The following is a 71,269-nucleotide window of genomic DNA, read 5'->3' as shown; positions in this document are numbered from 1 at the left end:
TGAGTGATTATGCTGATAATAAACTGTATTTCAGCAACAACGACATTTTGGCCTACGGGTGCTTATGAAACACTTGAATAGTGTTTGTTGTTTCATTCTCTAATACATTGACATTATTCATACTGAATAAGGACGTTATTAACAGAAACAGGCTATGTTTTGTTGTAATATCTGTATACCCACGAATTCTGAATACAGTAGCAAAGTTGAGTAGTCCATGGCTGGTTATACAGTTTATAAAGTTTATACAGCAATGTTTCTCTTATCAGAGCAGAGATCAGCTAGGAAGGCCAAGAATCTTAGTCAATAAAAACCGAATGATCAATAATTGAATAACATGTGCACCTGTCTTTATACACTGTTATTACATTTATTTTCCTTCATTTCAGGGGGATCTTTGTAAAAGGTATGACAAAATGTCAATTAATGAATGTAACATTAAAAAAAATCGAACAATCAATGATCAGGCCAACAATTCTGAAAGTTGAACCTGGTGTTATAAATCCAGCGTGTATTTACTAAACAAAAATAACTGATTTTCCTTCTCTCGTGGAGGGTTTGTCAAGTTAATTGGACGTTAGTTTAGCTGACAGATATAGATTTGGGCCAATCCGTGGTCATTGTCACTTCAATTGTGCCAATGATGGAACGGTGGGGAGCTGAATGGTATGGCTTGTTTACGTTTCACCCGGTCTACCCCGCGGCATAAATTATGACACCCTCTTGTCGCCTCAGACGCGCCATCTTCTTTCATGTTGTCATAGCACCCGCTGTCAGGGGTTACAATAACCGTTCAGAAGTTACAGTGCAGCATTGCACCTCAGAGGTTTTGGGGTTATTGGGTTCCGTTTGGCTCAGTTGGTAGAGCATTGCGCTTGCAACGCCAGGGTTGTGGGTTCAGTAAGGGAAAAGTACGGAAATGTATGCACTCACTATAAGTCACTCTGGAAAAGATCGTCTGCTAAATTACCTACATTTAAATGTTATGGGTCTAATCAAATTACGTGACAATATTGTTTACAATTGTTAGGAGTAGCCTATAGGATAGTCAACCGAAGTTGTCAAATATAGGCAATCGATCTCTAGTGGCTGATACATAATTGTACCTTATAGCCTGTGAGCATCTTCATTTTTTGTGTTAGCAGACGGACATACCACATGGGGGGTGATCAACATTTTCTTTTAAAACTGCTTATTTTGAATTTAGACTAAATAATGGGTTGTGCTAATCGTGGTCAGTGGCCACACTTTCATTCTATAACCTAATGGCGAGTTAGTGGAATAAAACAAAATATGTAAAGAGTAGGCTATCATATAGGGACTAAAGTGCAGTGTAACAGAAATGCTGCATTATTGAAGTTCATGTGAAACTAAAATGGAAAGTGAGAGGTTCTGCAATAGTTTGTGTGGACTATATTATATTTAATATAAGGTTAGAAGTTACACACACACACAAAATAGGTGAACAAAACCAGTTTTTTCAGGTATGGTAGATATTTCCTCTGGCATTTGAACGGCTCCTTATGCTACATTGTAGATTGTGTTCTCAATCCAAAGGTGTACATACTCATCCAAAAGGCTAGGCATTTACGCCTATTACAGTAGGCCTAGTTCCCGCATCATTTGAAGTCTAGAATCAATAAAATTATATATTTCACAGTGGATTATAAATTCGAATCCATTTTGAGGAGGAAAACCATGCAAGGGGATTATTTATTTTAAGGGAAACAAACGAAAGAATGAATGGCATCATTACAAATTACGCGAAATGGAGACAATATAGGCTATTAATTGTGCAATTAGGATAAATCGTCTTTATGAGGGATTTTTGTTTGTGTGTGTGTGTGTGTGTGCGTGTGTGTGTGTGTGTGTGTGTGTGTGTGTGTGTGTGTGTGTGTGTATATGTATGTGTTTGTGTGACAGAAGAGAGAGAGAGAGAGAGTGCACGCGCGTGTGTATATGCGTGTGTGTTTATTCCCTTGGGGTTGCTCAGCTTTAATATCCTGCAGGTTGGTGAAGCTTGGCGGGGAGATTTTTACACACTCCGCTAGCACGGTTAATGGTGCTCCTGCTCCCCACCCAGCCTCGTCCGGCCTCCGTTTGATGTGGAAATAAAAGCTGGGAAAGGGCTGAGAAAAGAGCAAGGCGAGGAAGCAAGCTGCTGAATGGGTTAAATTAAAAGCAATGGGATTCTTACAAAGTCACTGATGCAGTCTATAGAAAGACAGAGAAGCTGCTGACAACTTTCAAAATGACATGGCAAACCCTTTCCCCAGCTTCATTTCCAAGTCCTCATAAAGGAGAAGTCGATTTTTGATTTTGTAAATTAAAATGGTCAACTATAACTAGAACATGTATTACCTGGTGTAGTCTAAGCCTATGTTAGGCTATTCATTTTAGCATCGACACAAGGGAATACATTTTATTCTACAAATGAATATGCATGCGCATTATCTCGAGCATATTGGTGAACCATAATAATTGTATAGGCCTATAGGGAAAATGTTCATAGGAATCACTATTTCATTCATCCCTATAGTTAAAATACAGACGATGGACACGTTCTGCCATAGACTACATCACTCTCAATGTAATATTTTTTTAATAATAACCGCATTATACCAACTGACTACCGACAGCCCATCGATGTGTCTAGACGAGAAGAAATGTAGTGAGTATGCTTGCACGCAAATAGGCTATCAATAACCTGATTTACACCACACAAATGCTATTTGACTTAATATAGCTATTGTAAATGATCAACATGCTCACGATGTAGGCTACATTTTTCTAATGTAAAAAACGAATTATTGCCATTTATTTTGCGTAATTGTAAATGTGATAAACATGCCTGTCAGAGAGGTGGTTTCACATTGAACTTGGTGCTATAGCCTATAGAAGCTCATTATCCTCGCAGATATACTTTTTTTTTTTTACGAATAATTGACCAAATCGTGGAAAAATAAACTCCAAAATATAACATGATGATAAATAATTGACTTTGTCATTTAGGTTATAGAATTGTAGCTTAGACAGTATCACTTCAGGGCATTTTGAAATCGAAATGATGGCAATATCGTATCATTGTGCATGTGAGCTGTTTTTCCATGCCGCTTGCCAGAATGGGCCTAAATTATGCATGGCCTATGGGCCCCAAACTCCTTACATAAAAAATGACAAACGCGTAAAATTCTCCGCTTTATAACGTTTAATGTGACATTCATTCATATCAAAGTTAGGATAAACTTACTTCCTCTGCGAGAAATGACTACCTTCTCTCGCTGCCTTGTGTGTCCCATAGGAAACCCAAACCCGGAGAGAGGAATCTAGAGGTCAGAACCAGGATTGAGAACATCTAGAATGTGGAAGACTTACACAGAGCTGTCTAGACCAGAGGCTGTGAAATTTCTAGCTAGATCCGACTTAATTGGTCAGTTACCCTCTTTTACCACTCTTTTAAAACAACACTGAATTATGCATGATAAATTGACAAAATATATTCTGCCATGTGGATCATTCACATCTCTGTCATCATTTTTATATAGCCCTTTTAAGATCTGTACCCGGGTTAGTTTGATAGCTAGGGGCTCTATTCAATCTGTATCGCTGAAGCGTTACAGATTGCGCTCTAGAAATGTAAAGGTAATTTCCGATTGAGCCAACATAGCCTGTACAGCGTTTACCGTGAATACAGTCTCCGCTAACGCGGGAACCTTTCATTTACATTTCAATCACTCTGTAATGCTGAATTTCAGCAATATAGATTGTGTAGAGCCCTATGCTACTGTAACTTATAGTTTAGTGAATCATTTTTTTGTCCAACATTCATATCAATTACCTGTAAACTTGGACACACCAAACATGCCTGTCTCCTCAACATAAAAAAAACGAAAATTAAATAACTTTATTTAAAACAATACAGTGAAACAAATTCCAGGAAATATATGCTCATTGTTATGTTCATGACCTACACAATTGTGTGTGCTGAATTGTCCCACCAGGTTCAATAACATCTTCTCTTGGAAACCCAAAGGACCCACCTTTTATCATTTTTTTTATTGCATTCTGAAAATGATATTGCCAGTGGATGCCTAAATAATATGTGATTTATTTGATCAATTCATCTGTCGTATCAAGGTCAGAACATTAGGTGCCAAGTAAGCCATGTCACAGACCAAACAAATAGCTTGAAGTAGAACCTGCCCAGACCCTATATCAGTCTGCCCTCCCTGTGTGTGTATCCTCTGTGTGAGGTAGCGCTGTGTGTGGGTGGTAGCGTGGGTGGCAGTAAGCTCAGGTTCCATGACATTTATAAGTGTTTCATCCCCCCTCCTCCCCCAGGTCATGGGGGTCTTAACCAACTAGGCGGAATGTTTGTGAACGGCCGTCCACTTCCGGAGGTGATCCGGCAGCGCATCGTAGACATGGCCCACCAGGGCGTGCGTCCCTGTGACATCTCCCGGCAGCTCCGTGTCAGCCACGGCTGTGTCAGCAAGATCCTGGGACGGTGAGCACCTCATAGCACCTTTACACCTTTACACCTTTACACAACAGGGTGATACTGTGAGCAGCCCTCTATTGTGTTCTCAAGACACCTAAACCATGAACCACGGTCTCCCATTGTTAAAAGTGTCTGGGTTCACTATACAGTACATCATTGGTCATGTAAACACCTATTTTTGTTCAATCCTAAATGATGACCACCTACATTCACTATATTGCTCTCTGACTGAACAAACCTCTCTCTCCTTTTCCAGCTACTACGAGACTGGCAGCATCAAGCCAGGAGTGATTGGGGGCTCCAAGCCCAAGGTGGCCACTCCTAAAGTGGTTGATAAAATAGCAGATTACAAGCGTCAGAACCCCACAATGTTTGCCTGGGAGATCAGAGACAGGCTCCTGGCAGAGGGGGTGTGTGACAGCGACACCGTGCCCAGTGTTAGCTCCATCAACAGGTACTGACTAACCTCTACATTATGCTATGTGTAAACCAATAAATATCACTAAGTGGGCCTTTAAAATAAGAACTGTGATCTCTTAAATCATGTTAAACAAGTGTATAGAACTTGAATTAGCAGAACAAACGCAGATGTAAAGTATGTGGTGCAATAGATTTTACACTGTTGTCTAATAAACACATTTCACTGCACCTATCTGGTATGTGACAATAAAACGTTGATTTATTATTACTTATAATCTCTGCTCTTTATTCCAGAATAATCCGAACCAAGGTGCAGCTGCCTTTCAACCTGCCTCTGGACGGCAAAGGCCTAAGCCCAGGACACACACTCAGTGAGTCTCTACAAACACACACACACGCACGCACACACACACACACACACACACACACACACACACACACACACACACACACACACACACACACACACACACACACACACACACACACACACACACACACACACACACACACACACACAGAGAGAGAGACAGACACCCACACAAACAGGCACACACGCACACACACCCTTGTCATTAACAAAGCACTAATACTCCCCCCACTCCAAGCACCAACACACGCCTTCACTAAGGCCTAGCATTATGATCTGATCATGTAGTATTTAGCCTAAAGAAACTCCATGCTTAATGGCTCGTAAGATTAAGCGCTAATGGTCAACGATAATATTGCAGTAATAATAGTCCGTTTTCCCTTTCTGTCTGTCAGTCCCCAGTTCAGCTGTCACTCCCCCAGAGTCGCCCCAGTCCGACTCCCTGGGCTCCACCTACTCCATCAGTGGCCTGCTGGGGATACCACAGCCCAGCCAAGAGGGCAAGAGGAGCCATGATGACAGTAAGTACCCACAAATTCTCATGCAATCCCAAATCCTGATGTTCTATCCTCCTCTCACATTTTATAATTATTTTTATGCAATTCAATAAGATTCACTCTGACAATTTATTCTACCATAATTTATGTACAAACTCAAATAGATTCAATAACTTCTCAATATAACCCCCCCCTCTCTCTCTCTCTCTCTCTCTCTCTCTCTCTCTCTCTCTCTCTCTCTCTCTCTCTCTCTCTCTCTCTCTCTCTCTCTTTCTCTCTCTCTCTCTCTCTCTCTCTCTCTCTCTCTCTCTCTCTCTCTCTCTCTCTCTCTCTCTCTCTCTCTCTCTCTCTCTCTCTCTCTCTCTCTCTCTCTCTCTCTCTCTCTCTCTCTCTCTCTCTCTCTCTCTCTCTCTCTCTCTCTCTCTCTCTCTCTCTCTCTCTCTCAGGTGACCAGGAGAGCTGTAGACACAGTGTGGACTCTCAGGGCAGCGCGGGCGTTCCTAGGAAGCAGCTGAGACCAGAGCACTTCCCCCCGCAGCACCTGGACTGTGGCTTTGACCGCCACCACTACCCACCAGACTTCAGCTCTGCAGCAGCCAGCAAGACCGAGCAGGTACAGTGGCCTACATGTCACATTGGCACTGAGAGGTGGAGTCTGCTTAACTCCACTGCAAAACATTTCTTGGCATGGGAAACATATGTTTACATTGCCAAAGCAAATGAATTAGATAATAAACAAAAGTGAAATAAACAATAACAAATTAACAGTAAACATTACACTTACAAAAGTTCCAAAAGAATAAACACATATCAAATGTCATATTATGTATATATACAGTGTTGTAATGATGTGCAAATAGTTAAAGTACAAAAGGGAAAATAAATAAACATAAGTATAGGTTGTATTCACAATGGTGTTTGTTCTTCACTGGGTGCCCTTTTCTTGTGGCAACAGGTCACAAATCTTTCTGCTGTGATGGCACATTGTGGTATTTCACCCAGTAGATATGGGAGTTTATCAAAAAATTGTGTAATCTGAGGGAAATATGTGTCTCTAATATGGTCATATATTTGACAGGAGGTTAGGAAGTGCAGCTCAGTTTCCACCTCATTTTGTGGGCAGCGTGCACATTGCCTGTCTTCTCTTGAGAGCCAGGTCTGCCTTCGGCAGCCTTTCTCGATAGCAAGGCTATGCTCACTGAGTCTGTACATAGTCAAAGATTTCCTTATTTATTTGAATTCCCCCCTCTCTTTTTCACACACAACACACACTCACGTACAAATGGTTAATCCGCTTTATTCTCCACAGACTGTGTACCCTCTCTCGCTCATCAATGGCAGCCTAGAAGACGGGAAGACCAGCCTCTCAACATCGAGTGCTGCTATTGGTCGGAATCTGGCAGCGCACCAGGGCTACACTGTGGTGACAGGTAAGACTCTAACGATGGACGGTGCCCTCTCACCCCGCACAAAGATCAGCTGAAAAACTGAACTGAACTGAACACACATGGAAACATTAGCATATTTCAACACCCAATTCACAAAGGCAGTTATTTTAAATATCATAATGCATTCATAATCTGTGAATGTAATAGCAGTCTGTTTAGGCGTGTATACTCCGGACTGTATCAACTGCGGTTGTCATCAATCTGATAATAGATCTTGTTTCCGACCCGAGCTATCATAGCAGTTGATGTTTATCTCTGCAGTGCAGCCACATTTTAGCTTGCCGTGCCTGCTGATGCGTTGTACAATTAATTTGGCCTATTATCACGAGCTGCCCAAAGCACCCTTTCAAGTTTAATTTAAAACAGACGTACAATATGTGCTGTATGTCTAATGCAGTATCCATTCACTCGTCATTTGTTTCAAGCATTAATTTCAGCTTCCTGGCTAATTCTGCTGTGTATTTGTTAATCCATTCATTCATATTAGTTAATTCCATTTTATTTCATTTTCTCACCCATCCACCCACTGGCCATGCCACCTCAGACCCCCTACAGCCCCTCCCACTCTGTCTGAAACAGGAAATGTCCCCGGAGGTGACCAGCACAAGCCCCTCCCCAAATGTGGTGGCCAACTCTGCTTTCCTAGAGCTGCAGTCATTGCAGGCCCCTGTCACTGTCAGTAGCAGCTGCAGCAGCTCCAACCATTTCCCTCATGCGTTCAACTCATTCTCCCATCATGCACCAGTGTACGGCCATTTCAGCAGCCAGTCTCTCATAGCAGGTAATGAAGCATTCGTCTCACCCATTGCCACGCCCTGTAGGGGGTCCATACAGACAGTTTAGCCTAAACTCGCTTATCATGTCACCTGCCACAACACACCAAACCCCATGTGCAGTACTGTACTGGAACGTCAATTGCTGTAGATGATGGTGAGCACCACTGACAGTGACAGAATTGATTTGTTTTTCATGTGTATATCCACCTGCTGCACTGCTACAGTACGTGTACATCCTCAGGCTGACAGTGTGTGGTCTGTCCTCCTCTGTTTCAGGGCGGGATATGGTGAGCTCCACTCTCCCTGGCTACCCTCCTCACATCCCCTCCAGTGGCCAGACAGGCTACTCATCCTCGGCCATCACTGGCATGGTAGCAGGTAAGACTCCCGTCCCTTGACACACACAGGCTATTAGACAGGCTATGGCATCCTAAAATGGGATTTCCGAGAAAGAGATGAATGATGTCTCTACTTTCAGTTCAGCTTATATAAATGAAGTTCATAGTTTTATTTTTAGCCAAACCTGATCCTATCTGGGTTTTCCCTTGGGGAACGCTGAAACTGCATACGCTATTAGGACAAAGCACCACTGAGAAGGATTTAGACAAAAAACAAAACATTTTTTTAGGGCAAGGCAGTGACCAAAACCAACGCTAAAAAAGCAAGGATGGGCGTGAGAGAGGGAGAGCGAAATGCTGGGAGGGAGGATTGGAGATTAACAGGAAGGCATGCTGGTTAATGAGTAGCCTGCTCGGCTGGTGAACTGCATGGCGGTGCAGCCAGGGCCCAGGGGGTACAAGAGAACAGGCTGGGGGTTCCGCCCTGCTGCTCGCACCCCCACGCCGCCCCTCTGACCACACATCACCATGGGAACCAGGGGCCCCACCAGAGGGGGGGAGAGGGTGGGGGGCCACAGGGTGGCAGGGTGGGCCTGGGTGAGAGAGAGAGAGCAGAGGAGGAGGGTCTTTGTGGTGTGTGTGTGTGTGTGTGTGTGTGTGTGTGTGTGTGTGTGTGTGTGTGTGTGTGTGTGTGTGTGTGTGTGTGTGTGTGTGTGTGTGTGTGTGTGTGTGTGTGTGTGTGTGTGTGTGTGTGTGTGTGTGCCTTTTTTATTTGAAGTCTGCCCTTCGAAGCGCGAAATGAGAGGGTCTGATTTATTATTTTTCTGGTGGGCTCGCTGTGAGGAAGCGTTCATACACAATTACTCACAGAAAGGGGGGGGGGGGGTCTGGGGGAAGCCGGGGTATTCAATCCAGCCAACATAATTACCAATTAGATATTGGAATGTAAAAAAACAGAAGAAGAAAAAATAGAGGAGACAGAGAAAGGCTGAAAGGCTGAAGCAGGAAGTGAGGGATAGAGAGGAGGGCATTCTGGATGGACGGAGAGGGGAGGGGTAAACGCTAAAGAGAGGAAGCAGAGACTAGCCACACGCACCAATGAGTTTAGGGATTTTACCCCCAGCCATCCACCTGGCCCATAGATTAATGGTTTACAAGATGCCCTAACCATTGGTGAATTATGAGCTAAGTCTTAGCAGATGCTGGCAAGAGGACAAACACCCTCAACTGAACGCAACAAAAAAACACTTTGAGGAATGCTGTGTCTTTATAAGAAATGTTATGCCTGATATTGTCTAGACTGTAATGTATTTTTTTCTATACACGTACATCTGTGAATTTCTTACTGAATGATGTTTGTTACTGTATGTCTCTTAGTGTACATCTGATGTATGTGCTGTTTTGTTCCATGTCCTTGCAGGTGCAGACTACTCTGGTCAGACCTACACTCACTCCCCCTACACCTCCTACAGCGAAGCTTGGAGATTCACCAACTCCAGCATTCTCGGTGAGTCAGTCAGTCAGGCACAGTGGTGTTCAATGGGTGTTCACCCTTCATAAGTATTAGAAGCATGTACTGTAGTCTGTGTTGTGTGAGTACTGGAAGGATGAAAGATTCCACACAGGACCACACTGTTTATAAAGCTGATGTGTTGTGATTGAAGTGAACGTGACAAAAGTGTTCATAATACACTTCGCTGATCAGACTGAATTGTTATAGATAAAAGTCCCAGCTTCCAATTAAATGTTTTTTTTTAATACAAACCATTCCTGTCAGGTCAAGTTTATACTTTGAACCTTATTCAATAGCTTTGAACCTAAGATACAATGAATTTGAACCTAGAGTATCAATGGGAAAACCTCAAATACAAATCCTCACCCCAACCAGGAAATAAAGTACAGTCAAACTTTTGGTTTCAGTCAGGTCACATGTATCAGGATCTCCCCTAGTCCCCATGGAAACTAGTTACCCAGTTACCAGGGGGTCTGTGCTATACCACTGCCGTCTCTTGGTGTGTACGGTAACCCTCTCTGAGCTTACCAGCCTATGAGAACTTGTGTTCTGTTGTGACTTTCTGGTCACAAGTCTGTGTGTCACCTTGAACCAGCTGATTTCACCAATTATTAACGACACCGGGGAACATAGGCAGTATTAATGCTTGTGTGTTCTGAATGCTTAATTCTATGCATAATGCAAAATATTCGGTGATATTTCTTCCATCAAGTAGACCCATACTTTAACAGAGAGAAGGTGCAAAACAGGCAGCTTTATTCATGGGACAAACTATCCAAGCAAGGCAGATTTCCATCTGAACCATCTGCTATTGTCATGTGGTTGATGGGATTAAGAAAGCCTGCTCTGCGTTGCATTGTCCCTCCTAACACCATCAAAGCCAAGCTAAAAATCAAACCACAATGGTAAACTCCTTTATCTCTGTCGTCCCCTGCAGGTTCGCCCTATTACTATAGCTCGGCCTCCCGCACCGCTCCACCATCCACTGCAGCCTACGACCATCTCTAGCTCCCATGGACCAACCCTCATCAAGAGGACTGATAATGGGGACCAACAGGCAAATGCAGCAAGGGATAGGAAGCTATGAGGAGAATTGGACTGTCTCCCAATAATGGACAGGGGAGTAAAGACGTCGGAGGGACATTGAAGACTTTTAGTGGCAACACTGGACCAGCTATGCTTGACCCTGAACTCATGGACAATACCTTCTCATGGCTAACTAATTCATTATTTATTTGTTTTTAATGACAGCCTCATCCAGGGTGACTTGATACGTTTACACATGACATTCTAAACACTGTAATACATTTGGGCAACTGATGTCTATGACTTTGTCAGTGGCAAAGGCCTGAATCCTGCATTGTGTGTACATCGCTCCAAAGCTGTTTCACCAAAGACTTTATTTGTAGCACATTTTGCAACACTCTGACATGTGACTTTGACTTCATGACATCACAGGATATTTTGGCGGCACAGTACAGTAAAAGCTTTTTTTGTGAAGCTACTCCTGTATTTGCATCAAGTTTACAATAGTTTTATACAATAATACACACGTCCCTTTCGCATTCTAGTGTCGGTTTTTCAGGATTCTCTGTGTTGAATTCAAAATTCAGCCTCTTTGAGCTCACCACCCAACAAAACCTTCCAGATCTTAAATGTAGTATAGTGCCAATAGTTTGAATGAGGAATACAGTCACACGTGGTATCATTCTCATAGCAAAATGTCCTCATGTCCTTGTCAAAAAAAATGTGTTCCATGAATTGAACTGTCTGGGTTACTCTTGTTTGGCAATATGTATATATTGTAAATGGCAAACTGCTCTTGAGAAAGAAATGCAATTTTATCAGAAGGATGATTTGGGGGTGAATATTGTGGGGATTAATGACTGAGTATCTGATAAACAAAACAACTTTAATTTTTTTTTCTTTATGATAATTCGAGTTTGTTGTCATGCTGATGTTTAGTATGAGAACTGTGACTAAACTGTTTTTTTTCTTATACTGTTATTAATATTATTGAAGATGTAAATATGGAATTTCTAAATAATTATTTTAATTAAATAAAGCATGACTAAGTGATTCTGCATTGCATTCTTTTCCCCACATGTTTGCACATCTAATGAGTCACGAGAACATTTAAATTAGAATAAAGTCCTATTAATATCCTTAGAATCAACTGACAAAAAATAAGAAACCCGTTTCTATTAAAGTCTTTATAGTTTGAGTGTTGTGGCATGTCGTAAGCAGTGCATGAACAAACATAGGCCTACACAAAGCTCCCCACTGCTTCCATCACAATAAGGAATGGACGTCACAATGAGAGGATCATTGTTTCATCACAATGTTGTTTGATGCTGCACAAAGCTCCTATTGTCTAATAATTTCACAACTGGAATATTCTGTGTCACACATGCAGCTTAGAACTTCGCTACAATCCTGTAAGATTGTAGCCCTGTATACCAACTCCTCATGCTGAAGCATTTATAATTGATTAGTAAATCGTTTATACATCATCTATTAATCATTACACCATTCATAAGATGTATAATAAATGTCCTTATAAACCATTTACTAATCATTAGTTAAGTGTTTTTGCGTCATCTAAAATGTGGGTCATTTATACTTTATAAATGTTTTGAGTGACCAGTGTTATTTCTCAAAAAAAGATTGGAAGACGTTCCAACAGTACCTGATGCTCCTGAAGGTCTGAAAATGGCCCTTAGAACATACCAATGGTTAAACAATAAGCAGACAATTCAGAGGATGTTTAAATGTATTGAACATTTTATTCCAAAACAGTCACATTATTGTAATAGTGTGATGTGTAACTTTAGACACACTTTATGCTGAGTAAAATTACATTTTTCATCAGAAAATGCTATCATTAGCGTTTCTTGGCAGGGACTTTTCTACCAAAACCAAAGTGCAGATTGCAGTCACTCCGTAATCCATAGAATGCTTATGAGTTAAGGAAATAAATACCTGAATACATCATTTCGTTGAACTATCCCATTACGGTTAAAGAGTTAACACATTTAAGGCCCAGTAAAAGTGCTGCCAAACAATGCCATGTGTGAAAATTAGTCTGTGGTTAAAAGACTGAAGCACTTAAAGGTTATAACATTTCTACATGCACATCATAAATGTAAAATTTCTACCTCAATCACATATCAGTAGTAATGAAAGAATAAAAACTAGAGAGAAACTGTCCGGTCCGGCCAGCTGTTGTGTGTAGGCTACATCTCTCTGTTTTATGATTAGTTTGTGTTCATGAGGTTGACAACATTAGCAAAATAATCACATTACAACACCTCCTCACATCCTTGAGACAGTTGTTTTACAATAGTTTTTGTGAATAAAATGTTTCATATATTTCCTTAAAGGCCTAGTGCAGACAAAAACGAGATTGTCTTGTGTGTTATATATACTGTATTTCCAGGTTAAAATAATACTGTGAAATTGTGAAAATTATGTTGTTTGAAATGACTGCCTGAAATTTCAGCCTGTTTTGGTGGGATGGCGTTTTGGCCTGCCCGGTGATTAGTTAAAAGACCAATAAGAATGACAGTTCCAAACCTCTCTGCCAATAACAGCTAGTTTTTTTCAGTTTTCCCCTCCCCACTCAGACCACTCCCAGACAGTCCTAGCAAAATTCTTGTTTGAGAAATTGCTCTTTGCCAAGAAGCTATTTTTGTTTATTTTTGATCATTTTACATTTTAATTGAAAACAATCACAGTAACACAGTTAATTGTTACCCAAAAATGATGCAGTGGACCTTTAAACATCTTGTGTTGTGTGCTTATTATTTTACCATTGATATGTTCTAGGCTATTTTACGACCTTAAGGAGCATCAGATAATGCTGGAATGTCTACCAATGACATTTCCATCTTTTTGTCAGAAATTACACTCGTCCCTCAAACATTTATCAAGCATTTATAAAGTATAAATAGCACACACTTTAGACACGGCCATGCAAAAATACTTCACTAATGATTAGTAAATGGTTTATAAGGACCTATATTAAATACCTTCTGACCGGAGTAATGATTAATAAATGATGAATAAACCTTTTACTAATCCATTATAAATGCTTTATTACGTGGAGTGATTATAAAGTGCTACTAGTGATTTTAGTAGCAGTGCAACTCTTTAGCCTATAGTCAAAATAGGTGGTCTGCTAATTTCAATTTAACAACACAATGTCTCACCAGATCTCACTGCCACCACTTTACTGTGTCCTATTAGTGATGTCAAATTCTTCACAAAGACAATAGGCCCAGTTTCCGCCCATGGATGTAAAATGTAGGATTCCCATTGTGCACAATAAATACGTAGTGAATTAAATAGTTATAACAGAATACATACCTATTAATATTAGTTGCTGTTGTTGTTATTATTATTATTATTATTGGGGTCTAAATGGTTCCACTGCAAAACTCAAATGTTGCATATTTTCTGCAACGCAGCAATTTACCAGAAACGTAAGAGGACAAAATCAATGATCCTGATCAAACGCGCATCTGTTTAATTTCTTTTTTTATTTTCTGCTTCATGTAGTTTTATTTGCAATTATTTCTCCCCTCTTTGCGGCCTCATAATTATACCGCGGTAACGAGGCCACGGTTCGGCGGTGCCACGGCCCACCTGGACCCACCATCGCAGCACAAGCCGCGGGACTTGATGGATGGCCTGCCTCTCCGCCGTGCATAAGTCTGATTCGATACCAGATCACACCCCATGATGTTGGAAAGAAGACCTACTGTATGTGTAGGCTATTGTCTCTGGAAAAGCAGCCAAGCCAAGGCAATTATTTTTGTCTTCAAAAGGGACTCAATCCTGTTCTGTCTCACATTTTATTTGTTTTATTTGAAGGTGTAATTTAGGCCTTTAGTGCTTGTGAACTGGGGATGAATTCGTTGCTGTCTTTATTTTCCCCTAGTCTTAGAGTTTATATTCAACTTCATCAGTGAGTTTCTGCGCTAAGGTAATAACCCTTGATTGTGAGCTGACAAATCTAATAGGCCTACTGCCACATGTCCTTTGCATATAGTTGCATATTCAGACAATTCGTAACCTAAAATTAGTGCATTGTGGTATTCTACTTCAAGATAAAGACTCATACATTATATCAATAGAATTAAGAGACTACATTTTGTTTTGTTTTTACCATAGGCTAATTCAAACTCTTTTTAATGTAATACTCTTTTTAACTACATCCATTTTTTTAAATTCATGTGTTGTTTTTCTTCTGAATGTAGGCTATAAACCTTTATTGGTCCCTCAAAAACGGAACACATCATGGCCTTAATTTACCACTAAAAGAACCACTAAAACAATGCAGAAATCAAATCAAATTAAGGCTAAGCTCCCTTTTGAAAAATATTCAGCAGCTGACGAAGATGATTCATCTCTTTATTGAATGTATACTCTGTCTTTCCCCCTCTCCCTCCCTCATTCTCTCACTTTCTCTCTCTCTCTCTTCTCTTCACACCTCTCTTTCCTATCCAAGTTGCGACCCTCATGCTCACTCTATTCCTCTACTCTCTGTCCTGTCCTGTGTACTTAAGACAATACTCCCTTCTCCGTTGTTGTTGAAGTGGGATGCCCCACTCCCATCAAACGAATGGAACACATTGTTTTCAGTTCCCTGTGCAGGCACGCAGAAACACACATCACATCCACATACTGAAACACAGAGGAGCTTTAAAGTATATGTCCCCTCTGTTTCTTAATGGCTGCAAAATGAGGCAATCCCCCCAAAGCATCAAATTCAAATTCCAAAGCCTCCACAAACCCAGCCAGCTGACGGACTGCCAGGGAAATAATGACAGCAACTGTTAAACATTAACAATCCTGCAGCCAAAGAGTCGAAAACAACATAATACTGCCACAAACAACTACAACACAAATACTTCATCTCTCTCTCTCTTTTTTACACACACACACACACACACACACACACACACACACACACACACACACACACACACACACACACACACACACACACACACACACACACACACACACACACACACACACACACACACACACACACACACACACACACACAATTCCCAGCCCAGGCCTGGCTCTGGGCGACGGTGGGCCTATTAGTGTTAAGGTTTTGGGCCACAGTGCTTCTAGTAATGAGCCCGGCAGCACAATACAGGCACCCGGCCGGAACAGCTGAGGGGAGACAAAGCCAGCAGGATGGGGAGAGCGCTGGGGGCTTGGGGTAACTACATTTAACACAGAGAGGGACAGAGCGGTGTGTGTGTACACATGCGTCCATGTGTGTATGTGTGTGCCATGGCCATTACTGGGACAAACTAAGAGACAGATAGAGGCCCCTGGAGTAGCTGCTGCCAAAAAGGCAGTGCAGAGAGGAGTGTGTGGCAATCAGTGGAATGACGGGTCAGAGTTGTCCCGCGCCAGTCAACTGGAAACTTCTCCACTTATCTCTGGGCTTGAGACATTGGGCGAACCAACTCAGACTCGCAAATAAGCATGGTGCACAGGACAACATTTGCCTGCCTAAATGAAACACAGGCTGCTGTTGTTTTAAACTGTGAGTTGCGGGGCTACAAGGTTGCGCTGAGGGTCTCGTCTGCCGGATGTTTTCTGTGAGGACAGGCGTTGAGGCTTGGTGAAAAGCATTTAATCCAGACTGTTTGATTGAAAACGTCACCTTCATTTATTGATTCGGATGGAGCAGCAGTCACTAACGTGAGCCCTGTCGGTCTGTTACAAAAAGGTTTCTCTTTCAAACTATTTTAAATGAGCTCATTGTCCTGGAATGACATGTTCCTACCCATTCTGAACGGTCTCTGATGTCATCATTAATATATTTCCTCTGTCAGAAGAAACCTGAGAAAAGCTTTAGTGATTACTAATCTACAGATTTTAATATGAGTACTACTTCTTTCAATTATACCCTTGAAAACAGTTCCTCTTCCTCAAACATTCATAATGAATACCATCAGTAACTTCAAGGATCTCATCTGTCCATTAAACCATAGAGGGACTTAAAACAATCGAAGTGGCCAAACAGAAAAGAAGTGGTCAAACAGACGGTCTCTGTGAGCCTGTGGTAGATCGGAGGTGAAAGACAGGTGCCCTCTGTTTGACTGTCCTATTAGCACACAGCCCTGAGGGCAGGAAGCTCTATTGACTGGAGACATCAAGAGGAACGCACCTTTCAAAGCACACACCTTCCGGACTCACACACACACACTCCTATATACAACCACCTGGATAAAATCTGCCAGGTATCAGGTACTGCCCCGAGGGAGAGTCCTGAACTCTGGACATTGGGACAGAGTCGACCAAGACCAACACTGCTCTCTCCATCAGATGCTTCAAAACATACTCTCCTCACACTCAACATTTCATTTGCTACGCAGTACTACGCAGATCTATCATGAATAGCACCAAGATGAAACCCCTCACTAGTACTGATTAAAACTCGCTCAAGCTCAGATTGAAAAGGAAACACCGTCAACATACAGTGTATTCAGTGTTTGTCCTGCCTGCCCAGATTAAAAGCTCTAACCGCAGCGTACTGTACGTCGCCTCTAAACCCTATTCTACGTGTCATTATGTTTGTCTGCAGCGCCTGGGTCTAAGAAGCACTGAATCCCTGCCTAGGGAGTGTTGTCCCAGGCAGGAGTGTGTGGAAGTGGAGAGTGTAAAGTTAGGTCATGCATTGAAATGCCCTTAAGCCAGGCACTTTACCTTAACTGTTCTAGTGAGAGACTCCACGGGTACAAAGGCTTCCATTCTAAAGGGTATGGAGGAAAGAGTAGAACGTGGAAGTGTTATTCATGTTAGGACTGGGTCTGCTTAGCAAATCAAATGAATATGTCTGGTTTCTGAGTCTAAAATGGGGAGAAGAAAAAAAGATGTCTAAAGCTTTTTCTGGACTTCTCTAGCCTCCATGCCCTCACAGCTGGTACCTATGAAAAGGGACAAAATAAAATAGGAAGAGGACAATAAGAAATATGATGATGACATGATAAATAACAAAATAAAATAAAATGAGACAATAAAACTGATCAACAACAGGGTTAGAGAAACAGCAGAAGTATGAAATGGAGCACGTTGTGGGGTGTGGTGTTTATTGTCACACTGGAGACTCTCTAACTCAAGTGGACACAGAGGGAGCTGACAGTGGATAAGTGAAGGGGGGGACGAGGGTCCAAATGGAAAAGAGACTCCTGAAAAGATCACAGAGAGAAAAGAGTAGAATTCAAGAGCCGGGCCACAGAGGAAGCCACGCCACGACGCCAGCAGTCAAGAGTGGAGCGACTGAAAGGCCAAGGATATAAAAGAGGATGGGGAGAGGTAGAGCGAGTAAAAAGCTACATCGAATACAGAGGGGCGAGAGAGACAAATAAAGGGTTAGTGCGGATAAAAGATAAAAAGTAACAAGTAGAGCGTGTGAGGCGTCAGCACCAGATGGGCAATGTGTGTCGGGAGGGACATTGAGGGCAGAGGCAGGAGAGACAGACGGAGAAAATGAAACACAGGGACAAATACTGTGTGTGTGTGTCTGTGTATGTGTGTGTCTATATTAGAGCTTTTGGAATGTTGGATAGCGTTCAACACAGGATGAGTGTTTGTGTGCATGCTTCACAGGGAGAGACCTTATGTGTGGAGGGGCTTATTTTGAGTCCACTGCCCAGTGCAAGCGTTGGACAAGCCCCTAATGATCACAACTCTGGCCTTGCCTTTTTAATTACCCAACCAGCCCTGACAGAGCGCCACAAAGCTCTCCAGTCCACAGAATGGGGAGTAGAGGGGGGGAACAAAAACAGGACCTTTCCATCTGAAGTATGGCCCTAACCTCTGCTAATGCAAGGCTGAGTCCTGCCTGCCTCACTGCCATGGCCACTCTTTGTGTGGAGTGGAGGAGCAAGATGGCACTCCAACCCAGCACCACTGCTGCTGTCATGGTCTAGAGAACATGTATAGAGCCTGGGTCAAGACCCTCCATTGATGAAAGCCAAAGTATTCACTGCAATTTGTACCCTGCATGCATTAAGAAGAAACCCGATGTGAATGTGTGAAAGTCCATGTGTTTAACAGGTTAACATTGCCTCAGAACAGCAGGATTTCTGGATTTCTCCTACTGTTGCAATTCATGTACAACAGACCAAGAACATGAAGGTTATCCAAGATGGCGTCTTTTTAGCTTATCAGGCAGACACACCCGGAGCATTGTCATGGCCTGAAGCTCCTGCCAATCATTCGCTCAATCAATCATCCACATCTTTAGAATCAGACTATATCTTAATGGTCTGTTGTTATTCAAATGAATGAATATGAACCATTTTAACAGAAAATACACACAAATAAGCACTATCACATTAACCCAGGTCCTGTATCAGCAATATCATAAAATGACACATTTGATGAACCCATGTCTCATGACAAGGGTCCTTAACTTGTCATTACCAGATGACCTGAACAAGAGAAACTCTGGGCCTTAGTATGCCAGGATAAACGTGGTGCCCAAGCAAATGATGCATAATGTATTTCTGAATGTATGCATGTTCCTGTTCAAGATACTAGTCTTGATCCTGAAGAGACTAGCCCAGTCAGAAAAGGTTTGTCCCATCTGTATTGTCTGTGCCCCCCACTGTTTTACCTATTGCCACATCACATTCCTGTGTGTCATCCATAACAGTGACATTAAGGAGGAATGTGAGGGTCTTCTGAAACATCCTGTTCTGACCGCGGCTGAAGATGTCCCTCTGAAAAAGAACGGCCCAGAATTCCTCCACGTGCCACGAGAGATCAAAAAACGACGAAATCCCTTTTCGACATTCTTATTGACAAGGGCATACGTGACTGGCAGCTCAAAGAACTGGGATGGATAATTTAACTGTTTTAATTCTAAACTCAAGAAGCCTAATCAAAAAATTGTGAAACTTACAGTGAAATGTGATGGTAGTCTTTCATGGAGATGAAATCCAAATATGTTTATATAAAATGACATAGAAGATACAAGACTGCATAACTAGAATGAGCATTTAGACATAATTTAGATTATTTTTCTAACTGTTTTATGCCTACTTTTTTATTTGATGTGTGATAAGCTGTTGTAGAGCACCCTCATGTGGCTAGAGTTCCACACTGGCCATACAGAGCAAACGAGTAAGATTTTGTAACTGCAGAGACACATTTCTAATATAAATAAATAGGTATCACAGCAAATTCAAAAGTGTAGGTAGGTCCATGTGTGTTTTGAGGGATCAAAATCGTTAGGAGACAATCATTCTATTACTCTTTTTGACCCGTCAGCATGAAACATCGACTTCTGAGGTTCAATTAATTTTGTTAAATTGAAAGTGCACAAATATGAACTAAAATACTTTTATCTTATGAAGAGAGAATGTAACAAACAAAAGGACTCAAGCAAGTTCCCTGAGGGAGACATTCTGTTTTATTGACCTTTGCCTTCTTGCTGAATAAGTGCAAGCTGAAAATGAAAACTTAAAAAGGACAGTGCTTGGAAGTAACACATTGTCCCTGTCCTAAAAAAAAGCCATTGAAAAGTCATGTCAGAGTTATATGTGTCTCACTTTTGGACACCTGCCCTCATATGTCCTGGTTGCGTCTCGGTATGATGATCTTGCGATAGGTCCGTCTCTCCGAGATGTTGCGTTTAACTTTGACCACGGGTTGCGAGGCCATCTCCAGATCCAAGGAGGGGCTAGAGTGGGACTTCTTCAGGGTTCCCTCCTCCCCCCCCTCATCCACTGTGTCCTTACACACAGCTCTGTCAAACAGGTTGAGCTCGCTGGTTCCCACCTCAGTCTCGGTTGACTGGTTCAAACCCTTCCAGACCTCCAGCATCTGGATGTAGGCCTCGTAGCGACATATCTGTAGGAAGAGGAAGGAATGAGACATCTAATAGAGTGAAGGGGGAAAAAATGTAGCCTGCATTACGATAATGTCACAGAGCTTAACATTGTGGTCAATCCCATACGCACATAAATATGCAGATAAAACACACACACACACACACACACACACATACACACACATACACACACCTCATGCTGCAGGTACTCCTCTCTGACTCGGTGTTCCTCCATCTCCTTGGCTTTGGCCCTGCGCCCGTCAGGGAGACTCTGCTGCAGGTAGGCCAGGTCTTCCTGGAAGGACTCCAGCATGCCTGCATGGGACTGTAGCTGTCTCTCCTGCAGGGGGCAGCAGAGAGCCAGGTTCAGTGAACAGGCTCAGAACACACTCCAGGTAGAAAGTGTCCCTAACCATAGATCTAGTATCAGATTACCCTACCTGGCCCAGCACAACTAGAGTACATAAACTCAGCAAAAAATAAACGCCCCTTTTTCAGGACCTTGTCTTTCAAAGATAATTCGTAAAAATCCAAATAACTTCACAGATCTTCATTGTAAAGAGTTTAAACACTGTTTCCCATGCTTGTTCAATGAACCCTAAACAATTAGTGAACATGCACCTGTGGAACGGTCGTTAAGACACTAACAGCTTACAGACGGTAGGCAATTAGGTCAGTTATGAAACCTTAGGACACTAAAGCGGCCTTTCTACTGACTCAGAAAAACACCAAAAGAAAGATGCCCAGGGTTCCTGCTCATCTGCGTGAACGTGCCTTAGGCATGCTGCAAGGAGGCATGAGGACTGCAGATGTGGCCAGGGCAATAAATTGCAATGTCCGTACTGTGAGACGCCTAAGACAGCGCTACAGGGAGACAGGATGGACAGCTGATCGTCCTCGCAGTGGCAGACCACATGTAACAACACCTACAAAGGATCGGTACATCCGAACATCACACCTGCGGGACAGGTACAGGATGGCAACAACAACTGCCCGAGTTACACCAGGAACACACAATCCCTCCATCAGTGCTCAGACTGTCCGCAATAGGCTGAAAGAGGCTGGACTGAGGGCTTGTAGGCCTGTTGTAAGGCAGGTCCTCACCAGACATCACCGCCAACAACGTCACCTATGGGTACAAACCCACCTTCGCTGGACCAGACAGGACTGGCAAAAAGTGCTCTTCACTGACGAGTTGCGGTTTTGTCTCACCAGGGGTGATGGTCGGATTCGTGTTTATCGTCGAAGCAATGAGCGTTACACCGAGGCTTGTACTCTGGAGAGGGATCGATTTGATGGTGGAGGGTCCGTCATGGTCTGGGGCGGTGTGTCACAGCGTCATCGGACAGAGCTTGTTGTCATTACAGGCAATCTCAACGCTGTGCGCTACAGGGAAGACATCCTCCTCCCTCATGTGGTACCCTTCCTGCAGGCTCATCCTGACATGACACTCCAGCATGACAATGCCACCAGCCATACTGCTCGTTCTGTGTGTGATTTCCTGCAAGACAGGAATGTCAGTGTTCTGCCATGGCCAGCGAAGAGCCCGGATCTCAATCCCATTGAGCACGTCTGGGACCTGTTGGATTGGAGGGTGAGGGCTAGGGCCATTCCCCCCGGAAATGTCCGGGAACTTGCAGGTGCCTTGGTGGAAGTGGGGTAACATCTCACAGCAAGAACTGGCAAAACTGGTGCAGTCCATGAGGAGGAGATGCACTGCAGTACTTAATGCAGCTGGTGGCCACACCAGATACTGACTGTTACTTTTGATCTTGACCCCCCCTTTGTTCAGGGACACATTATTCCATTTCTGTTCGTCACATCTGTGGAACTTGTTCAGTTTATGTCTCAGTTGTTGAATCTTGTTATGTTCATACAAATATTTACACATGTTAAGTTTGCTGAAAATAAATGCAGTTGACAGTGAGGACGTTTCTTTTTTTGCTGAGTTCACAGTCTCAGTGTACTACTAGACTCCTAAATATCACACCCCACAAAGATGAATACATAATGTACTAAAACAAAGCAGTTGGGACTACAGAGAGTGAACCAAGGGGGTATGTGAGTACAGTACCAGTGTGTGTGCAGACTGCGAGGCTGGCAGGATGGGTCTGCAGAACTTCCTCTGAGAGCCCACGGCAGCAGGGAAGGGTGGAGAGGAGTGTAGGGCTGACACCAGGTTGATACGGCTGATCCATGAAATCATCTCTGCTGTGGAGCTGGGGACAACAAGGGAACCGTGCACATAGAAGACATAACATATCTAATCATATCTTTGTATACAAAGTCACAGGATTATTGGACTGCTGCATCGTGATTGATTCGATTGTTCCTTCACACCGCCAAACAGTCAAACACATTAGTCCTTTGTGTGACAAATGTAAATTCACAACTCCAATACTACATGGATATAGTTCCGGTCTCTCAAACATACACACTACATAGACTCACGAGGCCTGAAAGAGGAAGACCCTCCAGTCAGCGGTCTGCAGGCGGAAGACGTGTGGTCTCTTAGTGTAGTCTGCTGCCTGCTCTGCCAGGGCATGGTGCACACTGACCACCTCCTCTGTACTCTGCCACTCCATCGTGTACTCATCCTGAGGGGGAGGAGAGGTTGGATAGGGTAACAAGCAGTGAGGGATTCGTGTGAAAGGCATCCAGAACATTATCATGAAGCCGTGATATGGAAAGTATGGAATAAGAGGTGACAAGATGAGGGAGAGGAGGAGACTAACCTTCTGTAAGTAGAGGACCATTCCCTTCAGCACTCCATAGAAGGTCTTCCAGCTTCTCTTCCCCCAAGGAGCTGTCACACACAGTTACATTACATCACTCCTGAGGTCAAAGGATGCTTCTCAAAGACACTCACACCCTAAATCATTTCACCAGACTGATGATTTATCAAAACACTATATGACGCTCTTGTACACACTTTATTGCCCTGATATTTGAGTTCCTATGGTTCCGTGCAAACAGTGTCACAGTCCAACTCACTGCGTTTGCCATCGATGTCAGCGTGGGCCTTGCGTTTGAGGAAGCTCTGTTTGAACACTGTGGCCTTCTTGTCATGCGGCACATCTTGGAACGGGTTGCTCTTGGAGCGCAGGGGTGCGTCCTCTTTAGCATCCTCCGCCAACAACATGGAGCTCTTCAGTTCCTTCTCATCACTGAACAGGGCGATTGACGAGATGAGGGGAGGAATGAAGAAACAACGGAGAGGAAATTAAAAAACAATGAAAATATGAGAGGTGTAACACAACCACAATATATTGGAGAAAGCAACATGAAGAGGAAGCTGTGTGTAAATCAGCGATGTCCAAGGGGAGACTGAAAAGGTGGTGGTAAATAGTATAGAATAATGCTACCCACTACCTTGTTTTTAAGTCAGACTACTTACACTGCCCATTCCAGAGGCTCATTCTTAATGGAGTTGTAGAGAGCCTGAGAAAGAAACAAGAGAAAGGACACTGAAGTCTTCCATGAAAATGGTCTACTTCAGAATGCTATAGACACTGTTCTTTCAGTCAACAGTATCTACTGAAATATTGAGTAGGTGTAGAATGAGAAGGATAATCTTACCTTCAACAGCTCCTTACTGAAGTTCTCACCCTCATTCATCCCATCCAGGTTGGACACGAAGCTGGACACAGACATGGGTTTGCCCACATTCTGAGGACAGACACAAAAACAATGTTTAACTCAGTAGCGGTCGGTGCTGTTTAATTTTTTTTTTTATGAGGATGATCTTATTTCTATTACAGCATATTAGATGACTGTCATTCATATTCCATTCACCCAGTTCAATGTAACATGGATAGGTTTACGCTACTACATGATACTCACATTTTCCCTATACCCATCATGAGGTTGCTACAACCTAGACAACAAATTAAAGTTTACAACGTAGGTGCACAGGTCTAGAGACATTATTCCGTAATCAAGGTGATAGACCGTGACACATTCAATACTTCCTTGCACACTCTTGCCTGCGTCTAGCTGATCTAAGGTGTAATCAGTAGTCCAACAGTCGCAAACGAGAGTTTCTATTGGCCAAATTCAGGTATGTTTAACTCCGTTTCATTCCGTTTTCTTCCGTTTAAGAAATGTATTTCAACAGAATCGGCCGAATAAATAAGCCCTTGATCACCACAAACAGTTCAATTCATAGCAGCCACATAGAAGCCACATACCAACAGCATGATCATTTGCTCATTGTATAATTCCTTCTCGCATCTACACGCTCTCCTCCTCTCACATTTTCCTTTCAACTTCAGTGCACAATACAGTAGCTGACCAAGCAAAAAAACCTTTCCAAAACAAAATGTCATACCATAACCTCTACACATAGCCTACATCGTTGTCACCATATTAGCTAACGACATAGTTAAAATACTTAGCTATATTGACTAACTCTCAATAAACCCGCTACAATCTTGCAGTACAAGGTACAGCAAGCAGTTTAGCAGTTACACAGGTGGGCCCCGTTGGGAATAAATCAAACCAAAAGCGTACCTTGACTTAGAAAGGTTACAGTGTTGGATAGCCATTGCCAGCTAACATAGCATCCCTCTCTGTTTGAGCCAGGAGTTTGAGTAGGCTAAACTAGCTAGCTGAATTCGCTAGATAGGTAAGTTTTAAAAAAAGACAATGAAATATAGCTAGCTCTCGCTCTCTTTTGCGTCTCCATTTTTTTAAGAAATTAATTTGTTCAAAACTGTTTAACTATTGTCTTTCTCTCTCTTTGAGTCAACTACTCACCACATTTTATGCACTGCAGTGCTAGCTAGCTGTAGCTTATGCTTTCAATACTAGATTCATTCTCTGATCCTTTGATTGAGTTGAAAACATGTCAGTTCATACAGCAAGAGCTCTGATAGGTTGGAGGATGTCCTCCGGAAGTTGTCATAACTGTGTAAGTCTATGGAAGGGGATGAGAACCATGGGTTTTGTATTGAAGTCAATGTACCCAGAGGAGGATGGAAACTAGCTGTCCTCCGGCTACACCATGGTGCTACCCTAGAGAGTGCTGTTGAGGCTACGGTAGACTTTTATTGCAAAACTGTGTATTTTAATCAAATATTTGGTGACCTGAAAATATTTAGTATAGTTTTATCTAAAAAGGACAGGTTGTTTTGTTTCACTCTTTAAATTTTTCTGAAATTCACTAAGGAGGATGGTTCTCCCCTGGTTTAACTGTGTATACATTCAAAACCCTAAATACCTACACGTTTGCAGTGCAGTGGGGACTCACCTGTCCATGCAGATCAGAGTTCAGGAGCATCACAGAACAGGTGAGTGTGAGTACTTCTCCGGAAGAGGAGAAGGTGTGAGGGTTGCATTGCTGGAATCGACAGGAGAAATGCTGCAGCACCCGCTCTCTTTCCTGGGTCTCACCGATAAGCACCACCACCCTCAGGAAAGACCTGAGAGAGGAGGGCAAAATAGAGGAAATATAAGATCATTTACAGATGGAAGATGCTAATTTGAGACCATTACTTGTTACTATTATAGTGAACTAGGAAAAATCTAATTAGAAAGTGTGAAGGACTTACCTCAGGCCTTGGTCCAGACTCTGACCGGTGAAGTCAAAGAACTTCAGGTACTCCTCACCAACGGCTCGGCTAAAGTCATTGCTGAATTAGAGAGGGGCCGGGAGACAAAGACAGGAAGACAGGTCAAGTTCATGATTCAAGGTGACACATTATGAGAAAAAAAACTCAGAAAGTAATTACTAGCATGGATCATTACCCTGATAGTTACTACTGCATAAGACCTATGTAATGTAACGTTTGGCCACTCCATGTTTTGCAGCCTTTGGTCTTACTCTTTGTCCAGGTGTTTGACCACATCTGTCTTGTAGATCCCGTCCAGCCTGTAGAGTCTTTCAGCCAGCCTGCAGGCCCTCTCCCTGTCCAAACCTCCACCATTCATATGGACCACCACTGGTTCTGAGACCTCTGTCTGCTGTACCTGAGACTCCAGTTGCTCTCCACTTCCTTCCCTGGGCGGCAAACATGAATCCTCTGTACAAACTTTCTGTTCCAATTGTTCTACCTGCTCTGTCTGCTCAAGCTCTTCTGTCGACTCAGTCAGTGCAGTCTGCGCTGGCTGTTCAGCCCCTGAGTGTTTCTGGTCTTCTGTCTGGTCTGACTGTTCTGTCTGTTCAAGCTCCTCTGTGCAAAGGAAAAGTAATTCTTCTAACTGCTTTGAATGTATTGGTTTGTTGTTTGTCTGCTCTGACTGTTCCGTCTGCTCCGTCTGCTCGGACTGCTCCGTCTGCTCCATCTCCCCTGATTGTTTTGACTGCTCAGAATCTTCAGAGTGTTCCGTCTGCTGTGATGGTTCTGTTTGTGGTTCTGCCTGCACTGAAAAGTATGTCTGCTCTGAGTGCATAGTTTGCTCAGAATGTTGTGTCTGTTTTGATTCTAAACATTCTGTCTGTTCTGGCTGTTGCGTCTGCTCTGATTCTTTTGATTGTTCTGACTGATCTGACACTTCTGACTGTTCTGCCTGTTGTAAATGGCCCTCTTCAGTTTGCTGTTCTTCCTCCCCTGACTGATTTGAATGCTCTACCTGGTCGGACTCTAGAAGTTTCTCAGAGTCTTCTGGCTGCTCTGTTGTCTCGGTATTGTTCCCGTATTCACTCTGTTCTGTGTGGTTAGGCTCTGACTGCCCACTGTGTTCAGACTTCTCTGAGAGTTCTGACTGTTCTTTCAGTTCAGCTGGCTCAAGCAGGTGCTCTAAGAGTTCTATCATCTCCGATTCCTCCTCACTGTTCGACTGTTCCCTCCCCTCGGACTGTCCTATCTGTTCTTTCTGCTCGTCACAATCTCCATTATAAGATAAATTAGTCACAGTCTGCTCCTCCTCCTTCTCCTCATAGTCCGTAGAGCTGGATCCTTGCTCTGGGTTGATCTGTATAGTCAGGACTAGTTCCTGTTTCTCTCCCGGCACAGAGCCTAAACTCTCACTATCCGACCTAGTCTCGGACTCTCCTGTCTGTACAGAGCTAGGATCTATGTCAGAGGGTGTGATAGTCTCCTCTGTCACAGACTGTCCTATCCCTTCCTCTGGCCATGGACATCTCCCTGAAAGAGAGTCTAAACACACAGATACCCATGTTAATATTGACCAAGTCAATATCACAGGAGGCTTTTGAGGGGAGAACGGCTCAAAATAATGGCCGAAAGGGAGCAAATAGAATGGCATCAACCACCTGGAAACCAGGTGTTTGATGTAATTGTTACCATTCCACTTTTCAGCTCCAGTCATTAGAATGAGCCTGTTTTCCCCAATTAAGGTGCCACCAACATCCTATGCACTCTACATACTATATGATCAAGTCAAAGTGAGAGGTGAGAGGTCAAATGCATTTGAAGGGGTAGCAACTATCAGAATATGTCTACACCTGTTAAAATAAAATCTTAGAGTATGCCCATGGTGCATTTGCGAAAATGACTTCGGTCTGCACTCACCATGGTCCTCAAATAGCTCTTGTGCTGAAGCCTCCACTTCCTGTGTGTGTGCTGCATGCTCCTCCACATATGGCCTTGGTGTATCACATACCTGGAATTGCAAAAGCAGCTGTCAACAATAAACATCGAGCTGGGGAAAACTTGATATTGATAAAGAGGTGGGATGATCAGCACTCAGACAGAAGGGACCTGGCTCTCAGATGACTGATATGTACAGTACCAGTCAAAAGCTAGGACACACTTACTCATTCAAGGGTTTTTCTTTATTTTTACTATTTTCTACTTTGTAGAATAATAGTGAAGACATCACAACTATGAAATAGCACATATGGAAACATGTAGTAACCAAAAAAAATGTATATATTATATATATTTTAGAGTCTTCAAAGTAGCCACGCTTTGCCTTGATGACAGCGTTGCACACTCTTGGCATTCTCTCAACCAGCTTCACCTGGAATGCTTTTCCAACAGCCTTGAAGGAGTTCCCACATATGCTGAGCACTTGTTGGTTGCTTTACCTTCACTCTGCGGTCCAACTCATCCCAAACCATCTCAATTGGGTTGAGGTCAGGTGATTGTGGAGGCCAGGTCATCTGATGCAGCACTCCATCACTCTCCTTCTTGGTCAAATAGCCCTTACACAGCCTAGATGTGTGTTTTGGGTCATTGTCCTGTTAAATAACAAATGACAGTCCCACTAAGCTCAAACCAGATGGGATGGCGTATTGCTGTAGAATGCTGTGGTGGCCATGCTGGTTAAGTGTGCCTTGAATTCTAAACAAATCACTGACAGTGTCACCAGCAAAGCACCCCCACACCATCACACCTACATGCTTTACGGTGGGAACCACACATGCGGAGACGATCCATTCACCTACTCTGCGTCTCACAAAGAGTCGGCGGTTGTAACCAAAAATCTCAAATTTGGACTCATCAGACCAAAGGACAGATTTCCATCAGTCTAATGTCCATTGCTCGTGTTTCTTGGCCAAAGCAAGTCTCTTCTTCTTATTGGTGTCCTTTAGTAGTGGTTTCTTTGCAGCAATTCGACCATGAAGGCCTGATTCACGCAGACTCCTCTGAACAGTTGATGTTGAGATGTGTCTGTTACTTGAACTCTGTGCAGCATTTATTTGGGCTGCAATTTCTGATGCTGGTAACTCTAATGAACGTATCCTCCGCAGCAGAGGTAACTCTGGGTCTTCCTTTCCTGTGGTGGTCCTCATGAAAGCCAGTTTCATCATAGTGCTTGATGGTTTTGCGACTGAAATTTTCTCGATTGACTGAGCTTCTTGTCTTAAAGCTGTTCTTGCCATAATATGGACTTGGTCTTTTACCAAATAGGGCTATCTTCTGTATACCACCCCTACCTTGTCACAGCACAACTGATTGGCTCGAATGCATTAAGGAAAGAAATTCCACAAATGAACTTTTAACAAGGCACACCTGTTAATTGAAATGCATTCCAGTGACTACCTCATGAAGCTGGTTGAGAGAATGCCAAGAGTGTGCAAAGCTGTCATCAAGGCAAACGGTGGCTACTTTGAAGAATCTAAAATATGTTTTGATATGTTTAACACTTTTCTGGTTACTACGTGATTCCATATGTGTTATTTCATAGTTTTGATGTCTTCACTATTATTCTACAATGTAGAAAATAGTAAAAATAAAGAAAAACCCTTGAATGATTAAGTGTGTCCAAACGTTTGACTGGTACTGTATAACGGTATATTCCATCCACCTCATCTCAACCTACGACTGAAACCTAAATGCTGGTATATAATCTATGAATAGACAGAGGTAGAGCTATTTCTCATCCTAAATACTCTCTTTCTCTTGTACTTTCACAGACAAACACACACATGCACACAGGAAATAAAGGTCCACAAATGCACACAAACACACAGCAACATAATCTCAAATGACAACAGACACATAACCACAATCCTTTCCTTTCTGGCTGACGTACCCGAGGGGAGCTTTCACTCTGGTCTGTGTCCAAAGGCAGCTGTTGCACCGGTCCGTTGTGATTATGTGTCTTCTCCTGGACAGACAGCTCTATGTTGATTCCTGTCACACAGGTTTGATGTTGCTGCTGCTGTTGTTGGTGGTGGGACAGGGGACTCACAGTCCAGTCCAGACTGGCCGCTCCACTGGAGTCCAGCTCATCGGCTGAGCTGTTGTCAGTCATGGGGTAGGGCATGTCAGGGGAGGGGTCGGTTATGTCCCACTGCACCGTAGCAAAGGACAGAGGGACACTGGGATGGATCATGGGGTACACAGGTAAAGTCATGGAATCCCAGTGCTCCTCTGGCTCCTCAGTCCTTCCAGTCTGATGAGAGTTATCCTCTTCCTCCCTGTCCATCTGGTTCACTTGCTCCTCCATCTCTCTCCACCCAATAGCCTCCTCCAGTGGCCTGCTCTGTAGTGGGAGATCCATATTGGGCCATGTCTGGCTGTCTGGCTCCCTGAGGTCTGGGAGAGGAGAGCGCACCCTAGACCCCTCCATAACCTCTCTCTTCACTCAGTCCTAAGCAGAGAGATATGTCTCAACTTAGTTTAGTCTTGTTCCTTCCTCTGTGCTGGGCAGGGCATCCATCTTGGAATTAGGTCAAAGTGATGCTGTCATGGTTGACTCATGTGGTTGGTTAGCTTCCGGTGCTGCCCTAGTTATGTGCACGAGGCCCGTAAAGCAAGAACATTCATGTACAATAAAATATGGCAAAACATACATACATCCATTCAAACTAACTAGTGACTCGTTCATAAATTCCCACAGTAATGTCAAACAAGTAGTGTTTGTAAAGGGCTAATGTTCAAATGAAAATAAATCAGTAAGACAATATGTTTAGCTAAAGACAGGTTCTCTTTAAGTACACATTGAGGAGATCAATCATTCTGGCACTTGCTTATAAATAAACATATGTGGTGAACTGAGTCATCTGCCAAATGAAATCCAATCTAAACAGTTACAGTAAATCCAGGAGGAAATACTACTCTGCAGGCTAAAATCTACTCCCCAACACTGGCTACCTGACTCATATATCAAGAATATTACAGTGTGAAATTTAAATTTGTAAATTGTATTATTAAAAAAAAATGGACTAGGGTGTGAGATTAACACTCTTTCAATTGACAGAAAGCCAACATCCTAAAATTTAGACCAGCGGTAAATCATGTCACTCTCACACATCATATACGAATAGGCACAGTTCAATGACAAACAATGTCTCTTAAACATATTAAAATGTAAGCCAACACTCACCATTCACTTCTGTATACCAAACACTATCCAGTTAATATATTTTAAGGAAGAGGTTGTTTTATAAACCCTGTTTACTTCTCTCTCTTTTGGCGTGGCACAGCGGATGTGCTTTGCAATGACTTTTGCTGAAACATTACAGAGGCGCATTTACTTCCTGACCACAGAAGAGCAGCCTTTACAGAAAGAGAGAGAAGTTGGAGAGCATAGATGGAGAGAAATAGAGAGTGAGAGCCAGATGGTGGGGGTGTGAGCGGTTTCACTGTATCCTAAATATTCATGTCTACTGCTAACCATCAACTTGAGCTACCATGATGTACATGTATAGGTCATGGTCCATGGACCGACCCTGAGGATATCAGTGAAGATATACAGTAGTATGTTGTTGATCCATATCAAGGACACTACCTGATATAAACACAGCATTTTTGTAACAATTCATGTGAAGCCTCATACTAAGCCTCTAGTCTTCAGAATTGCACTGTCATAAAAAGAAGGATGACATGGAAAAGGGTTCAAATACCTCCTATTCCCTCTATTTAAACTTTCACTCCATTTCTCTCTTTCAGTCTCTCAGCCTTTTTGTCAATAGTCTACTCACATCACATAACCAACATCCGGGACAGTGCTTGGCCACACTTCCTGTGTGGGTGCTCACTTCTCATTTCCTGTTAGGGTGCTAGGCTGGCGCTCCACTTAAAAACAGTAAATAACGTTATAAACTTACAATGATAGATAGATACTTTCTTTTTGCACCCCATACTTCCTCATTGAATCTGTGTGAATGTGATTTTCAGATCTCTGAGATTGTATAAAGGTCCATGTGTGTGTTGTACAAACTAGATTACTCTTACATTGGAGTCTGGATAAAGACTTTACAGTCATCATCTTTCTTTAGGTATAATATTTGAAGGTATTCAGGTCATAGGTTACAGTTATCTAATTAGAGGAACATTGTTCCCTTTATGCAGGCACAATATTGGCCTATCTATTGTTTGGTGTAATAACAACAATAATCTCTGACCTTGGATTTGAATGTTGCTGGTGATTAAGTCTTCAGGTTCTTACAGTTAATAAGACACAGATTTCAGTTGTGTCCTTTAAATTACCAGCATTACTACACTGAACAAAAATATGAAACGCAACATGTAAAGTGTTGGTCCCATGCTTCATGAGCTGAAATAAAATATATCAGAAATGTGCCATATGCACAAAAAAACATATTTCTCTCACATTTTGTGCACGAATTTGTTTACATCCCTGTTAGTGAGCATTTCTCCTTTGCCAAGATCATCCATCCACCTGACAGGTGTGGCATATCAAGAAGCTGATTAAACAGCATGATCATTACACAGGTGCACCTTGTGCTGGGGGCAATAAAAGGCCACTCTAAAATGTGCCGTCTCGTCACACAACACAATGCCACAGATGTCTCACAGATGTCAAGGGTTTTCAGGGAGGGTGCAATTGGCATGCTGACTGCAAGAATGTCCACCAGAGATGTTGCCAGAAAATTTAATGTTAATTTCTCTACCATAAGCCACCTCCAACATAATTTTTGAGAATTTGGCAGTACCTCCAACCAAAGACCACGTGTATGGAATCATGTGGGCACACGGTTTGCTGATGTCAACGTTGTGAACAGAGTGACACATGGTGGTGGTGGGTTATGGTATGGGCAGGCATAAACTACAGACAATGAACACAATTACATTTTATCAATGTCAATTTGAATGCACAGAAATACCGTGACGAGATCCTGAGGCCCCATTGTGAGTCCCATTTTTTTAAGGTATCTATGACCAACAGATGCATATATGTATTCCCAGTCATGTGAAATCCATAGATTAGGGCCTAATTTATTTATTTTAATTTACTGACTTCCTTATATGAACTGTAACACAGTAAAATCTTTGAAAATGTTGCATGTTACATTTATATTTTTGTTGAGCATATTTTAACCAAATTCAGGAAATGAAGGTCTAATAAACAGGGACAAGGCAATGGCAAAGGTTTAGTGCAGCTGATGAACCATTACATTAACTTGTGGATGTCCCAGTGATTATGTGGATCATTCCCTACCAGTGGACCATTGTATTGACAGGCACTATGCATTGGACTCTCTAGCTGTTGAGGCAGTCTATCAGAGTGAGATGCCAAACTGACTGTAACCACATTGACTCGTCAACAACACACACCCACACCCACATGACAAGTACAACTATGGAGAAATCAAACCACAAACTTGAACGAAACCATCAATACCAACAGGATAACAAGGTTAATATATATTATTCATGTGCGGAAACACCAGATAATAAACACTACTGCTGTCAGCAAACTAATAACATGCCTGAGATCATTAAAAACTCAAACACAAACTACTTTCAGAGAGTAACACTTGCCATTTTCTTAGTAAACGTCGATTTGGACTTACCCTTTAAAGCCTTCTCAGGGGGTATCATATGACCAGTCAGTTAGTCAGTCTGGAGGGAAAAACCTCTTTATTGCCATGTAGACAGACAGCTTAGTGCACAAGGTGTAATCCCTCAGATGACAAGTTTTCTAGCCTCTCTCACTTACACAGCGCTAGCCTGGGGTGTCACAGAGGATGCAGGCAAGTCGCAAGTCCTAGTGCACTCCTCCTCTGTGAGAGATACCTCATCTCCAGGCAACAGATCCCAGACTTCCGCCTCCCTCTGCTCATCTGCAACATGGATATGCCTTGCAAAAACAGGGAAAGAGGCAACAAAAAGAAAGAAAAGCCACATTGTGATTGGCAGGGAGCGAAATAGCAAAAAGACACCTGAGAGCATTGGGCCCGCCCACAGCCTAAAGGCACAGATGCGCACAAGCATACATTGGGGGGATTCTATAATGCTGGCCCGGGTAGGCATAGTTTGCACTGGGTAAAAAGTGATTGGATTCGTTTTGGAACCGTGCTGCTCCCGGGCATGAGCCAGCTGTCTCGTTCTGACGGACAGCGGTGTCGACTCAAAACAAAAGGTGGACGAATGAGTAGGATTCTGTGTTTGTGTTTTTTAAAGCTTAAGCTGCCTTCCCAATGAAAACTTGTTTGAAAATGTGAACATACATTTTATGGAAAATATATGTATGTTTCTGAACGATGGATCATGCTGTCTTGTTGACAACATAACCAAGCGCTGCAGATGGCTGTTTGATTTGAGCTTGGCGCTCCTCCCTCACCGGTCATAGGCCGGTCCAGCTTAATATAACTGCCACTCATACAGCCACAGGTCAGGGGAGTGGATCAACTTCATTCCTGCAAGTCTTGACTGACATAAGGGAGTGGACTGGTCGAGCCTCAGGGCACTATTGTAGGCATGCTTTGAAGCAAATACTTTTGAGTCCCAGTGGACCATATTCCCCCTGTGTTTTTCTACGGATTGTTCCATGCAAACCTCAAAATAACAAAAAAGATAAACAGAACCATTTTGCATGTGTCGACTTGATGAATTATGTTGTTGTTAAGCCCTATAAGACGCGCCGCTTGTAGCCAGGGCTAGTTGTTGTGACAAGTATGACTTTGGTCTATGCTTCTTGAACTGTAAACACGTGTCAAATCAACAAACAAGCTACTACAAGCCGCCCTCTAAAGAATGCACTAAATGTATCACATATATAACATTAAACATATAAATTTACCTGGCAGGTGGTTGGTTGCCTACTACACTTGAATCGACCGGTAACACACACGCAATGCGTCCTCCTTAACTGCGGAGGCGGTAAAAGAGGGAGAGGCACTAGGGAGAGAACGACACATTGACGGGATGGCACGTCACTTTCACGCGACGATTACTGCTTTGTTCCGGACACGGCAGCAACCTCGTCCACACCCACATCGTAAGATAGTTTAGGTTTTAATATTGTATTTGTATGCTATTTATATGCAGATTATGGCAAAGTCAAAAGACTTAAAAGTGTTTTTGGAGTCGTCTCTGAACGAGATTTTTAAAGCCACAGTAAGTGACATATTGGAGTCAGTGGACCAAACGTTGTCTGAGTACAAGGGCAAAATACAAAGAATTGAAAGTGAGAATGAGGATCTTAAACGAAGGCTGCACGAACAAGACAATAAGGATTCGATCGTAAAGGGTACGTACACAATGCAGTTGGCTTCAAAATAATAATCGCCAGTGCAGCTATCGTTAGTAGCAGCTGTCCTTTGTTGTTCCATCTTGAGGTACATGCTGCCAAGATGGCCACCGAGCCTAGCTGACCCCTCTCTGTTGCATGTTTTACATTACCTTTTTCAAACACCCATTGTAACCATGGACAACAGTTGTTGTCAGTGGTACTTTCAAACTAGCTTTCAATTTAGGAACTTGTAGTAGATAGTAATCCCCTGACTTTGTTGGACATTTTTTACTTTTAACATGTATTTGTTGTTGCCCAGACCGTGGAAGTAACCAGGACGTCGTTCACCTCCCTGACTCATCAAGGAAGACATGTTCCAGCCATTCATCTGTCGGCCAATCCCATAAGCCAATCAAAACACAGGGTGATGAGAGGAGGAGCTCCAGGAGACAACACAAGGGCAAGATGCCTCAGAGCAGAGGGTCTGTCTCCATTATGGATCCAGCAGCTCAGCAGGAACCAGAATGCCTCAAAAACATCCCAGACACTGCGGTTTCCACCCTAATTTTCAAAAACATAAAGACAGAACCTGATATGGAGGATGACTATGCTATAGACCTCTCAAAACCCCCATCTCCTCTCAACCTGGCATCTAAGCAAATTAAGATGGAGAGTGCTGAGTTGAGCTATATCATTCCTGAAGAGTATGATGAACATTTTCAGTCACCACTGGACACAGATGTGGACTCCAGCGACAGTGATGTCAAAGTCACCATAGTGTCTGACATTCACATGGAGATGGGAGACGATGAGGGTGGCCATTTTGTTGAATCGGAGGGAAGGCTGTGTCACAATGATACTGGAGAGTCTGAGCCAGAAGAAGATCCTTTCTTGACATACTACCCTGACATGGGAACTGACCCTGCTGGGACGACAGGGGAGGACATTTTACCCACTCTGAACTCTCACGCTACAGAGCCCTCTAAAAACACACAAGGCTTCTACAACTGCACCCAGTGTGAGAAGACATTTAGACGAGTGAGCTCCCTCAACATTCACCTGAGGAATCATAGTGGCGAGAAGGCCCACTGCTGCAACTACTGCGGCAAGCGCTTTGGCCGGGCAGACCTGCTCAAGTCCCACAAGCGCACTCACACAGGAGAGAGACCGTTCAGCTGCAACCTCTGTGGGAAGAACTACGGTCACCCGGGCCAGCTCAGAATACACAAGCGTGTTCATACGGGAGAGAGACCGTACTGCTGCCCACATTGTGGGAAGCGCTTCAGTGAACACAACCAGCTGAAAGTCCACTTACGAACTCACACAGGAGAGAGGCCATACAGTTGCACTGTGTGCGCCAAAACATTTAGCAACGCAGGTAACCTGCGAATACATCAGAGAATACACACTGGGGAAAAGCCTTACTGCTGTGTACAGTGTGGCAAGAGGTTCAATGGTATGGGGGACCTCAAAACACATTACAGGATTCATACAGGGGAGAGGCCGTACCACTGTGACCTGTGTGAGAAGACCTTCAGCCAGGCAGGCCACCTCACCATACACAAGCGGATGCACACAGGAGAGAAACCATACACGTGCTCAGAGTGTGGGAAAAGCTTCAGCGTGGCGAGCAGCCTCAAGTTGCACCTGAGGACTCATACCGGGGAGAAATTGTACAGTTGCTCTTTCTGTGGGAAGAGCTTCAGTAGGTCTGGCCATCTGAAGAGACACGAGCAGGTCCACACCAAGGAGAAGGTCTAACCCTGTGACCAGTGTGGGAAGACCTACACCGACCAGTCATCCCTCAAAAAGCACCAGAAGACTCATGGAGATGAGGAGATGAGGACTGAGGAGATTGAGGGCAGTACCAGTGGGACTGATGTTCCCCATAACCTGGAAATAAAGATTGAGGACTAAGACTGTCATGTTACAGTGCAATATATATGGATATTTAATGTTGATGTATGCTGAATTTCATGAGAACTTAAGTTTAGATTTGTCCCAAGTAGTAGGACAGCAAACTGCTTTTAGTGGATGTCGCCCTAGAGCTAGTCTTTGCCAGTATTAAACTATGGTAATAATTGTCATTTGTGGTAGAGCCGTTCTATGTATATAGTGGTAATGTTGTTTCCTAACACTGTACACAGCTTTTAAGTCATATTCTCGAAGAAAATGTAGATTTTCTTAAAAAGAATGTCATGCATTTTAGTTTGTACAAGGTGTAAATAATGAAATTCACCCAACTTGGTTGCAATGGCTTTTACCTAGAGACAAGCTAGTTCATTTAATCTATGAACATGCTGTTTGTTTTCACAATGAATGGTTTAAACAAATCAACACGTTTCACTAGAATATTGCATTCTTTTGGTAAGAATGATGCCAAACTTTGAAAACTATTTATTATTCAAAGTGTAATTAAAGGAATAATCCACCCAAAACCACGCATTATTTTCATTTACAGTGTTAAATAACACTGTGAACAATATTTTTTATGAACAAATGTTTCATTTTGATGTTATAAGGTTGGTAGCAACATGGAAAATTGGTGCGGAAGTCTGTTGCAGCTCAAGTCGACTACGAAATCCGCAATGCTCTCTCTATTGGCGATTTAGCAAACGTAGCTACACAGTAATACCAAAGACAACATCAGCTTGTAAAGTAGGTAGTTAGCTGTAAAAGTGCCTGAACAAATTGCACTATCAATGTAGGAGTCTACAATCTCACCATGTTCAACCTGCAGATCGATGTGGAGTCTAACATTCGCAACTGCATATATACTTTTGGGAGATGGGAAACGTCCATGCTATGTCAATGGGCCGCGCGGGGCATTCTGGGTGGTTCTGGGACAAGGAGCACACTGGTATTTCACCCAATAAATATGGGAGTTTATCAAAATTTGTTTTTTTAGAATTCTTTGTGGATCTGTGTAATCTGAGGGAAATATGTGCCTCTAATATGGTCATACATTTGGCAGGAGGTTATGAAGTGCAGCTCAGTTTCCACCTCATTTTGTGGGCAGTGTGCACATACCCTGTCTTCTCTTGAGAGCCAGGTCTGCCTATGACAACCTTTCTCAATAGCAAGGCTATGCTCCTTAATTTTGGGTCAGTCACTGTGGTCAGGTATTCCTCCACTGTTTGCTCTCTGTTTAGGGCCAAATAGCATTCTAGTTTGCACAGTTTATTGTTAATTCTTTCCAGTGTGTCAAGTAATTATATTTTTGTTTTCTTATGATTTGGTTGTGTCTTGTTAATTGTGTTGCTGTCTGTGGGGTCTGTTTGTGTTTGTGAACAGAGCCCAGGACCAGCTTGCTTAGAGATGAACCTGGAGAAGAGTCCCCTATGTAGGTGATGGCTTTGTTATGGAAGGTTTGGGAATCGCTTCCTTTTAGGTGGTTGTAAATTTAACGTCTCTTTTCTGGATTTTGATAATTAGCGGGTATTGGCCTAATTCTGCTCTGCATGCATTATTTGGTGTTTTACGTTGTACACGGGATATTTTTGCAGAATTCTGCATTCAGAGTCTCAATTTGGTGTTTGTCCCATTTTGTGAATTCTTGGTTGGTGAGTGGACCCCAGACCTCACAACCATAAAGGGCAATGGGTTCTATAACTGAGTGAAGTATTTTAAGCCAGATCCTAATTGGTATGTCGAATCTTATGTTCCGTTTGATGGCATAGAAGGCCCTTCTTGTCTCTCAGGTCGTTCATAGCTTTCCATTCCATTCACCCAGCCAACATGTCTCCATCCACCCCCACTAGCAACTAGGGTTCAAATATGTGTTTCTTTCTACAATGTTATATTTATGTTTTTTTCATTCTGACACCAGCATTCAAATCAGTTGGTATACAGACACAAGCAAAAGCATAATCCACTCAGACATAGTATAGTATGTGTTCACTTTTTATTAAATAGCTTTGATACAACAGCAATAACATATGCAAAGACATTGGCATACAACGACATTAGCCTACATATGAAAATAACAGAGTATGGTCAACATTTTATTGCATTTATTTGCTTGACAGGTCTATTTCCTCAAAGGCATTTCCATCCCCGTATATGACATACAGTATGAAGTAAGTAAATATATATATTTTTAAAATGCAAATGTTGTTTCACCTTAAATCTGAGAGATGTGCTACTGGCAGTCTACCTACATCTTGTGTCTTCATCAGTACCTTACATTCAGTCAGTTTTAGACCAAAACAAATTCACACCCTAATAACCAGACAACTACCTGTACAGTATGTGTGTTGAGGAATCATCCTGAGTTGACCGTATTTCCGGTACAGCAGGAGCCAGGTTTCTGTGGTAGTATATTCTCTTTGAACAGGTAAAGCACAGGCTGGATGCTGCTGCTGATGTTCCTGAAGCCAAAGACAATGTGGTGGATGTAGCAGCGGAATACATCCAGGAAGAAGTAGTGCTGGAATGGGAACAGAGCCACGGGAGGGAAGTAGTTAAAAACAATGATTGCCAAGATGATAAGGACCATGTTAAAGGCTCTTTTCTTGACGGGGTGCATCTCGTCGCGGCCCGGCCCAAACTGCCTCAGGGCGCACAGGACGGCGACGTTACGGAATACCATGAAGGCAAATGCCGCCAGGATCTTGAATGTGAAGACCTTCTCAAAGTTCATGATGTTGCCCACGCACTTGGTGGTAGCATAGGCCAGCGTGAAGAGCCCGGTGGCGGCAGTCCTTGAGCTCTGTGAAGGTGATCGGGTGGAGCACGGCCATGTAGCGATCCAGACAGACGCAGGAGAAGAAGTCCTTGACGCCGTAGAAGTAGCGCAGCACGTACCAGGTGCTGCTGGTGGTCCGGTAGACGATGTTGGCAACCTCCCGAGTGGGGGTGAGGTGGAAGAAGGCGTCCAGGATGGCAAGGTGCATTACGAAGATGTCTGAGGTGGTAGAGCCGTTCTTGTGCAGGGCCACAGCACCATAACGTTGGCTGCGTTTAATGGTTTGTGAGAGATTTAAGAGCAAGGACGAGTTGATGTAGAACAAGGATGACTTGAAGCACCCCTCCATGATGACTGGACTAGTTGGAGACTCAGTGGACACCAGACAACAGGGCAAGGAGGACTCTATATCTAGACAAACAAAGAATAAAACAGTCAGATTTGGCACAACATCTCTAACAGCTAGTTGAATACTTTGACATATCATGACATTGATCATGCTTTGTAATAAAACATATCCTGTTAGCATCTTCCTTTTCCTCTAGTCACTGAACTTCAACATGACTTAACATCTGTCTTAAGAAATAAATCTGCTTACTTGTTTCCAGAATAGAGTTGTCTGATATTGAATAATTCCTCTTGCCACATGTTTTTAATATGGGACACTGTTTAAACGTAAACTGGGAGTGCATTCTGTTTTAGTTAATGTGCACATAATAAGGACTGAAACTTGCCATGACACCTGTTTGCAGATGCCTGTAATGTAGAGTATATGCAAAGTAAACATGCAGTATGTATTCTCTTTGTTTCCTAGGATATATGCTGACAAGATAAAAGTAAACTGTGCCGGCAAGGAGATTGAATCTAAAACAAGTGTAACTTATCTTGGTGTGTCCCTAGATCAATCCCTTACTGGAGACCTAAAATGGCGAACAAATATATATGTTTTTTATAGTGTAGCACTAGATATTTTAACATCAAGGTTAAGAAACTGCTTGTCTCAACCTTGATTCAGTGTCATGTTGATTATGCTTCTCTGAGCTTGTGTGGCCTACCACTTTGCGGCTGAGCTGTTGTTGTGTTGTGGAAATTCTTACACACGTCGTGGAAATTACCACCAGGGGCACTCAAAGTCAATCTTAAATAAATCATCCTTTTATTATTAGCGCGCTGGAGTGGTTCCAACCAACTCAATGCACCATAGTACACATGTCAATCAGGAGCTCTGCTGGGGCAGTCCCAGCAGTTGTCTGTGTACAGCCGTATATAAGACAAGTTATATTTGCATGATTTAGCATAATGAATTCATCATTACCGTTTTTGTTTAATTCATGTGACCGACCAATACTGGTTCATAACATTTGACAGACCAATAGCTCACGAGGCTTCTTCTCTCCAAGCTGAGACCTTGAAACTGAGACATCTTTTGTTCTCAAAACAAAGGTCAAGGCGTACCACATTGCAGCTACTGATAGTGAGGATTCCTTCAGTCAGTCACTTACATGAGCACAGAAAATGGTTATTAGAAAAGCACATGGACACAACTTCACTTCACAATAACAGCACTTACATTTGACCGGGGCAGCTCAAGCAGGGCACAAATTTGACACACTGACTTGTTGGAAAAGTGGCATCCTATGACGGTGCCATGTTGAAAGTCCCTGAGCTCTTCAGTAAGGCCATTCTACTGCAAATTTTTCTCTATGGAGATTGCGTGTCTGTGTGCTCGATTTTATACACCTGTCAACAACGGGTGTGGCTGAAATAGCCGAATTCACTCATTTTGTATATTGTATATATAGTGTAGCTTTAAAACGGCAACATTGTCTCTCACTCTCATGGCAAAATGTGTTGAATGAGATTAGCTATAAAACTACAAATGTTTTATCTTAATTTTTTTACTGAGGTATGCCACTGTTGTTGAGACACAGCCTACATGGGGTCTTTGGTCTGTTCTCTGTACAGATGGCAAGAAGATCCCTAATACTCTGAATGTCAGAAACTGATCTCACAAAGAGGTTGTTTGACCTTTCAGATGACCTCACATCACAGAGCTCAGTGTTCTTTCTTCATTTTCATTCCACTATGAAGGAACAGAAAGGAAAAAGGAAGATGAATAAAGACATCAACACAAGTGAAGGAAACCTTTTTCAATTACAAATTGGAATTAGATGACACTTCACTGTGAAATCAGATATTGCTTGTTGTCTTTAAAATATATGAATACGCTTCTCATACAGTGAAAGTCAATCAACACAGCTGGATCCAGTCCAGAAGGAGTCACCTTATTTGTTTACTAATTTGTATGTCTGATTTGTTACTGTCTGATTTGTTTGGGCAAACATGGTTATTGAAATCTATCCACACACACATCTGTATAACTTCTGTATAACTTTGAGTGTTTTATCTTGGTTATAATGGTTACAATTCCCCACAGCATCTGTCGAAACACAACCCAGGTTCTTTCATTGTGTGACTGAATCCAAGGTTGTGTTTACATTAGTGCTATGTTCACACAGGACATATTTTGCTCATATAAGGCAAGATTCCCAGATGTGTGCCACATTCAGCCCTGGGCTGAGCACCACCTCCAGCCACAAGATAAGGTTCTGTTTTTATCATGCAACTGCAGACATAAGATCAAACCATTAGATCACTTAAATGTCTCAATTCAAATGTCATATACATTTTAATTATACCATTCTGATTTAGTTACGTGTCATTTCCTTAGATGACCAATTTTGCTGAAAACGCCAGCAATGAAACTGATAGGTTAAAAGGAGATGCCATTCAGTTAACTTACTGTGAATCCCCTTCTCTTGGATACTTCAGAGAAAAGTGACTACCTGAAGTCACAGTGACACATAATTGAAGAGCACATTATGCCAGACATTGTTTGCATGCTTCTCCTATCCCACAGACAGTATCCCCACCATGCAGAAGTCAGTCATGATGCCCATGGGATGGTTTTGCCATTCTGTTTAGTTAGTCTCTGAGAGAGAGAGATGAAGTGCAGAGGGAAACTTCCCTTGGGTTCTCTGACTCAACATGCTTAGCTGTTGTTGCTTTGGGTGCTCATTTAATTAGTGTGAATTAATGCTTCAAGGGGAATCAGTGGAGTCTAAAATAATTGCAATTAATTAGGAATGTTTATTTTTGTTGTTTGTATTGCTGTTGTTTTTATTGTTTCTGAAGCTGGTGAAATGTAGTGTAATAAAAAAAGTGAATGACATAAGTTGATTAATTTGTTTATGGTTATTAGATATATAATAAAATTCATTAGGATCCCCATTAGGTTTTATTAGTATCCCCATTAGGTTTTGCCAAAGCAGCAGCTATTCTTCCTGGGGTCCACACAAAAACATAAAACACAAGTAACAAAACACTGATAGTCAAGAACAGTCACACAATTTTAAAATACAATGATATACAAGCAATACAACTAAAGAATAACGTGTGATAGTGTGTCTGGGTGTGCGTGTGTTTGTCATTTCACAGTCCCTCTTGTGCCATGAGATGTTGTTTTATACATTTTTAAAGGTAAGTTTGCTTTTGCTTGAGTAATAGGAGATGGAAGGGAGTTCAATGTGATCGTGGCTCTGTATAATACTGTGCGTTGCCGTGAATTTGTTTTGGACTTGGGGACTGTGAAGAGACCCCTGGTGACATGTCTTGTGAGGTATGTATGGGGTATGTATGGATGTCTAAGCTGAATGTTATTTGATTATGCAGACAATCTGGAATTTTCATCACAGTAATATTTCTCATAAAAACTAGGAGAGATGCAGTTAGTTTCCCGTCAAGCCTCAACCAGGAAAGACTGGCAGGCATGTTGTTGATGATAGTTCTGCATGTGCAGTGAAGGGCAAGCTACAACTTTGCTAGGTCTTTCTTTGCTTCACATATTCCGGATAGTGATCAAGATGGGACACGACCAGAGCCTGAACAACTAGTACAGTTGATTTTTGTGTAAAAAACACAGAGCATATTTTATAACAGCCAGACCCCTCCCCATCTTCACAACAACTCTGTCAATATGACTTGACCATGGTAATTGACCATGCAATCTTATACCTAGGAGTTTAGCTTCCTCAACTTGCTCAATGGTCACATCCTAATGTCTCATGAATAAACCCCAGTCTCACCATTTCTAAAACTTTTGAAAGACATAGTCATTATACCAATCCCAATCAAGTCTAAGATGTATGTTCAGGCAAAACAGAATTATATTACTTATTAAAATCTTCTCCGTTGGATCTTAACTAATAAAATCCAAATTGAATATTGGATGAATTATGTCATACTGTGAGAACGTACTAGGGCATTTCCTAGTCTGACAGTTATCTGTGAGGCGTTGTCCACCTAATCAAATACAATGGCAATCATTGATCTGTCAGAGAAGCCTAATGCCAATTATATTATCTCTCAACAGAAGACACAAAGATCACTATCTGAGAATAGACTATGTAGCTTCTAGTAGTCTGGAAGAGATACATGGGTAATATTTCTCATTGTTGCACAGATCATTTACCATGGGAGTCTCTGGTCAGTTACACTCTGTCCATCCATCTTTACAATAACACACTCAATCAAAGATGATTCATTTCAACCTGTACATCAACTTGGCACGGGTTACTTTTTTATTTGATCAGAAAGAACAAATTGGAAACAAAAACAGTCAACTAGTTAAGCGCAATTATATATGTGTGTGATTATTTAACGGTGCTATTTACAGGCAGCCACCGACAAAATGAGTTTTACAAAAGAAGAGGAAGAAAGAGTATCAGATGCAAATGTATCAGTAATTATATCCAGATAAACAAGACAGTCTTCTTTCTCTCCACACATGAGCACTACTACCCGCCATCTAGCCCCGCGTTGCCATACCTCCAAAATCACGTCGTTGTCACACCTGTTTTAGGGAAGCCTGGTTCAAGACAAAGCTACACGTCCTTGAATACCTGTCCTCTTACACACTTTCTCATTAAGACGTTTGTGTATCAACAGTTTTAATAAGATGCAACATTTTTCCATAGACACCCCGCACATTGTTGTTCCCCAAAACACAAACACCGCGTCATATATATGGCTCTTTGATTGATGTTGCAGAAATGGTTTAAATTTAACACCGGTTTCAACCACAAATCAACAAGAGGGTTTTACTGTTTGGTTGATTTTACATTTAATTAATGTTTGCTGACAACAACAAATCAAATATTAATCCAAATGTGAAATATTTGCCCAGTGTGCTGTCTGTATAAACCTTCTTTAACCAAAGTAAGAATTATTTATATTTTCCTTCACTTTCTAAATATCTGCTATACTGGAAAAGAGGTTGGAGAGTTTATTTAGGAGTAATATAACAGGTCCTACGTACTTTATAAGCTCCCAACGGTGCCATGCAAAACACGACTTGGAGGCACCCTGCACCCAAAAGCTGTTCAGTCAACATCCTGACCCATAACATCCACCTGCATATAGGTGACTGCTTTCTAAATCAAGTCAACTTTGTTCAACAAGAGGCTAATATAACATCTTAAAACCACCCTACTACTGATGACCCTCATCTGGATCAACCCTGGAATACAAAGGAATGAAAAAGCAAGGCTAAATTGATCACAAGGTAAAACACCACAAAATAGATGAAAAGGTGGCTGATAGTATGACCTTATTGGCACCTTTTGGTGTTTATTTTACAGTCAGGTGGGAATACTTCAATTGAAATCGGAAAGGATAGGGTGGCATTCACTTATATACTCATGTGCAGCAAGATAATAACGAGACCAAAGACATACAATCAAACAGGAGAGACAGACAGGCAGTCAGTCACAGCAGAGAGTATTGATATGCAGACATCACAACGGTACCTAATACGAGTTGCACTGCAACATCATCACATAGCTGCATTACATAGCAATCTACAGCCACTAAAAAACATTTTCTCAGTTAAAAAGGGGGTTCAAGACTGAACGGCCGCTGTTGACCATGCGGTTTATTATCCTGGATTAGTGGGACCATTATGAAGTACAGCATTAAAGAGCAGTTGTACCTATGCTTGGTGTTCACCTCTCAGGGAACCAAGTCTCACATACCATGTTAGTACAGGATGAACAGAAAGTGGTATCACTCATTCTTTTTTACACAAAGGCTCCAGGACACCACAGAGGAGAAGCGGCACTATAAAATCAGTCTTGCATGAATCATTACAGTGCATTACATTACATTAGAGGCCTATTAACCAAGGAGGAGTCACTTTAATTCCACTAGCCAACACAACAGCCCTCTTCTCTGAGCCACGTCCTGCTCCAGTGGTCACACTGCCACTGAGGACCAGGGCTCAATGCACATTCAATATATACCAATCCTTCTCATCTTCAAGTCTCTTCTACGTGCAAACTTCTCTCTTACCCTCTCCACTACTAGATCCCCTTGGCTTGTAGGACATGCGTCACCTTTTGGTGCTCTCAATACATTCACTTTAAGGGAAACAAACTGTGACATTTACATGCTGCTCTGCTTCTAAAATGGTGGGTAATAGGCTATGTTTACTGGTGCGTCACTTAAAGGGTACTTAGAGAGACATACATGAGATGCTGCACAGTCATGGTGTCCTCCAGGTCAGGAGAGCTCAGCTTCTCACCATATCAACCATTTCAATGAAGGTACACAACTGGGTGTATTGGAATAGAAGGGGAGAAATATGTACCAAAGTGTGACCGGGATCAAAGTTTCTGGATTAAATGGTTAACAACATTGTGTTGGAATGGTAGATCACAACACATCAACTTTTACATAAAAAAAAAAATCTGCATTTTTAGTGTGGTGTGTGTATCAGTCCAGAAGTCCCTCCAACAAATGTATTTTGTACAGCAGCTGTTGTCATGGTGATTGGCAGGGATGGATCCTGTCGCGGTTTTAAATGTAGTCCATGATGTCCAATCACATAGGATATACTGTGATGAGAGGGAGGGTAAACGTAAAGGCTGGTTCAATAAGGTAGGATCCTAGTGCATCGCAGTAGATCCTTGGAGTGATCAAGCGGGAGTGGAATCCTGGGAAGGCCCCAGTTAGGAGTGGTAAGACTGTGGTGTTCCTGGATTTTTGCCCAGTGGGTGAGGCTGACTGTATCATAGGAGGGTTGACTCCGGGGTCCCTCCCCTCAAGGAGTGGCCGGCCCAGATTAGTGTGCAGGCCATTTTAAGTGGAGTGGTCAGTTGGGGAGATCCAAAGGGAGTGGTACAATGCGGGGTAAAAAGTTCAAGGTGCTTTCATCATGACAGAAGTGGTGAGTTGAGTGTGGAATCCATTAGGAGTGGTACAGCTGATACAGTTGTCTTGTTGTGACTGGGGGGGGGGTCAGATAGAGCAGTGTGGTTCTATTATGGTGTCTGTATTCAGATGAAGGTGGAGTCCATGGTGCTGCTGTCGTGCGTGCTCCGGGCGCGAGCCTCAAACAGCTGTTTGATCAGAGCAGACTTCTCCTGCTCCAGCTGAGTGATGCGCTTACCCTTATCTGTCACCTCCTGCACCGGGATGGAGGACGAGCGACATGGACAGGGGAGAAGATAGTTTTGAGTTTAAACATGCCTTTATTGTGCATTAAAGGAGTTTACATACAGCTTCAATGCAGCAGGGAGAAGAGATAGGTAGAGGTCAGACCATCATAAAGGGACAGTGGTGAGGTGTACAGGAAATCTGTACATTTACAGTACATTGACATGATATGTTCAGTTCACCTGAGTGAGAAGGCGGTTCTGGTCCTTTAGTCTCTGAATGGCTTGTGGGGGGGCAGGAGGCTGGAAGCTGGAGGAGATCACCGTGGGCTGGGAGCTGGAGGATGGGAAAGACTGCTAAGAGGGAGAGAAAGAAAGATTATTCCCCATGAATTACCATGTTTCAGTAACGACTCTAGTGTTTAGGCTTGACTATACTCTCTTTCTAAAACATAGAACAACCTCTCAACATCTAATTGCCACTGAGAGGACTCCAGTAAGAGGAAAATAAGTCCCTTCACAATTACCGTGGAATTCAATTTGACCTTAGAAATTACACACTCATATGAGACAACCATCCCCCATTTTTTAGAGCAGTGAGGACACTCAGACACAGTCAGGTAAGGTGTCTTATTTCAAGACTCACCGCTCCAGAGCAGGAAATTAGGTCATTAAGGCAACGGTTGACTTCCTGCAGCTTGGGAAGCAGAACATTCATGTGACTTTGATTCTGGGATTCTGTGAAGAAATCCTGGTGGGAGAGAGAAAGAGAGTAAGAACTGGACAGTTTCAGATAATTCATACACTGTATCATCCATTCCTACTAAATTGTATACATGCCTTGGGTCATGTTCATTAGGGCATGCAACGGAAAACGAAAAGGAGCGTTTCTTATTGAACCTCAATAGTAGTCCCTCCCTGTTTCAGTTTGTTTCCGTCTGTTTGTTGCCTAATGAACAGTCATTACCGTGCAGTGGTTGCTTTGGCCCACGTGTCTCTGTCTCTCGGTGACGTTGTGGATCTGAGTCTGGTACCACTCTCTAGCCCGCTCCACCACGTCCAGACCGGCCAGCAGAGAGTCCTTCTCCTGCTCCAACTCCTTCATCTGCTTCAGCTGGAGGGAGGGGGGAAAGGGAGTCAACTTCTCTCTTACAGTCATCGTCAATATGGGTCACTTACCTGAAGTCATTTGGCGAACCTGGCTCCTCAAGCTTATACTCATCCTGAGCACCAAAAAAGCTTGTCAATATTTATGATGGTTATGTTGTTTTGGGTTACTTGGAAAATGTGCACCCTTTTATTTGCACATTTGTCTGCCGCTTTTGTTCTGAGACAATGGCACCGGGCCAATTGTGCCGGAGTGGTACCCTGACCTCAACAGGAGACAATGTTAAGAGCAGCGATCAGCCTGGCGCCATGGCAACCATGCAGAGACCTAAGAATGGGAAAACAGTAGCCACTACAACAGGTCGTCCTGTCCCAGTGACAGGTACAGCATTGAGTTCTGCTGACCATCCTATCCTCCAGTTCCACAGCACAGGCCCCATTCCTGGCATTCAGCCACCCTCTCTATACACTATCACCGTCGGGAAAACCATGTCTGTACAAAGGCCTAGTTCCCAATGACATAATGCAGTGGCCAAACCAACCAGTATTGTCAAAGTCTACTGATACTGTTGTTGTTATCTGATCTGGACTGTAATTAGCCAGGGTAAACCTCTTGTGCCATCACTGCATACTAAACACATTTCCCCTTTCAGCTCTGGCCATGCTGGGTTGAATGGGAGCTGCAAACAGAGGGGAGGAGAGCGAGGGATGAAAGAGAGGTTGGGGAGTGGGGGGTGGGGTTGTGCCTGGAATGAAGCGTGACCCAGAGTGTCAGGCTGTGTTTGTGTGGTGGGCCACAGGCAGGGAAAATATGCTCTGTAAAGAGGGGAGGGGGGAGAGAACACAGAACAGGGGGAGGAAAAGTTGCAGAGGGGAGAGGGGGGTACGGGAGGGGGGAGCTGGCTGACAAAGCTAACATCACCAGGGCTGCAGGTGGCCTAGAGGTTAATAGCGTAACCGAGAGGTCTGTGGTTTGAATCCCCGAGCCGACGATGTGCCCTTGAGCAAGGCACCTAACCTTAATTGCTCATGTAAGTCGCTCTGGATAAGAGCGTCTGCTAAATGATTTGAATGTAAATGTTAAAATGACAAAGCATACTACAACGGCATGACACAGCTGATGTTGTCGTATCTAAAATCACAAAGTATCATGGGCATCAGGATAATCTACACAACAGCTCCAAACAGTACAAACTACCATACACCTGCTAGGGCTAGAGGAACAAACATTACAACTAGGAGTTTACTGGTTATCAACAAGACACCAACTGAAACTGGCACTGTCCACTAGTTTCAACAACACATCAACCGCAGACACAGAACTGTCAAATATTCAGCTAGTTGACAAACGGTTATCTCTCCCTGACTCTGCTCATAACTCCATAGTTACATTTTGACACAACTCAACACACACCTGCAAGCGTGTAATAGACATACACATACATGGAAACAGCTCAATGACCAAACAAGACTCCGTTTTTACTTCTCTTTCCTGACCTCTCTCCTCTAGTTGTTCTCACTCACCCCGAGGAAAAAGTGCAGTGCCTTGCTGCTGTACAGACTGCTGCTGAGAGGGATGAAGACAGTGGTGTAGGCTGCCCAGACAGCTGTCCAGGCTGGGCCGGGTGGGCCAAGCGAATCCCCTGCTTCCAGGCCCCTGGGCCCGACCCGGCTCATTACAATGAGGACAGGCGGCCAGAGGGGGGAGCAGCACCCTCTACGACTTCACACAGAGAACGAGTGGAAGGAGAGGAGAAGACAGAGAGAGGGGGATAAAGTAGGGCTCAGAGAGAAATTAGAGGCAGGGGGATAGAAAGAGAGAAAAAGAGGGCGAGAGGAGGCATGGAAAGGGGTAGGAGATTGGGAGGGCCACAGGGGGAGAGGGGTTGGACTGAGTGAAAGGTGGGAGGGGTGTAGGGAGAGGGGTTGAATGGGGGAGTTAATGGTGGGTGTTGGCCAACAGAAACAAAGTGACCTACAGCAGTTGCAGTCTGCACAGAGCAGATAGGCCTGTTTATCCATGAAACTGTTCTCCACCTCACCCCTACTCTAGATAAAAAGTTGAACTGACCCCTAACACGAACCCTATCACTGAATACCCGTATGAGACCACTTTCACATTGTCTGTGGATCACAAAATACCTGTTTTCACTGGCAGAACATGGTTGTTTGACTGCCTCTCTAAACACTGTGCATAATGCAACAGTGTGTGTGTGTGTGTGTGTGTGTGTGTGTGTGTGTGTGTGTGTGTGTGTGTGTGTGTGTGTGTGTGTGTGTGTGTGTGTGTGTGTGTGTGTGTGTGTGTGTGTGTGTGTGTGTGTGTGTGTTACCGGGCGTAAGTACCATTCCATAATCCACCCCGTTGGTGATGGTATGGCGTCTCTGCTCATCTCGGCTCCGCCCATGGCGTCTGGAGACAGTTAATCCCGTGGCTGACTCACTCTGGGACCTCGGTAACCCAGCCTCCACAATACCTGGATAAGAAATTGGGCAGGAATGGGTGGTCAGAAAGATTTTTTGCTGATTTCACCAACTGACTTCCAGGTCTTGTCTAGAACACAGGTATGAACTGTCTGGTTAGTACAACTATGCTTTGGGTAACTGGATAATTAATACATCAAATGTAAACATACCCATTTGCTGTAAGGAAGAACAAACTTGTTTGCACTTCTATAATGTTAGTATCAAATACATAGAGCTAGATGGACATGAACATCAGAGAGAAGTTCTGACTCACTCTGTTGTGTTCAGTGCATCACGGTTTCCATCTATGGTAGAACTGAACTGTCCCCCAGCCAACAATCAAAAGAGATCAGACTAACACATTGTCACCAAAACCACACTCCAAATCAAATCAAATTGTATTTGTCACATGCTTTCACATACACAACAAGTGTAGACTAACAGTGAAATGCTTACTTACGGGCTCTTCCCAACAATGCAGAGAACATTTTGAAAATTATTTAAAAAATAACGAGGAACAAACACAAAATGAGCAACGATAACATGACTATACAGTGGGGAGAACAAGTATTTGATACACTGCCGATTTTGCAGGTTTTCCTACTTACAAAGCATGTAGAGGTCTGTAATTTTTATCATAGGTACACTTCAACTGTGAGAGACGGAATCTAAAACAAAAATCCAGAAAATCACATTGTATGATTTTTAAGTAATTAATTTGCATTTTATTGCATGACATAAGTATTTGATCACCTACCAACCAGTAAGAATTCCGGCTCTCACAGACCTGTTAGTTTTTCTTTAAGAAGCCCTCCTGTTCTCCACTCATTACCTGTATTAACTGCACCTGTTTGAACTCGTTACCTGTATAAAAGACACCTGTCCACACACTCAATCAAACAGACTCCAACCTCTCCACAATGGCCAAGACCAGAGAGCTGTGTAAGGACATCAGGGATAAAATTGTAGACCTACACAAGGCTGGGATGGGCTACAGGACAATAGGCAAGCAGCTTGGTGAGAAGGCAACAACTGTTGGCGCAATTATTAGAAAATGGAAGAAGTTCAAGATGACGGTCAATCACCCTCGGTCTGGGGCTCCATGCAAGATCTCACCTCGTGGGGCATCAATGATCATGAGGAAGGTGAGGGATCAGCCCAGAACTACACGGCAGGACCTGGTCAATGACCGGAAGAGAGCTGGGACCACAGTCTCAAAGAAAACCATTAGTAACACACTACGCCGTCATGGATTAAAATCCTGCAGCGCACGCAAGGTCCCCCTGCTCAAGCCAGCGCATGTCCAGGCCCGTCTGAAGTTTGCCAATGACCATCTGGATGATCCAGAGGAGGAATGGGAGAAGGTCATGTGGTCTGATGATTCAAAAATAGAGCTTTTTGGTCTAAACTCCACTCGCCGTGTTTGGAGGAAGAAGAAGGATGAGTACAACCCCAAGAACACCATCCCAACCGTGAAGCATGGAGGTGGAAACATCATTCTTTGGGGATGCTTTTCTGCAAAGGGGACAGGACGACTCTACCGTATTGAGTGGAGGATGGATGGGGCCATGTATCGCGAGATCTTGGCCAACAACCTCCTACCCTCAGTAAGAGCATTGAAGATGGGTCGTGGCTGGATCTTCCAGCATGACAACGACCCGAAACACACAGCCAGGGCAACTAAGGAGTGGCTCCGTAAGAAGCATCTCAAGGTCCTGGAGTGGCCTAGCCAGTCTCCAGACCTGAACCCAATAGAAAATCTTTGGAGGGAGCTGAAAGTCCGTATTGCCCAGCGACAGCCCCGAAACCTGAAAGATCTGGAGAAGGTCTGTATGGAGGAGTGGGCCAAAATCCCTGCTGCAGTGTGTGCAAACCTGGTCAAGAACTACAGGAAACGTATGATCTCTGTAATTGCAAACAAAGGTTTCTGTACCAAATATTAAGTTCTGCTTTTCTGATGTATCAAATACTTATGTCATGCAATAAAATGCAAATTAATTACTTAAAAATCATACAATGTGATTTTCTGGATTTTTGTTTTAGATTCCGACTCTCACAGTAGAAGTGTACCTATGATAAAAATGACAGACCTCTACGTGCTTTGTAAGTAGGAAAACCTGCAAAATCGGCAGTGTATCAAATACTTGTTCTCCCCACTGTATACATGGGGTACCAAGTCGATGTACAGGACTAGGAGGTAATTGAGGTACTATGTACATATAGGTAGGAGTAAAGTGACTAGGCAACAGGATAGATAATAAACAGAGTAGCAGCAGCAGCATACAGTAAGTGATGAATCAAATGAGTTGGTGCAAAAAGGGTCAATGCAGTCTGGGTAGCTATTTGGTTAACTATTTAGCAGTCCCATGGCTTGGGGGTAAACGTTGTTCAGGGTCCTGTTGGTTCCAGACTTGGTGCATCGGTACTGCTTGCCATGCGGTAGCAGAGAGAACAGTCTATGACTGTGTGTGTGTATATGAGTGAGTGAGTGAGTGCGTGCGTGAACGAGGGAGAACACGAGAGAGAAAGAGACAGAGAGAGAGAGAGAAAAGGGAGAGGCCACTACTCAGAATAGTGAAATCTGTAAACCCTGCAGTGCCTTTGGTGGCCACACGAGGGCGCTACCATCCCTCCCTGCTAACCTTATCAACCCTATCTGGTTGTATTAATTGTATTAAATGGGGATAAATTACAATTCTGAGGGAAGATGAGAATAAATTGTAAGAACTTATGTATATAAAAACAGTTCAGGTGATAGTTGATAACAGAGCAGAGAAAACATGACACGTTTCCATGTTGTATCTGGACTCCCAGAAATCCTGTTAATCGGAAACTGGAGATAGTTCCTTGAGGGCAGGAGTATGCTGGTTCAGAGAGGGGGAGGGAAATATGTAGAGCACCTAGTTTAGTGGCTCTAGATAATTTTCAAGTTCGACTGTGGCACCCAAAGAGGATACTGTTTACCAGTGTAGGTAAGCCTCATTTGCATGCCTTGAAACAGCATTGCTAATTAAAAGACAGAGCCTAATGGCCATTTCTACTATTTTGTTGTTGAAAACATTTAAAATAATAACACAAGTAATAAATATAAAAATAATAACGCAAGGAATAAATACACAATGAGTAATGATAACTTGCCTACATACATGGGGTACCAGTACAGAGTTGATGTGCAGGGGTACGAGATAATTGAGGTAGATATGTACATATAGATAGGGATAAAATGACTAGGCAACAGGATAGATAATAAATAGTAGCAGCAGCGTATGTGATGAGTCAAAAGAGTTAGTGCAAAAAGGGTCAATACAGATAGTCCGGGTAGGTATTGGTTAACTATTTAGCAGTCTTATAGCCTGGGGTAGAAGCTGTTCAGGGTCCTGTTGGTTCCAGGCTTGGTGCATCGGTACCACTTGCCGTGTGGTAGCAGAGAGAACAGTCTATGACCTGTGTGGCTGGAGTCTTTGACAATTTTTAGGGTCTTCCTCTGACACCACCTGGTATAGAGGTCCTGGATGGCAGGGAGCTCGGCCCCAGTTATGTACTGGGCGGTACGCACTACCCTCTGTAGCGCCTTGCATCTGAAGCCAAACAGTTGCCATACTAAGCGTTGATGCAGCTAGCTTTTTCAAACAGCAATTTGCATCCTGTATACTAACTCAAAAAAGTTCTGGGACACTGTAAAGTCCATGGAGAATAAGAGCACCTCCTCCCAGCTGCCCACTGCTCTGAGGCTAGGAAACACTGTCACCACCGATAAATCCACTATAATTGAGAATTTCAATAAGCATTTCTCGACGGCTGGCCATGCTTTCCACCTGGCTACCCATACCCCGGTCAACTGCCCGGCACCCTCCACAGCAACCCGCCAAAGCCCCCACCATTTCTCCTTCACCCAAATCCAGATAGCTGATGTTCTGAAAGAGCTGCAAAATCTGGACCCCTACAAATCAGCCGGGCTAGACAATCTGGACCCTCTCTTTCTAAAATGATCTGCCGAAATTGTTGCAACCCCGAAATTGTTCAACCTCTCTTTCGTATCGTCTGAGATTCCCAAAGATTGGAAAGCTACCACGGTCATCCCCCTCTTCAAAGGGGGTGACACTCTAAACCCAAACTGCTATAGACCTATATCTATCCTACCCTGTCTTTCTAAGGTCTTCGAAAGCCAAGTTAAGAAACAGATTACCAACCATTTCAAAGCCCACCGTACCTTCTCCGCTATGCAATCTGGTTTCAGAGCTGGTCATGGGTGCACCTCAGCCACGCTCAAGGTCCTAAACAACATCATAACCGCCATCAATAAGAGACATTACTGCGCAGCCGTCTTCATCGACCTGGCCAAGGCTTTCGACTCTGTCAATCACCACATTCTTATTGGCAGACTCGACAGCCTTGGTTTCTCAAATGATTGCCTCGCCTGGTTTACCAACTACTTATCTGATAGAGTTCAGTGTGTAAAAACGGAGGGCCTGTTGTCAGGGCCTCTGGCAGTCTCTATGGGGGTACCACAGGGTTCAATCCTCGGGCCGACTCTCTTCTCTTTATACATCAATGATGCTGCTCTTGCTGCTGGTGATTCTCTGATACACCTCTACGCAGACGACACCATTCTGTATACTTCTGGCCCCTCTTTGGACACTGTGTTAACTAACCTCCAGACGAGCTTCAATGCCATACAACTCTCCTTCCGTGGCCTCCAACTGCTCTTAAACGCTAGTAAAAACTAAATGCATGCTATTCAACCTGCTCGCCCGTCCAGCATCACTACTCTGGACAGCTCTGACTTAGAATACGTGGACAACTACAAATACCTAGGTGTCTGCTTAGACTGTAAACTCTCCTTCCAGACTCACGTTAAGCATCTCCAATCCGAAATTAAATCTAGAATCGGCTTCCTATATCGCAACAAAGCATCCTTCACTCATGCTGCGAAACATACCCTCGTAAAACTGACCAGCCTACCAATCCTCGACTTCGGTGATGTCATCTATAAAATAGCCTCCAACACTCTACTCAACAAACTGGATGCAGTCTATCACAGTGCCATCAGTTTTGTCACCAAAGCCCCATACACTACCCACCACTGCGACCTGTACGCTCTCGTTGCTTGGCCCTCGCTTCATACTCGTCGCCAAACCCACTGGCTACAGGTTATCTACAAGTCTCTGCTCGGTAAAGCCACGCCTTATCTCAGCTCACTGGTCACCATAGCAGCACCCACTCGTAGCACACGCTCCAGCAGGTATATCTCACGGGTCACCCCCAAAGCCAATTCCTCCTTTGGTCATCTTTCCTTCCAGTTCTCTGCTGCCAATGACTGGAACGAACTGCAAAAATCTCTGAAGCTGGAAACACTTATCTCCCTCACTAGCTTTAAGCACCAGCTGTCAGAGCAGCTCACAGATTACTGCACCTGAACATAGCCCATCTATAATTTAGCCCAAACAACTACCTCTTCCCCTACTGTATTTATTTATTTAGCTCCTTTGCACCCCATTATTTCTACTTTGCACATTCTTCCACTGCAAATCTACCATTCCAGTGTTTTACTTGCTATTGTAACGATGTTCGTCTGAGGAAGAAGGAGAGGACCAAGGTGCAGCGTGGTACATGTTCATGATTTTTAATAAACAAAATAACAACGCGGAACAAACGAAACAGTCCTGTCTGGTACAGACACAGAGACAGAAAACAACTACCCACAAAACCAACATGGAAAATGACAACCTAAATAGGCTCCCCAATCAGAGACAACGAGAAACAGCTGTCTCTGATTGGGAACCAATTCAAGCCACCATAAACTTACAATCCCCTAGACCATACCAATTCCCCATAGATAGACAACACCCCTAGACAAGACAAAAACCCCTAGACAAATACAAAAACTAAACAAACCACCCTTGTCACACCCTGACCTAACCAAAAAATAAAGAAAACAAATATAACTAAAGTCAGGGCGTGACAGCTATATTGTATTTACCTCGCCACCATGGCCTTTTTTGCCTTTACCTCCCTTATCTCACCTCATTTGCTCACATTGTATATAGACTTATTTTTCTACTGTATTATTGATGGTATGTTTTGTTTATTCCATGTGTAACTCTGTGTTGTTGTATGTGTCGAATTGCTATGCTTTATCTTGGCCAGGTCGCAGTTGTAAATGAGAACTTGTTCTCAACTAGCCTACCTGGTTAAATAAAGGTGAAATAAAATAAAAATAAAATGCAGCCAGTCAAGATGCTCTCAATGCTGCAGCTGTATAACGTTTTGAGGATCTGAGGGCACATGCAGAATCTTTTCAGCCTCATGAGTGTGACGAGGCGTTGCAGTGCCCTCTTTATGACTAGGTTGATGTGTGTGGACCATGATAATTCCTTAGTGATGTGGGCACCAAGGAACTTGAAGCTCTCAACTTGTTCCACAACAGACTCTTTGATGTGGATGGGGGCATGCTCGGTCCTCCGTTTCCTGTAGTCCACGATCAGCTCCTTTGTCTTGCTGATGTTGAGGGAGAGGTTATTGTCCTGCCACCACACTGCCAGGTCTCTGACCTCCTCCCTGTAGGCTGTCTCATCGTCGTCAGTGATCAGGCTGTGTCGTCTGCAAACTTAATGATGGTGTTGGAGTCGTGGGCGGTCATGTAGTTGTGGTTGAACAGGGAGTACAGGAGGGGACTAAGCACACACCCTTGAGGGTACCCCGTGTTGAAGGTCAGCGTGGCAGAGTTGTTGTTGCCTACCCTAACCACCTGGGGGTGGCCCGTCAGGAAGGATCCAGTTGTAGAGGGATGTGTTTAATCCCAGGATCCTTAGTTTAGCGATGAGCTTGAAGGGCACAATGGTGTTGAACACGGAGCTGTATTCAATGAACTGCATTCTCACATAGGTGTTCCTTTTGTTCAGGTGGGAAAGGGCAGTGTGGAGTGCAATAGAGATTGCGGCATCTGTGGATCTTTTGAAGCGGTATGCTAATTGGAGTGGGTCCAGGGTGTCTGGGATGATGGTGCTGATGTGAGCCATGACCAGCCTTTCAAAAAATGTCATGGCTACAGGTGTGAGTGCTACGGGGCGATAGTCATTCAGACAGGTTACCTTGGCATTCTTGTGCACAGGGACTGGTGGTGTGCTTGAAACATGTAGGTATTACAGACTTGGTCAGGGAGAGGTTGAAAATGTCAGTGAAGACACTTACCAGCTGGTCTCACTACATGTCCTGGTAATCCGTCTGGCCCTTCGGCCTTGCGAATGTTAACCTGTTTAAAGGTCTTACACACATCGGCTACAGAGAGCGTGATCACACAGTCATCCGGAAACAGCTGGTGCTCTCATGCATAGTTCAGCGTTGCTAGCCTCGAAACGTGCATAGAAAGTATTTAGCTGGTAGGCACTGGACAGCTTACGGCTGGGTTTCCGTTTGTAATCCATGATAGTGTGCAAGCCCTGCCACATCCGACGAGCGTCAAAGCTGGTGTAGCAGGATTTGATCTTGGTCCTGTATTGACACTTTGCCTGTTTAACGGTTCGTTGGAGGGCGTAGCGGGATTAGCTCATTGAAACTGGCAGATCTAGCCTTTAGCTCAGTGCGGATGTTGGCTGTAATCTATGGCTTCTGGTTGGGATATGTATGTACAGTCACTGAGGGGACAAAGTCATCGATGCATTTATTAATGAAGCAGGTGACTGATGTGGTAAACTCCTCAATGCCATCGGATGAATGCCAGAACATATTCCAGTCTGTGCTAGCAAAACAGTCCTATAATTTAGCATCTGCTGCATCAGAGCATTTCCGTATTGAGCATGTCACTGGTACTTCCTGTTGGAGCTTTTGCTTTTAAGCAGAAATCAGAAGGATATAGTTATGGTCAGATTTGCCAAATGGAGGGTGAGGGAGAGCTTTGTATGCGTCTCTGTGTGTGGAGTAAATGTGATTTCAGTTTTCTTGAATTAATGTCACCGGCCACTAGGAGCGCCGCCTCTGGTTGAGCATTTTCTTGTTTGCTTTTGGCACTATACAGCTCGTTGAGTGCGGTCTTAGTGCCAGCACCGGTTTGAGGTGGTAAATAGACAACTACGTAAAATAAAGATGAAAACTCTGTTGGTAAATAATGTGGTCTACAGCTTATCATGAGGTATTCGAACTCAGGCGAGCCGAACCTCGAGACGTCCTTAATATTACAGATTGTGGACAAGCTGTTGTTAACAAAGAGACATACACCACCTCCTCTGCGCTTCTCCAAACGGTCTCTGGCTCCAGAGACAGTTTTTCCAGAGGTGAGTTGTTCCTCACGCCTCATGGGTAATTTGCAGTCAGACGGGTCGGAAAGGCCAGCTCTGACAAGCTCTCTCTCGCTCTCTCTGTCCAACCACTTCCACACAGCCTCCCCTGCCTGCGTGGCTGCCTACAGTTCACTGCTCAGATACACAGAGATAGAACAGCAGGCACTGCAGCCATGAAAAATGCTCAATCTTTCCTCATCTTTTTTCAGTGTTTAGAGCATTGTATAGCATGGACGTCATGTCGCCCACACAGTGACGTTGTCCAGAAGCTGCCTTTAAGAGTGTGGGAAATATTTCATAGTGTTCCAGTAAAGTGATACTTGTTATTATGCCTTTCTTTCAGCTTAACTTTGGCAGGGCACTAAAGCATTGGGGTCAGTAGCTCTGTTAAACATAGTCCACAGTCCAGCTCCAGCCACTGGCCCATTACCCTGCTCCAATACCACATCAGCCTCTTCACATTACCCTGCTCCAATACCACATCAGCCTCTTCACATTACCCTGCTCCAATACCACATCAGCCTCTTCACATTACCCTGCTCCAATACCACATCTGCCTCTTCACATTACCCTGCTCCAATACCACATCAGCCTCTTCACATTACCCTGCTCCAATACCACATCAGCCTCTTCACATTACCCTGCTCCAATACCACATCAGCCTCTTCACATTACCCTGCTCCAATACCACATCTGCCTCTTCACATTACCCTGCTCCAATACCACATCAGCCTCTTCACATTACCCTGCTCCAATACCACATCTGCCTCTTCACATTAGCCTGCTCCAATACCACATCAGCCTCTTCACATTACCCTGCTCCAATACCACATCAGCCTCTTCACATTACCCTGCTCCAATACCACATCAGCCTCTTCACATTACCCTGCTCCAATACCACATCTGCCTCTTCACATTACCCTGCTCCAATACCACATCTGCCTCTTCACATTACCCTGCTCCAATACCACATCAGCCTCTTCACATTACCCTGTTCCAATACCACATCAGCCTCTTCACATTACCCTGCTCCAATACCACATCTGCCTCTTCACATTACCCTGCTCCAATACCACATCAGCCTCTTCACATTACCCTGCTCCAATACCACATCAGCCTCTTCACATTACCCTGCTCCAATACCACATCAGCCTCTTCACATTACCCTGCTCCAATACCACATCAGCCTCTTCACATTACCCTGTTCCAATACCACATCTGCCTCTTCACATTACCCTGCTCCAATACCACATCTGCCTCTTCACATTACCCTGCTCCAATACCACATCTGCCTCTTCACATTACCCTGCTCCAATACCACATCTGCCTCTTCACATTACCCTGCTCCAATACCACATCAGCCTCTTCAATGAGTTCCACAGCCGGGCAGACGTGACCTCTCTCCATGATTTTGGACATCCCACAAGAGTCTGCATCCCAAATGGCACTCTATTTCCTATATAGTGCACTAGTTTTGACCAGGGCCAAGTAGTGCACTATGTAGGGAATAGGATGCCATTTGGAACGCAGAGAGAGCGAGAGAAGAGAGAGCAGGTTAATGGTAGCTTGGCCAGGGGTGGGCAGGATTTCACCGCTGCAGTGCCTCAATTACTCTGCACGTAATCTGTGCTAATCCAGCGGGTTTGCTGGGGGAGATTACATTGCCATTCACCACACTCTCCAATCCCATGGCTGTACAGAGAGTAGTGGGTAGAGTGGGTCTGTGGCACTGATATAAGTAGCTAGCCAGGGCCTCCAGGCTGCTTCACGGACATGTCCCCGTTATAGATACAGACAGGCTTGGACTCAGCAGGGCCATTAGAGAGGGAGAGAGAAAGCGAGAGAGAGAGAGAGGGGGGAGGTGCCTGTGTGCACATAGGAGAGAGAGAGAGCAGGATTTTCTCCATAGCTTTCCCGACTTCAGTGAACACAGGTCAGTCTAATGAGGGAGACCAGGAAAGGATCAGGAAAAGTTGGGCTGATGATCCCAATAGGAGGAGCCCAGAGCCCAGTCTAAACTCTGGCTAAGCATCCAGAAGAATTTGAGACATGATCTGTGACTCACTCTGGATGAACTGGAGGTCAATTATTCAATTACAAACTCTTCACTGCAGCAGAGAGATTTGAGAGGCATACCAGGGCTCAGTACCAGATCAATGTGCAGGGGTATGAGGTCATTGAGGTAGATATGTACATAGAGGCACCAGGATAGATACTCATAAGAGTAAAATAAGAATAGAGTAGCAGCAGCATATACGATGTGTGAAAGTGTGTGTATGTCCTCATTGGTTTTTATGAGCATATACCCACGTGGGTGATTGAAACATGAACTGAGGTCCACACTCCAGTCCAGTCGGTGGTGGTAATGCACCTTAAAGTTGGTTGCCAACCGCCATATAAAGTCCAAAGAAAAAGAAGAAGCCTGAAGGAGGGGAGATTACTAGAAACAAACTCAGTTTACCCTTTTATCTGTGGATTAATTGTCGGAGTAGGGGACTTTGTGCATTTCAGGTAAAATAACAACCCAATGTTTATATCGCAGGACAAATTAGCTAGCAACAGCAAGCTAGGTAGCTAAATTTCCATGCATGTTTAATGCTTTTCAACCTAGTCTAGTCAGCATGTGATGCTAAACATGTTGTAACCTGGTGCTAGTGCTGCAGTTGTTTAGTGATGACAGTCTGGTATAGAAATGTGTGTAATGTGTGTTTCCTACTCCTCTACCTCCACACCTGGGTCAATGAGACTGAGGCAGCAGAATAGCCCTGACCTGTTTATACCCCACTTGATCTTATTGCTGAGGACGAGTACTGATCGCTTAGCATAGTGAGAAACAAAATACATACACATGGGGGGGAGATAGATAGATAGAGATGATGGAAGACTGGTCCTGATTTTATTGATCTTTGATAATCAAACTTACTTGGTTTTTGGAGACTTGATGACTCGAGAGCAAGGGACTCTGTGGACCTCACCCGACTCTGCTGTGGATGCGCCTGCTTCCCCATCCGAACCGAATCCGCTCGATATGAACCGCTTTCGGGCACAATGGTTACCCGTTCCAAACTTCTGCCTGTTCTCTCATAACCCGTATTGGTGTAACGCATGGGACCACCTACGACCGAGGTGACTGGTGGGTATCCAGTGTTCCCCTCATTATGTCTGGACCGACTCTGAAGTGAGGACGCGCGTTTGTGATGCGTATTTGTCCCGTTGCTTGGACCCAGTGGGCGAACTTTGTTTTCAATCCGAGTTCCGACAGAGCAGGTAGAGAGCGGGGCAGGTTTTTGCGCTGGCATATGGTGCCGTTTCGATTGCAGGAGTGCATGTTTCGGGTGCAGGGAAACCTGAGCCTTTATGTGGTTGTTGTTGTCCGGGTTCGGCATGGAGTATCGCAGCCCCGCCACGAAGCGCTCAAATGTCAGGCAACCATGCGGTGGGGCCACCCGCCTCAGACACTCCAGAACACCGCCGGGCAAATCATGAGTATCTGCCCCTTGCCATCTACTCTCAATCTCCGATATGTGCACATACCCTCTCTTCCCATCATCGAGGATGTCAAAGAGTGTCCTCAAACTGTGTAAAAAGGCTTTGGGTAACCCATCTGTTGAATATTCCGTGTCTTTGGGCTGCATTTTACCGGTTATGCTTGTCTTGCCTTGTCTTCTTGTGCCAATCCTACCGTAAATTGTCGACGGCCCGTTCAATTTGCAGCTACGATCAGTATCAGTTGCTATCGAAGCCATGAAGTTATCAATCGTTGAATTGAATGATGCCAAAATCAAACCTCACCAAGATATATCTTATAATGTGGTTATAACCAACGTCTTATTACTTTACGCGTGATACAAAAATAAATGTGTTTATAAGTAGCCTACCCTACCTGTCTTTATAGACTATATTTCTCCAAAATAGATTAGAAATTCGACCAGCTTTTCTTTATGCCTTCGCTTAACGAAAGTATCTACTTTCCCTCCCAAGTCTTGCGGCTCCAGCATACCTTTTTCAACAGGACCGCCCTTCAAACATCTGCGCAGATTTGTCCAGGGACGCAGCCATTGGTCATGGTCAGAATTGCCGTGAGCTTATTGGTTGGAGGTTGTGGAAGGCAGAAGTTTGAGTTGTGCTTTTGTTATTCATAAAGCCGGACGTTATTCACTCTCGGATTCATACCCTACCCGCAGGAATTTTTTTGTGAGGAAATATGTTTCTTTACCCTACATGTGGGTTTTATTGTTTAAAAAAACAGAGGCAGTCTTTTTACAATATGTTTATTATAATGTTTGTACATAGTATCATGCTTATGATACATTGTGACACAATGTATAGCCTACATTGTATAACATTGTATCACAGAGCTACATTCCATTGACAATGTTTAAACTGACTGCCACTTATCTTTCAGAATGTTCAACATAGAGCTTTGTAGGCTTCATATTACCAAAAATATCATAAAAGATCTTTAGAAAAAGGGTTCTTATAACACAAGTCAAAGAAATCTCCTGTTTCCTACATTTAGCCTAGATAAATCATCTGAATTCATGAGAAGAGCATTCGCTTCTAGTCCCATTTTATCCTAAAGCCTCACTTGCTCAGACTTGAATTCTTATCTCATTCATTGAGCGCAACTTTTAAATTGATGTCATTTAGTTTCACTGTCACAGTGGATGCTGCAATATATATCATAGGCTATGCATTTATGATCTATAAATTAATATCCTGTCAACCTTCCCTTTTCTACTCCCCCTCACAGTAAACACAGCACTATTGCAGACATATTGATTGTTGGAACAGAATCACTATATGCCTGAAATTGTCATAGTAAAGGACCTGACAACTGAATACTGTATAGAGTCCTACACACATACAGTGGCTTTGGTCATTCATGGAAGGAATTATCCTAACAACCCCTTTGGCTACTCCACTAGAGTCAGCAAGTGCACTCTCCTATATAGTAGCATAGACAGAGAAAGAGATGGTGTGTCTGTGCACATGAGAGAGAGAGAGAGAGAGAGAGAGAGAGAGAGAGAGAGAGAGAGAGAGAGAGAGAGAGAGAGAGAGAGAGAGACTGCACTGTTCAATGGGAGGGGTGCTCTTTTACTGATCGGTAGGTTCACAGGGTCAGGCAATTGATTCCTCAATTCTCAATCAGCCTCCCCTCTCCCTCCTTATTTTCCTCTTGTTCTGTCTCTTCCTGTCATGCACATACACTCATGGCTCTAAACTGCAACCAATTTGATGACACAAATATTTTGCTGTGAGACTATGAAAAAATCTCCCAGATAATCATAGGCATTGTGTCCAGGGGGAGCTTTCTGTTAAGGAAATTGAATTCCCAAAAGTATATAACCTAATTAGCCAACTCCCTTCTTTACAAAAATAAGTAAAATATTTCAAAATTGGCTACTAAAGCATGACTGTGCCACAGAGGATCATTAGCTTCTTTTTAAAAATTCAAGTTGTGAATTGTTTTTAGTACTGAGCGATTACCCGACATTTCGGGGGTTCGGTTAGGAACTATTAAACAACTAATTGACCGATGTCGGTTCAGTTAGGCTACTTGAATTCCATTTAGTTCGGTTTTTCTAAGCCAAACGCGCCATTTCTCGAGAGAAATCAAATCACTCATGAAAGAAAGTGAAGAACTATGTTAGACGCTGGGCTGAAGGGAGTTGTAGTTTTCATTGAGCAAATATTCAAATTAGTTCCCTACAGAAACGTGGCAATTAACTACAATGACATTAATCCATTGCGCCTGTTTTCTTGGCTCAGAGATAGATACACTTTTACGCCCGCTACGTTCTACTTTAGGTTAGATATACACAGACGACATTGGCCGCATGTACACAACACAAAGACAAGGGAGAGGGATAGAGACAGTGCGTGAAAGTGTCTTATCTAGTTTAAAGAACTAGTAAAATAATTTCGTCAGACAGCTCTGCAGCATCCTTAGGCAGGTTAGCCTTGCTAAACAGGATGACTAAAGATAGCATAGTATGGGGAGCACATAGATAACGTTATCTGGCTAAGCAGAGATGAGATTATGATGTTAAGGTATGACAAGCAATAAAATCATCAAAACGAAGCAATATCCACAACTGATATATTTAATTATTTCATAGTAATTTCCTATTTATTTTATGTCAACGCAATGTGGACCAGAAAAAGACAATGAAATATTTTCAATGTTTTGGCAATTGAATGTTCACTATTTTTGGCTTTGGAAATTACATTAAAAAGCTCTATAATCATGTAAAAAATGTTTTATCGAAACTGAAAAAGAAAACATTGATTATTTGTTTAAATAATAGAACCGAAACCGAACCGACCTCAAAAGCAGTAATTGTCCGGCACTAATTGTTTTAAATCACTTTGCCTACAGTCGGAAAGAAAGGCGGCGCGTACAATTTGGGCAGCACGTGTTGCCAATACCAAATAGATGATTGTTGAGTTGCGACTGTCAGTGAAAAATTCAGGCCAAGCAGATCCCAATATTTCAAAATACAATAGCGGGAAAACATAGTTTGTAAAGCAAATGCTATTGCTGTAAAGAGGAGACAATGCAAATACGAATCTGTATTTTAGTTATCACAATTCTCAACTTAATTGACCGAACAACAGTATAGCCTATCTTATTGGCTACAGCGGAGAGCATCCCCCTTATCCCTGGCGAGTGCGCACTGTGCATATTCACTATATCATTGTTGGGTCAGTGCCACTTAATAAAAGTTTGTTTTTGGACAATTTCCTCTTCCAGTTTTTCAAATCAAATGTTATTGGTCTCATAGACATATTTAGCAGATGTTATTGCGGGTGTAGCTAAATGCTTAGATGGATATCATATTCTATTTGCGTCTCCCTTTCGCCTAGGCCTATTATATGGACAACGTTGTTTTTATTTATCTGTTTGTCAGTTTCAGCAGAGTAGGCTAACCTGTAATTTGTCGTATTAAATTAGATTTTGCTAATGTCTCCAGTCATAAAGTGTAGTCAGTGGCGACCCTCCCGGGGAACCTTGTTCCAGAGCTCCGACTTTTCAACCTGACGATCACAGACGTCAATTGACGTCGTTTTTTTCAGAGTTCCCAGTTGTCTTGAGAGCAACATTACTACAGCGAAAATAGCTTGCTTCTAGATAGAAGACACCGAAGCAACATTTTTATCTTCCTATTGCGGTTCACCGGGACATAATTTTACATTCATAACCATGTCGTGGGGCGTTCTAAAACTACTCGCGGGTCGTTAACCATTTGTTTGCACTTTGTTCAGTTACGTTTCCCCATTGGCTAGCTAGCTAACAACTTGTTAACTTTATCAGTATAGCCAAACGTTTGGTGGCACACAAAGAAAGAAAAAGAGATGGCGTCTTCAGGAGATCAGTGATCATAGCAACAAATGAATGACTGATCTCTTGCTTGTCAACACAAATCTGACATTTTTAAATAGACAGTGTACAATTTTCAATGTAATGAATCTCATCTCAATCATATACATTAAAACCAGGGGAATCTCAATAGTTAAATAGTGCTTTAACACAACGTAGAAGTCTAGTATTCCACAAATGACTTTGTAATTTCAATGACAGGTATGTAATGAATATGAACATTTGAGCTTTTATAATAAACTAATGTACCGGTAGGCTATTTACAAGGTTACGTATTCGTTTCTAAAGGCACAACATGCTTCAAAAGTAGCTAGAATTCATATAGGCTGTATCTAAAAATATATATATATATTATCACCAGTGCTACCAATTACAATGTTTAATTTAAAGCCCTGCATACACCGCCACAGTCACACAAACACTACGCTCACACACTCACTGCAGTGCCCACAGATCATGAGTGGAAGCTAAACCATCTGTGCGCTGAGGGACTTATCCCTGGTATTGTTTATCTTACTTATTAGAACCATACTTTTCCTCACCCCACTGGCCACCCGGCCCTCAGGCGTGCATATGTGCACACACACACCATACCTTTTTTTTCACTCTGTGCCTTGCTTGTTCTCTGTATTTCTGTCTCTCCCTTCAACAATATCACTACATGTGGCAAATTATTTGAGAGCTGGGTCACTGCAATATTCTTTTTCGGGAAGTGCTTCAAATCATACAGTCTTTTAATCAAAGCTTAGTCACAGTGGAAGACAAAGAGGAAGTGGAAGTGAATGTAGGCCATGGAGACTAAAGGAGAGAACAGAGAGTATCAAGTATTTCTCTCATTTAGCCTTCAGTTATGATTTGACTGAATGTCTATCATCAAATGAAAACAATCCAATCCTGGATGAGTTTCATCCATGCCAATCCACTTCTCCAGTCTGTTCCTGTTTCTGGCGCCTAGTATTGTTAAGAGGTTTTCTTTAAGCACTTCTTTGGGTGCCTAAGGGCCTGGACTTTGGTCACCTAGTTTCTCCTGGGAGTTATGTGTAAAAGGAGTCCATTGTTTCACTTGCCTCCATTAAGAAAAACAAAATTGAAAAAATAAACTAGTTCAGCTATGCAAATGGTGCAACTGTATAAAAACGGACTGTGCTTTTCTTACAGTACTGATGCAAAGCCAAATCCTTGCTCAAACTCCTATAAATACAGTATTTATTTATAGATTGTAATGCATGTCTTGCTCTAAGCCATCTATAGAATCCATCATGGCTTACGATGACAAATGTGTTCTTGATTTAGGAAGAATTGTTTATCAGTGTGCTTGCCACTATATGGTAATAACACACCTCTGGTATGTACAACAGAAATGTCACACCAATTGGGTATGTCTGTTGACACTAGTTCAAGTATGATTTTGAGCGCCTTGAGAAAAGGAGCTTGAACCATACTACATTTTCATGTTTTACCCAGCCTCTGTTTATTTTTATCCTCAAGGACTCTACTCCAGAGAAGACTGAACTTCACTACTAAACTGGTTTCAATCTTGTGGTTGTCGTTTTTCGGGTTGTTGGCCAATGCATTGCGTGAGACACAACATTGTCTACCTGAAAAGTCATTCAGAGTCAATAGGATGAAATGTATTTATGACACACATAAAACTACTGGTAGACAGACCCAGCTGAGGAGCAGTCCCAGACAGTTGGAGATTGTCAGGGAGAGCTGGGAGTGTCACCCAGTGGTGTCAAATCAAATCCAAGTTTATTTGTCACCTGCGCCGAATACAACAGGTGTAGTAGACCTTACAGTGAAATGCTTACTTACAGGCTCTAACCAATAGTGCAAAAAATGTGTTAGGTGAACAATAGGTAAGTAAAGAAATAAAACAACAGTAAAAAGACAGGCTATATACAGTAGCGAGGCTATAAAAGTAGCGAGGCTACAAACAGACACTAGTTAGTCAGGCTGATTGAGGTAGTATGTACATGTAGATATGGTTAAAGTGACTATGCATATATGATGAACAGAGAGTAGCAGTAGCGTAAAAGAGGGGTTGGCGGGTGGCGGGACACAATGCAGATAGCCGGTTAGCCAATGTGCAGGAGCACTGGTTGGTCGGCCCAATTGAGGTAGTATGTACATGAATGTATAGTTAAAGTGACTATGCATATATGATAAACAGAGAGTAGCAGCAGCGTAAAAAGAGGGGTTGGGGGGGGGGGCACAAAATGCAAATAGTCCAGGTAGCCATTTGATTACCTGTTCAGGAGTCTTATGGCTTGGGGGTAAAAACTGTTGAGAAGACTTTTTGTTCTAGACTTGGCACTCCAATACCGCTTGCCATGCGGTAGTAGAGAGAACAGTCTATGACTGGGGTGGCTGGGGTCTTTGACAATTTTTAGGGCCTTCCTCTGACACCGCCTGGTGTAGAGGTCCTGGATGGCAGGCAGCTTAGCCCCAGTGATGTACTGGGCCGTACGCACTACCCTCTGTAGTGCCTTGCGGTCAGAGGCCAAGCAATTGCCGTACCAGGCAGTGATGCAACCAGTCAGGTTGCTCTCGATGTTGCAGCTGTAGAACCTTTGGGTCCTGAGGATCTCAGGACCCATGTCAAATCTTTTTAGTTTCCTGAGGGGGAATAGGCTTTGTCGTGCCCTCTTCACAACTGTCTTGGTGTGTTTGGACCATTCTAGTTTGTTGTTGATGTGGACACCAAGGAACTTGAAGCTCTCAAACCTGCTCCACTACAGCCCCGTCGATGAGAATGGGGGCGTGCTCGGTCCTCCTTTTCCTGTAGTCCACAATCATCTCCTTAGTCTTAGTTACGTTGAGGGATAGGTTGTTATTCTGGCACCACCCGGCCAGGTCTCTGACCTCCTCCCTATAGGCTGTCTCGTCGTTGTCGGTGATCAGGCCTACCACTGTTGTGTCGTCTGCAAACTTAATGATGGTGTTGGAGTCGTGCCTGGCCATGCAGTCGTGGGTGAACAGGGAGTACAGGAGGGGACTGAGCATGCACCCCTGTGGAGCTCCAATGTTGAGGATTAGTGTGGCAGATGTGTTGCTACCTACCCTCACCACCCTGGGGGCGGCCCGTCAGGAAGTCCAGGATCCAGTTGCAAAGGGAGGTGTTTAGTCCCAGGATCCTTAGCTTAGTGATGAGCTTTGGGGGGACTATGGTGTTGAACGCTGAGCTGTAGTCAATGAATAGCATTCTCACATAAGTGTTCCTTTTGTCCAGGTGGGAAAGGGCAGTGTGGAGTGCAATATAGATTGCATTATCTGTGGATCTATTTGGGCGGTATGCAAATTGGAGTGGGTCTAGGGTTTCTGGGATAATGGTGTTGATGTGAGCCATTACCAACCTTTCAAAGCACTTTATGGCTACGGACGTGAGTGCTACGGGTCTGTAGTCATTTAGGCAGGTTGCCCTTGTGTTCTTGGGCACAGGGACTATGGTGGTCTGCTTGAAAAATGTTGGTATTACAGACTCAATCAGGGACAGGACGTGTGCCCGGAGCACAGCCTTGTGCTCATGTTAACCTGTTTAAGGTCTTACTCACGTCGGCTACGGAGAGCGTGATCACACAGTCGTCCGGAACAGCTGATGCTCTCATGCATGCCTCAGTGTTGCTTGCCTTGAAGCGAGCATAGAAGTGATTTAGCTTGTCTGGTAGGCTCGTGTCACTGGGAAGCTCGCGGCTGTGCTTCCGTTTGTAGTCTGTAATAGTTCGCAAGCCCTGCCACATAAGACGACCGTCGGAACTGGTGTAGTATGATTCAATCTTAGCCCTGTATTGATGCTTTGCCTGTTTGATGGTTCGTCGCAGGGCATAGAAGGATTTCTTGTGAACGTATGGATTAGAGTCCCGCACCTTGAAAGCGGCAGCTCTACCCTTTAGCTCAGTGCGAATGTTGCCTGTAATCCATGGCTTCTGGTTGGGGTATGTACGTACAGTCACTGTGGGGACGACGTCCTCGATGCACTTATTGATAAAACCAGTGACTGATGTGGTGTACTGCTCAATGCCATCAGAAGAATCCCGGAACATGTTCCAGTCTGTGATAGCAAAACAGTCCTGTAGTTTAGCATCTGCTTCATCTGACCACTTTTTTATAGACCGAGTCACTGGTGCTTCCTGCTTGAATTTTTGCTTGTAAGCAGGAATCAGGAGGATAGAATTGTGGTCGGATTTACCAAATGGAGTGCGAGGGAGAGCTTTGTACGCGTCTCTGTGTGTGGAGTACAGGTGATATAGCATTTTTTTCTCCTCTGGTTGCACATTTAACAAGATGT

General features: G+C 43.4%; 4 protein-coding genes and 1 pseudogene across 12 annotated transcripts in view; 2 read left to right on the top strand and 3 right to left on the bottom strand.

The window, feature by feature from the left end:
- Window positions 1–11,943, top strand: part of LOC139552271 (paired box protein Pax-8-like) — a 13,206-nt gene extending 1,263 nt beyond the window's left edge. For 2 of the 5 annotated variants that reach the window (XM_071363821.1, XM_071363822.1), the window contains 11 exons: window positions 3,302–3,430; window positions 4,342–4,507; window positions 4,758–4,955; window positions 5,216–5,292; window positions 5,687–5,812; window positions 6,235–6,401; window positions 7,098–7,218; window positions 7,781–8,017; window positions 8,289–8,390; window positions 9,771–9,857; window positions 10,801–11,943. In XM_071363821.1, coding sequence (XP_071219922.1) covers window positions 3,361–3,430; window positions 4,342–4,507; window positions 4,758–4,955; window positions 5,216–5,292; window positions 5,687–5,812; window positions 6,235–6,401; window positions 7,098–7,218; window positions 7,781–8,017; window positions 8,289–8,390; window positions 9,771–9,857; window positions 10,801–10,871 — 1,422 coding nt within the window. In that variant the 5' untranslated portion in view covers window positions 3,302–3,360 and the 3' untranslated portion in view covers window positions 10,872–11,943. The remainder of the gene's footprint in view (window positions 1–3,301; window positions 3,431–4,341; window positions 4,508–4,757; window positions 4,956–5,215; window positions 5,293–5,686; window positions 5,813–6,234; window positions 6,402–7,097; window positions 7,219–7,780; window positions 8,018–8,288; window positions 8,391–9,770; window positions 9,858–10,800) is intronic. The other 3 variants (XM_071363824.1, XM_071363823.1, XM_071363825.1) reach the window with 3 other exon arrangements.
- Window positions 11,944–20,298: 8,355 nt separating this feature from the next.
- On the bottom strand, window positions 20,299–31,625 carry LOC139552268 (PH and SEC7 domain-containing protein 1-like). 4 transcript variants are annotated; one of them, XM_071363814.1, is made up of 14 exons: window positions 31,477–31,625; window positions 30,181–30,877; window positions 28,212–28,302; window positions 26,561–27,836; window positions 26,289–26,369; window positions 25,988–26,159; window positions 24,316–24,405; window positions 24,134–24,177; window positions 23,731–23,903; window positions 23,472–23,542; window positions 23,188–23,333; window positions 22,811–22,955; window positions 20,930–21,076; window positions 20,299–20,756 (listed from the first exon to the last, which is right to left on the bottom strand). In XM_071363814.1, exons 2-14 carry the CDS (start codon window positions 30,718–30,720, stop codon window positions 20,472–20,474), a joined length of 3,261 nt encoding a protein of 1,086 aa, XP_071219915.1. In that variant the 5' UTR covers window positions 30,721–30,877; window positions 31,477–31,625; the 3' UTR covers window positions 20,299–20,471. The 4 variants fall into 4 exon arrangements, with proteins under 4 accessions (XP_071219915.1, XP_071219916.1, XP_071219917.1 ...); XM_071363815.1 differs by having other exon boundaries at window positions 30,181–30,872; window positions 31,477–31,616; XM_071363816.1 differs by having other exon boundaries at window positions 30,181–30,741; window positions 31,477–31,608.
- Window positions 31,626–35,165: 3,540 nt separating this feature from the next.
- On the top strand, window positions 35,166–38,009 carry LOC139552269 (zinc finger protein 235-like). The gene is made up of 2 exons (XM_071363818.1): window positions 35,166–35,589; window positions 35,891–38,009. Exons 1-2 carry the CDS (start codon window positions 35,382–35,384, stop codon window positions 37,330–37,332), a joined length of 1,650 nt encoding a protein of 549 aa, XP_071219919.1. The 5' UTR covers window positions 35,166–35,381; the 3' UTR covers window positions 37,333–38,009.
- Window positions 38,010–39,835: 1,826 nt separating this feature from the next.
- LOC139551847 (uncharacterized) lies at window positions 39,836–40,626 on the bottom strand (annotated as a pseudogene).
- Window positions 40,627–44,857: 4,231 nt separating this feature from the next.
- On the bottom strand, window positions 44,858–63,599 carry LOC139552270 (suppressor APC domain-containing protein 2-like). 2 transcript variants are annotated; one of them, XM_071363820.1, is made up of 6 exons: window positions 62,521–63,599; window positions 51,202–51,332; window positions 48,719–48,865; window positions 48,398–48,502; window positions 47,995–48,105; window positions 44,858–47,781 (listed from the first exon to the last, which is right to left on the bottom strand). In XM_071363820.1, the coding sequence occupies exons 1-6, from the start codon at window positions 63,341–63,343 to the stop codon at window positions 47,653–47,655; spliced, it is 1,446 nt and encodes a 481-aa protein (XP_071219921.1). In that variant the 5' UTR covers window positions 63,344–63,599; the 3' UTR covers window positions 44,858–47,652. The 2 variants fall into 2 exon arrangements, with proteins under 2 accessions (XP_071219921.1, XP_071219920.1); XM_071363819.1 differs by having other exon boundaries at window positions 47,995–48,108; window positions 62,521–63,597.
- Window positions 63,600–71,269: the final 7,670 nt, after the last annotated feature.

The sequence above is a fragment of the Salvelinus alpinus genome, chromosome 24 (assembly GCF_045679555.1).
Source record: "Salvelinus alpinus chromosome 24, SLU_Salpinus.1, whole genome shotgun sequence".
In the NCBI taxonomy this organism is placed as follows: domain Eukaryota; kingdom Metazoa; phylum Chordata; class Actinopteri; order Salmoniformes; family Salmonidae; genus Salvelinus; species Salvelinus alpinus.
This window is presented reverse-complemented; position numbering and strand designations above follow the sequence as displayed.

What these genes read in the sequence shown, in the direction of transcription:
- LOC139552268 (XM_071363814.1), bottom strand. Translation starts at nt 30,720, where the DNA reads ATGGAGGGGTCTAGGGTGCGCTCTCCTCTCCCAGACCTCAGGGAGCCA. An exon ending in TGACATCGATGGCAAACGCA is followed by an intron (nt 23,543 to 23,730) that starts GTGAGTTGGACT and finishes TGTGTGTGACAG; the next exon opens with CTCCTTGGGGGAAGAGAAGC. An exon ending in CGCAGTCTGCACACACACTG is followed by an intron (nt 21,077 to 22,810) that starts GTACTGTACTCA and finishes TGCCCCCTGCAG; the next exon opens with GAGAGACAGCTACAGTCCCA.
- LOC139552269 (XM_071363818.1), top strand. Translation starts at nt 35,382, where the DNA reads ATGCAGATTATGGCAAAGTCAAAAGACTTAAAAGTGTTTTTGGAGTCG. An exon ending in TAAGGATTCGATCGTAAAGG is followed by an intron (nt 35,590 to 35,890) that starts GTACGTACACAA and finishes GTTGTTGCCCAG; the next exon opens with ACCGTGGAAGTAACCAGGAC.
- LOC139552270 (XM_071363819.1), bottom strand. Translation starts at nt 63,343, where the DNA reads ATGGCTTCGATAGCAACTGATACTGATCGTAGCTGCAAATTGAACGGG. An exon ending in TAATTTCCTGCTCTGGAGCG is followed by an intron (nt 48,109 to 48,397) that starts GTGAGTCTTGAA and finishes TCTCCCTCTTAG; the next exon opens with CAGTCTTTCCCATCCTCCAG. An exon ending in AGAACCGCCTTCTCACTCAG is followed by an intron (nt 47,782 to 47,994) that starts GTGAACTGAACA and finishes ATCCCGGTGCAG; the next exon opens with GAGGTGACAGATAAGGGTAA.